Genomic DNA, 72,089 nt, shown 5'->3' on the forward strand with positions numbered 1-72,089 from the left:
TAACCGTGGGTGTTAGAAAGGTTTCAATGGTGGGCGTTTTTAGCCCTACTGTTTCTCGTGGTGTGGTCCACTTGAGCTTCCGATCAGCCTTATGGTTTAAATAATTTCTAAAGTGAGCTACGGAAACGGATGGACGGAGTGGATATAGCACAGATATCACGGTCGGCCCTACGGAGCTTAGGGCTGCAGACTCGCCTGCAACTCCACCCAAAGGTGGAAGGGTCACAGCCATGTTTTAAATATGGCTCTGGAAAGAGATCATTCATAAGCCCTAGTGCTATAGTTGAACGGCGCCCCAACCGCCCGCTAAAAACTTGAGCCGCTCTATTCTCTCAACCTAACGAAACCATGCCGGACAAAAGCTAAGAAAGAGGTATGTTCTTAGCCCTAATCGTCTTCCTTACCCCTTTGTTTGTCCTTGGATGAAGTTTTTTAGGGTTTTTCGAGAAGCTTCCTCTGCAGTGTTGTTGGATAAGCTTATCCTACAACGCTTATTCATGTTGGGCCCACTGTGGTGTGTGTATAGCATCCGATCTGCCCAGCAGGGTCAGGGTCGATCCAATCATCATGCAGGCCACCACGTAAGGTTTTTCGGAGGCTGTCCATTGCTTTTTGAAGGTGTGGTCCACCTGATGATTGTATGAGACTGATTTTTGGGGCATCCCATTATCATGGTGGGGCTCACTTGATATGTTGTTTGGATGGCATGCGCACAACACTGTGGCCTCCATGCAGGCCTCTGGGTGTTTGATGCTTTTTGTGTTGTGTGTGTGTGTGTGATATTAAGGCAGTTATCTTAAAAACTTTTTTTTTTTTGGGGGGGGCTGAATGTAAGTGGTTTGGCTTTTGATACCTTGTTCTGAACGTGATCTTGCTTGAAAAATCAAGCATATATTTTATTGAGAGTTTTCTTTATATATATGTTTATTTTTTATTTTTTATTTTTTGAGAATTTATCAATTAGTGGTTTTATCATAAGGGTTTGTTTGGATGCCTTACATGTGGTAAATGAATTGTAGGTAATTGAATTAGAGGCGCAAATTGTTTATAGCTTGTCCTGTTTTGCTTTAAGCTATAATTTGTTTATAAGGTAAATAGTTGTCTGTGTGAATAACCTGTAAATTGTTTAAAGCTTGTAATTGGCTATTCATGCCCGACAAAGCTTGGTGAGGTAAATCCTTGTAAATTTTCAAATGACACATAAAGGCTTCATTTAAGATGGATAATTGGATTGAGCCCATCTCAGTAAAACTTGGGGCTTATCCTTACGTTAAACCAAGCATTAGGTGAGCCATAGAAGTGGGCCCGCTAATTCAAATTCCCTTTATGAGAGAGAGAGAGAGAGAGAGAGAGAGAGAGAGAGAGAGAGAGAGAGAGAGAGAGAGAGAGAGAGAGATGCGACCAAATGGCCACACATGGTGATTGATCAAGATTTGAAGAAAAGGCCCGCATCTCACGCGAGCATGCTCCGCACATGTGCACAAGAAGATGCTCACTTCCCTTTTTTAGCTCATCTCTACTTTCATTGTCTTTCAAATCTCTAGATTAGGAAATTCCTTCTTTCATTTATATTTTTATATTAGGCAGGGAAATAATTTTAGATTTTTCTTATTTAAGTATCTTCTTATTTAGGCACTTTCTTAATTATAATGCTTTATTTTTTTAGGTGCTTTCTTATTTTTTTTAGATTTTTAGATTCCATGGCTTTTATTATATATTGTAAGGTTTGATTATAAATAAGGCCTATGGCCTGTGGAATAAAACAAGTTGAATGAAATCTCTCTCATGAAATTTTCTTATTCTCAATGGTAGCTGTTGAAGGGGGAAAAGTGATCTCTAGCTCACGACTAGAGGATTGTTGAGCTTGTTCATAGTCTTGCATTCGCGATCTCTAGCATTTGGCTAGAGGATTGTGTTAGTGCACTGATTTTTGCACTCTATTTGTCAATCACATGAGTCGTTGTGTCAAGTAGTCGGTTGAGCCTTTGGAAATTGAAGTCCGAAGACATAAGTGAAGACGAAGCGTCAAGGAGTAAAGAACAGGTAAAACAGGTGCATTGGTGACCCTAACCCTTGACCCAAAACAATCCATATATCTCTAGATGATCTTGACCTAATAGGAATACCTAATTGTTCATTCCTTAGCCTTAGGAGACCAAGAAAAACATGATAAATAAGGCTAGAAGAGGTGCGAAGCTGCTGTGTAAAAGATAGCCCAAAACAATAGTTTTCGATTGATGTTCGATGACATCGAGCTGTCATTGAACAACCTTCGATGACATCGAAGGCCTGGTTGATGACATCGAACAAGAGTCAGAAAGGTCCAGCAACCAACTGGATTTCCTCTGATTTTTTCGATGGCATCAAGGTACCTTCGACGATATCGAAATTTAAGTTTCGATGACATCGGTAATGGTCCATAACAGTCTAGCAAGAAAACTCATATTTTGTCTGGAAATGTTTGATGGCATTGAGGAATCTTCGATGACATCTACAGGGTCATTTTCTGCCCGTTTTTTGATCGTTGGACCTCAAACTTTTTATAAAGGGCATTTGGTTCTTGGACATTTCGATGGGTTTTTGGTGCAATAAAAGCTTAGGATATTCCATGTTCATATCCTCCATCCCAAGCCTCTATGCCATCGCGTTCTAAGCAATCTTTCTTGAGATTACAACTCTAATGAGGATTCCAATATCACCATTGGAGATGTGCTTGAACTCTTCTATTTCTTAGAGATTAGACTTAAGCGATCTTGGCAGACCATTGTCCAAATCATCTAGGAGACCCATCTAGTTGAATCCTTAGGAAAAACAACTTCCCACTAGTTGTAGGAGATTCAACCAACCTCCCATCACCTTGGTCACCTCGGAGGAGCATCATATGCAAGATGATTAATCTTGGAGTTGAAGCCTTGGCAAAGCAGCGACATTATGATCGAGGGAGCATCGGGGAGCTAATTGAAGCATGGGAGAGCGGAGATCCAACAACCCAAGAAGACGCTATAAAAGGGGCTCAATTCGATAAGTTGTCAAGTGTAGGAGTTCAGTTTAGTCTCTTTCCTTGTGTAGGATTGAGGCTAAGAGTATCCAAACTCAAACTCAAACTAGGTTCTTTCGTAGGACCTTGGCCTTTGTGTAGGGCCTAAATTTCATGGTTAATTTCATGTTCTTGTGTAGGACCAAGGTTGTTGGTTAGCCTAACGAGAAACCATCTAAAGTCTCTTGCGAGAGCCTCCGGTGGGAGAATACATGTTGGGTTCTTGTGTAGGGGCATAAAACCTTAGGTTCTAGTGTAGGACCTTGGCTCTTGTGTAGGGGCCTAAAACCTCTAGGTTCTTGTGTAAGAACTTAGCCTTTATGTAGGGCCTAAAATTCCGGGTTCTTGTGTAGAGCCTAAATTTAGAGTCCTTGTGTAGGGCTGTAAAGGTTTGAGGTGAACGTGATTTAAAACCTCTGATAGTGAAATCTGGTACACTCATGGGTTGAGCGTGTCCGCCGGTACTGGAGTAGGCAAGTAGCCGAACCACTATATATGATTATGTTTGGGATTGTCATTTACGCAATTTATTTAATTAAGCTTGTGAGTTTGAATGTTTACATTATACATGCATGATTAGATGAATTATTAGTGATTGATATGTAGCACATCTCACGCACACATATATACTATCTTGATATAGACTAGTTGCTTATTTGCATATCTATTGTAGTCTATGTGATTGGACACTTTATTGGCTTGGAAGCCTTAGAGTTATATTGCTTTGCTTAGTTTAATTGTTAATTAGTTTAGTTAGGCAATTACTGTTTTAAATAGGTATAATTTTAAATTGGTCATAATCACTCTCCCTCTAGGACATAGCTTTCATTCCTTAGCTCTGCCAAACTTCCGCAAAGCGCAGCCCTGATAATCCCATTACGCCATAGGCTCACATTTTCAGATTGTTGGGTCTTTTCCCGCAATCTCTTTCTTTTCTTATTAATCCATTTGCTTCCCCATTCAGGTTTGCATTAAATTTGTATCAGAGCAAGTTATGCTCTTCGGAAACTGAAAGAAGAAGAAGAAGATGTCATGGATAGGAAGATCTTCTCATGTGTCATGCAATTATCCCTATTCGGACTCCCATGCCTTTCAATATCCATCGCGCTATTCTTATCTGTGTTACTTCGATCAAGATCGCCATTCATATCACCTTGAGTCATAAGCATTTTCATATCTGCCTTATGGTGATTCCTTTCAACACCCCTCCCCATATGTCGGTTATATAAAAGCATCCTATCGCACGGAAATGTCAGTGACGCCTAAGAATATTCAAAAGATGCGGAAGGAGAACTTGCAGGAGGTCAAGAAGGAGCTTAAAGCATGCAATGAAGATATTGCAAATAAATTCGAGGAACTCAAGGAATTTGTGAGAGTTTGCTTTGAGCCCTTAATTGAACAGGAAAAGCTCTATAGGCTTTAATCTGTTTTATCTAGCATTCCAAGGAATGACGTGGTTATAGATAGTGTGGCAACCCAAAAGGAATCCCACTTTGGATTGATTGATGGATCAATGGTCATGTCAGAGGAAATTCAAGTGAAACCTAAAGATCAGCTGATGGATGATCCAATTGAGGAGACCAGAGGTTTAACATATATGGATGATCCGATGGTCAAAGAGATGGATAGTGCTACAACCATAGTGGCAAACTCTATAGAGGTCAACACAATAGTACCATCTCAATAGGTCTTCCTGCGACGCGACCCCTTTTGTTTGGAAATATCATGCTCCTCCTAAATTCAGATGTTTCGGATGGTTAGCGGCTCAGAACAAAATCCTAACTATTGATAACTTGGCCAAGAGAGGCATGCAGATCGTCAACATTTGCCTCTGTTGCATGTGTAAGGTGGAATCAGTGGACCACTTGCTGGTCCACTGCTCCTTTACTTCCTCGATTCTCTCTCATTTTTGTGGGCTCTTTTCCCTTTCCTGGTGTGTTCCGGAGTTCGCCGCTATGATGTTGATGGCGTGGAACGAGGTCAATCTTGGAAAAAACAAATTGCAGATCTGGTGTATGACCATCCTGGCGATTTGGTGGGCGGTTTGGAAAGAAAGAAACGAAAGATGCTTCAATAACAGATCGTCTACTGCTGTAGCGGTGGGGGCTAGGGCTAAAAGGATGGTTTTAGAATGGGCTGTAAATGTCAAGGATTTGAATAGTGTTGATTTTACTTTTTTAGGTAGTTAGGGGCTTTCTGCTACCTCAACAATTCTGCTCCTTTGCTTTTTTGCTTTTCTTTTGCTTTCTTGTTGCTTGTTCCCCCTTTTTATGGTTTTTCAGTTCGTTGCTTCTAAAAAATAAAAATAAAAATAAAATAGTACCATCTCAACATCAATCAAGGTATGCAAATTAGAAGTGGATTATTATGGAGGGGCCACAATTAATGTTTAGAACGTGGAAGACCAACATGAAACAGAAGAAAAGATGGTCCATGTTTCAACACCATATTAAGCACCAGCTACCCGTTAGGCATGTAGGTCTCCACCATCAACTACCAACGAAGCCGAAGAAGACAGTGGACAATCTGAGTAAGAAGGGGATGCGTTTGGTTAACATTTGCCTCTGCTGTATGAAGATGGAAGAATCGATAGACCACCTGCTAGTGCATTGTCCCTTCATCTCCTCCATTTGGGCTGATTTTTGCGACTGTTTCAAAATCTGCTGGTGTTCTCCAGGTTCAGTGGTCTCCCTCCTCAAGGCTTGGCACGGGGTCAGTTTAGGCAAGCATTGATCCCGTCTTTGGAGAATGGCCATCCTTGTTGTATGGTGGTCAGTTTGGGAAGAACGAAACGGTAGATGCTTCAGGGATACTTCTAATCCGGCCTACGTTGTCTCCTCCAAAGCCAAGCGGCTAATTTTAGAATGGGCTGTTCATGTAGATTCCTTGAAGGATTATAACCTTCTTTTTCTTGGAGCTTAGCTTTGTTTGCCCTCTCAGCAGGCCTGCTAAGCTCCCCCCATGTGTTTTTGCCTCTTTTTTAATATAATCTTGCGTGATCTTTCAAAAAAAAAAAAAACGAAGCCAAAGAAGACGCGCTACTAATGAGGATCTTTGTAGGAGATTACGACTACCAATTTAAACTCAAGGACGAGTTGTTTTCGAAGCCGGGTGGAATTGATGCAACCAAATGGCCACACATGCTGATTGATCAAGATTCGAAGAAAAGGCCCGCATATCACGCGAGCATGCTCCGCTCATTTGCACAAGAAAATGCTCACTTCCCCTTTTAGCTCATCTCTACTTTCATTTTCTTTCAAATCTCTAGATTAAGAAATTCCCTCCTTTCATATCTTTATAATAGGCAGGGGAATAATTTTAGATTTTTCTTAAGTATCTTCTTATTTAGGCACTTTCTTAGTTACAATGCTTTGTTATTTAGGTACTTTCTTATTTTTTCAGATTTTTAGATTGCATGGCTTTTATTATAGATTGTAAGGTTTGATTATAAATAAGGCCTATGACTTGTGGAATAAAACAAGTTGAATGAATTTTTTTTCTTATGAAATTTTCTTATTCTCTACGGTAGTTTTTGAAGGGGGAAAGTGATCTCTAGTTTATGACTAGAGGACTGTTGAGCTTACTCACAGTCTTGCATTCGTGATCTCTAGCATTTGGCTAGAGGTTTGTTGGGTCTTTTCCCGCAATCTCTTTCTTTTCTTATTAATCCATTTGCTTTCCCATTCGGGTTTGCATTAGAGAGAGAGAGAGAGAGAGAGAGAGAGAGAGAGAGTTACTGCCTGCTAGAGAGAGTATACTAGTGGAGTGAGAGATCTCGGAAGCTTAGAGATCGCTTAGAGTTAGTTGGGAAGTGACAAATGTTGTTAGAAAGGGGGCTATGAGTGAGAGAGTTTGTGGAGCTCGTAGGCAGGGGCCTTGCCACAACAATGATCACCAAATGTTGCTGAGTGTGAGAGCCATTGGGGGAGGGTGATGTTGGAGAAGCGAGCTGCAATGCTCCCTTTATAGCCAACTTAAAAAAATCTAGCTATTAGGCTAAATTTCATTTATAGGTAAATGAAATCACTCTTTTTTAGTAGGTTTTCATCTGCAAAGCTATAAATGCTTTACAGCCTATAAGCCATTTTCAGGCATTGTTTAGCATCCAAACACTCTTTGCAATCCATTTACCTATATTTATTTCCCACTAGTCCAATTTACAGGCATCCAAATGATTTGTAAGTCATGATACAACGGTTATTTTCCCACCAATATGTTACCTATGTAGAATATTCTATTGGGGCAAAAAGTTAGCGGAGGGGTATTAATGGGTTGGGTTTAGGCCAGGTATAGGGGTACCCATAGCCATACCTATGCCCACCAATGGGCATTGCACCTGTACCCATACCCACATCCTTATCCATGTTGAGCCTGAAATTGCACCCATATCATACCTTTGTAAGGCGTTTGTGTACTTATTAGGGTATCAGGTACCTATTTATGATTTGAGATGTAACCTTTCCTCCCCTTCTCTCCCCTCCAAATTAACTCGAAAGATTAAATTTTATAGAAAAATAAAAAAATTATGGGTTTTTTTTTTTTTTTTTTCCAGAAAACATAGAATATAGCATGATAGCATTCTATTTTAGGTTTAAAACACTAGAAAACAACTTCTTCATGTTGAATTTAATCCATCATATGATTGAAACCAAAGTGCTATCATAGTGAAATTGCATACTTAAAGTGCAAGTAATGAAAATATAAACCGTCCAAATCGTGGGCCTTAGATTAGATGTAGAATGAAACAAAAATAAGCTTTTATTATTATCTATTTGTCGGATTGGTGAATGGGTTTTGGAGTTTTAAAAGTGAAAAATATTCAATGGTCCTATTTCAACAAACATGTGTTTAGGAATTGGGGGTTAAGATTGTTCAACCAATTTTATTTTAGGTCTATTACTTACAAACAATAAATTTGACAATTTACGTTTAATTTGAGATATTGTTTGCCACATTTACAATTTCTAAGTGCCGTGCATCAAGTTTCATGCACAATTTGAGCATCAATAACTCCCTATTTTATTGCAATCTTGATTTGGTATATAAATTCTACACGAAAACTTTTGGTTTGGTACATAAATTGTACATGATCCTACATGCTAGCACTTGCATCATAAGCCGTTTTTACACCTCAGGTAGGCCACATGGCTATATCAAAATGATGGTAGGTTTGATTTAGATGTTCCAATATTTTTTGAAACATTTAGATGGTCAAATATTTTAATACATGGAATATATATTTATATTATTTATTTTTTATTTATCTATACATAATTGGGTTCGGGTATGGGTTGGGGTATACCCACACTTGCTCATTTATTAATTTGGCTAAAGAAAAGAAAAACCCAAACCCACATCGACACCCATACCCGGCCCAATGGGTACCCATTGATTGCATTGGCCCATTGATACTCCTAAGTGGGTGGGGCACTCCATGATTATCACCTCGAATTGAGTTAGGTCTGATTCATACGTTGGGTGGGCCACACTTGTACACTGAGTCATACCAGGGTTTTGCATTGATTTTGATGTTGTGTCCCAATCAAGGTTACTTGGATCGTAGGCCATTTTGGCATGGTATTGGAATAGGTACTTGGTGTGCTACTTACTTTGGCATGTCGTATGTTGGGCGTAAGGATAATGCCCATTGATTCAATACATACACCAAGTTTATGCACTATAATGTTTAGAAAAAGTTCATGCAATATAGTTTTATATATAGACTCATTCGTGATCTAGGTAACATTGGTGAATTGGTCCAAACTGATGAATTTATTGACTTGGTTTTAATTTTTGATGATTATCGTGGTGTTCCACCTTTTTGATGGAATGCATATCCTACACGGGAATGTTTGGAGGGAAAACAATGGTTGTATCATGTATCATAATTTATGATACAACTGCTGTACCTGGTCATCTCTCTTTGTTACTGTTTTTATCTTTATTTTTGCTATTTGGCCTATTTTCCTATTATTTTATTACATATTTAGTAGTAATCAATATCTTATGCTACATGTTATGTAGCTCATGCACTATTAAAGTATTCCATAAGGGCCTGTTTGGATTCAAGAAAAGCATGAGAAAGGAAATAATGTTTCTTGGGAAACCTTATTTCCAAGAAATTGTGGAAAAGAAAATATTATTTTCTTTGTTTTTTTTTTTTTCAACAAGTTTTTCTTAAAAATTTAGGATTTATTTTCAAGTTTGTTGTTTGGCAAAAAATAAATAAATTCTTAGAAAATTTTTTAGGCAACCACTAGCATGTGCTAGATTAGCACATGTGATATGTGGTATGCTTAGAGATGAATAGTGACACATGTGGCATATACGGCTTATGTGAGCACTTGAAGTTGAATTATGGTACAAGTGGTATATGTGAGGTGCCTGAAGTTGTATGATGGCCAAGGTGTACTGTTGCGGTAACGGTGGGCATAATAGACTAACGGTCCCCACCATTACCGATACGGTTACGACCCATATCGGCCGATGCGGGTCTGTAATGGTTGATGTGGGTCAGTAACGGCCAATACGACCCTTGTAACGGTCAATTTTTTTTGTCAAAAAGAAGAAAAGAAAAAATATCCATTAAATCCGGAAAAGTCTAAATATTCCAAATATGTATTCATTTATAATTTTGAACATGTTTATGGTGGTGTAACGGTCCACTCTTTGGTGAGAAAGTTGTATTGGGCTGATGAATTTATGAACCTGATAACCTGAAATTGATTGCAAACTCATAGATTTAATTTTCTAACTATCTAATATCAATGATAGATATATTAGAATGAATGTAATATCAAAATGTCTCACATGTAGGTGTTTTCTATTATTTTTCATAATTTATTCTATATTATATACTTGAGGACTTGCATAAATTACAATGTTCATTCTATTTAAAGTCTTTAATATCTCGGTGACTTCTCCTATCCTGTGATTCCTGTCCTGTCATCCTCAGGTCAAGATATAAAAAAAAATAGTAGTGTCTGATATACTCCCCCGCAACTTTGATATGTTGTTGATGGGAATTGATAGCTTTGTTGTGTCCTCCAAGTGGAAGTAGCTCCACCCGGATGTTCCACCCGGATGTTCTCAAAGAGGACTAGCTAGGCCCACTTTAGATCATGGCCCCGTTTTGCTCGTTTCGTGAACGAAATCATGGGATCTAGCTCCGTTTTGGTTCGAGTTGGTGTGGGTTGAAGAACAAGAGTTTGCGTGGAAAGTGAAGGAGAGTAGATAAAAGATTGATGACTAAACTCAGATTGCTTAAAGGCTGCATTAAGCAATGGTGCGAAGGTCATTTTGGGGAAATTGAAAGGGCAAAAGCTTCCATTCTCAACGAGATTCAGGGTTTGGACAGAAAGTAGGGGACAACTGTACACTTAGATGAAGAGGGAAATCATCAAATCAGGATCAAGCTAGACTTTGACTAAAAGGTGAGAAAAGAAGAACAAATGGTGTCAATGCTGGAGATGGATGGTGGGTGATAAGAATATGAAATTTTTTTTTTTTTTTTCATGCCATAGCTAACACCCTTAGAAGATGCAACAGGTTCCAAAGTCTTGTGGTCAATGGACAAAGAATTTAAAAATGTGAACCTTTTTGTAAATCTATTGTTGATTTTTACTCCTAAGCTCCTTTTTGGAGAAACTTGGAGCTGACCGCAGCTTAATAGCCTAGCTTTTGACAGGCGGCCTGTGAGGATGCAGAGTGGTTACAAAGGCCTTATGAGGAGGAAGGGGTGTTTGCAGCTATCAAATAGCTAGGCAGTGCCAAAGCTCCTAATCTTGAGGCATATTGTATAGCTTTCTTTCTATATTTTTGCGATGTAATCAAATTGGATGTGCTGAACTTTGCATTTGAATTTCATTCCATCATCAATATTCTAAAGGAGATGGGTTCATCTTTTATTATGTTTATCCCTGAGGGGGCTGAGGGGTTTAAAGATTTTAGGCTGATCATCTTACTCATGTGTCCTTATATGATCCTCGCAGAGCGGATGACTACAAGATTCATATCAGTGTATGGTAAGGTGATCTTAGAGCTCAAAGGGCATTTATCTACTGGAGGCAGATCCTTAAAGGTGCCTTGGTGGCTCATGAGTGTCTTGACTTCAGATATAGAGTCTGCAAATAAGTGATTTCTTCAGATATAGAGTGTGCAAATAAGTGATTTCTTCAGATATAGAGTGTGCAAATAAGTGATTTTCTGCAAATTGGACATGGAAAAAGCCAATGATCATGTGGATTGGAAGTTCCTGGATTACATGTTAAGGTGGATGGGGTTTGGTCACAGAAGGAGGTTATGAATGATGGAATGCAAGGAGTCAGTTCATTACTCGGTGATTATAAATGGGTCTCCCAAGTGATTTTTTAGAGGCATTAGGGTGCTTCGGCAAGAGGACCCTCTTTCCCCTTTTCTTTGTGGTGATTGTTGAAGCATTTAAGCATGATGATGAATACGGCTAGAGCTAGAGCAACAAACCTTATTGAGGGGGCTTTAAAGTTGAAAATGCAAAATTTCAGATTTTGCACCTACAATTTGCTGATGACATGATTATCTTCTATGATGCAAATGAAACGCAAGTCAGGAATTCGAGACTAGTAGTGCTTATATGTTTTGAAGCGGTGTTAGGAAAATCTGAGACTATTGCAAGACAGGAATCAGGCCAAAAACTCAATCTCCAAAAGAGTGAGATTATAGGTATCCTCTGGAGAAGGAAGAGGTTGATACCTATGCTCTATCTTTTTGATGTAGAGCTAGAATGATGCTTGGAACATACCTCGGCCTTCTGCTTTGTAACAGCAAGCCATCTAAAGATGTAAAATCTTCGGTGTGGAAAGGTGATGTCTACCTTTGGGGGGAAGTATCACCCTAATCAAATTGGCTCTCTCCAATATGCCCTTGTATTTTGTCACTTTTCCTATGCTCTATCCTTTTGATGTAGAGCTAGAATGATGCTTGGAACATACCTCGGCCTTCTGCTTTGTAACAGCAAGCCATCTAAAGATGTAAAATCTTCGGTGTGGAAAGGTGATGTCTACCTTTGGGGGGAAGTATCACCCTAATCAAATTGGCTCTCTCCAATATGCCCTTGTATTTTGTCACTTTTCCATGCCCGGTGTCAATTTTGGGGAAGACAGACTTTTTTGGAGAGGGATGAAGAATCTTCATAAATTTCATCTTGTTGAATGGAAGGAAACTCGTTTGAAGGTGGTGGAGTAGGTATCAAGTCGCTAAAGGTTATGAATATGGCACTCTTGGGCAAGTGGCTATGGAGATTGGGTGTGGAACTGGATCATTTTTGCTCTCGCATTATTTCATGCAAATATGGTGCTTGGAATGGGGGCTGGTTTACTAAGGCCTCTTCATATCGGGCACATGGTGCCTGATAGGTTATATTCAGAATTGAGGAAGCAATTCCACAAAACGTTGATTATCTCTTAGGAGATGGTTTGAGAATTAGATTTTGGAAGGATTATTGGTATGGAGATTGGGCCCTTAAACTAGCCATTTCACTGTTATTCTGGGTGGTGAAAGATGATAGTTAATGAATGATCAAGTCTCCTGCAATAGCATCTCAGTGGTATGGAATATACAGCTGAGTAGAGATTTGCTTGATGGTGAATTGGAGAAAATAAGTTTACTTAAGCTTCTTCACGAACAACATCCGGAGTTCCACAAATTTACATTAAAAAAATCAAGAAAGATGCTAGGAAAGCTTTGTGACGAGTATGTTTGGACACCTCACTCAAAATGTGTTTGACAGGCAGCACTTTTCAATGACATCACAAAGACACTTCATCTGTACAGCTCTGAAAGTGCCATGTCATGTCCAGGACTCCCCGAGTGTCCCCCAATGTTGGCATGGCAAAACCCAGAAAGTGGCAGTGTCCAGGAAACACTGGATAGGATTTGTTTGGTCTGTTGTGTTTAAGCATATTGTACTCTTTGAGTATGAGTTTATTAAATACTGGCTCTGTTCCTTACGAGATGTTTTTTTTGTCATGTATTTGTTTGAGTGGTCTACATATTCCACATTCATGTGTGTGCCTGCCATGTGGCACGTGTGGGATTTCCAAGCCATTCAACGGGTGGTGCTGACTGTATGATAGATGGCCTGACCCAAAGATCAGGCCTCTCCACTGAGCCATCAGACAGCTACAATGCGAAAGAACTGGATAGATAAGAAGATGGGCCAACTGTCTGCAGTCGATTTACCTGCATGTCGCACCTGATGAGTGGAGTAACCTGATTTTTGGGCCAAGCCATCAACATGGTGGGCCCCTTTGTTGCAAAGTTTGGATAAATCCTCACGCATGCTAGGCGGATTTGTCCATTGGTGCGTCTATGCATGCAAGAATGGGACTAACCTCTCTGATAATAATCATAAGATTCAGGAATGAACACATTAGATACAGAGAACACAAAAATCTGAAGAAACTTTCCATTTCTAAATCTTACTTGGAATGATTATTTGAAATTGGTAACTATTGCAGGCAGCATCTTTGAGGAAAAATTACTTTTTTTTTAAAAAACCGAAGATTTGGGTTTTAGTTTTGAAAAAGCTAGTAGTCAGTGAGATTTTGCAGGCGTTTATTCTGGCAAAAACAGAGATGCTACTGCTCCTGCCCATGGTTCTGAATATCGGTATCGGAGGCACGTATTTGCCTGGTTGGGAAAAAGATAACGATACAGCTGTTGCGCATTAGTATCTACCCTGTACCAATCGAAAATTTTTAAGCCAAAGAATTAAGGAAAATATCAGATGAAAGGGAAAAATTAGATATGCAAGATTCTTCTTCTTCTTCTTCTTCTTCTTCTTCTCTCTCTCTCTCTCTCTCTCTCTCTCTCTCTGTTTTTTTCCTTTTTTTTTTCCTTTTTTTTTTTGGCATTTGACATGTGTATAATAATATATCCCATTCTTTGATAAGAATTCTGTTGGTTGGCTTGACCTGTTGAAAGTCAACCAAAAGAGCCCTAGTTGAACCCAAATCAAGCATGATTTGGGGAACAAGGGCCCAGTGCATTTAAATACAACAATAGAAGATGAAAACATAAAAAAGAAAACATGATGGTTTACCATTTTTTTTCCCTGCTAATTTTCGTATAATGGTCCATTCTGCTTCAATTCCTTGAATCCCACTCAAATCTTTTGTTTTGATTCCCAAAATAGGCTTAGATCTTGTCTAAAATGACTATCTAAGCTTCCTCCATGGTTGAAAAAAAAAATAGATGAGGAAAAATGAGAGAAATATAGAAAATTCAAATATTGGGCCTTTATGGTTGTACTAGGTCCATGCTGGTGCCGATATGCAGTTTTTTTTTTTTGGATTGGGCTGGTTCGGCCTCATATTGTGTGTTCTATCAAGACAATACCAATTTTCAAAACCATATTCATCCCTCGTAGAAAATAGAAATTTACAGTTTCTACTCCGCAGATTGAGTTTAATGGGGGCTTATGTTTGTTGATCCCGATTGGTCTGCTTGGGCCTGCCGTGGATGGGGGCCCCTATAAATTTCCATGACAAGATGATTCTAACCACTCTGGTGTAATTTTCATTGAATGTGGACCATTACTTTGTTGTATTCTCCACTATCTATTTGTATGTCTAGTATATTCTGACGGGAGATTTTTGGGTCACCCCCCATATTCAATAGTAATCATTAGATGAACTCTCAGGCCCATTGAAAATGGGCTCCAAATTACATGTAAGAAGCCCTTGGAAGCAGCAAACTTTACACACCTGTAATTCCCATTTTTCTAGTTCTTTTGCAATTAATGCTTTTACCTTGTTGACTTGCAATTATCATATCATTAAAAAAAGAAAAAAAAATGGAAAAATTACAATGATCAAAGCTTGTTTTGCAGACGCACGAGGTTTGCTATTGTGCCTGCTTTCTTTTTAGCAGGCAAGAAGCTGATTTGTAATGATGGCAACTTTTGCGAAGCCAGAGAATGCTCTGAAGCGTGCTGAAGGTTAGTGACTTCCTATTATTTTCTTGTTCCGTTCATGCAAAATTAAAAATGCTTGGTTAGCTGATAGTTCTTGAAATTCCAGTTTTGTTCGTGTGGGTTAGCTACATGGACTTTTTTGTGGACTGTATTTTTCATTCCTTCTAGTTTCTCAAATTTGTAGGTGCTGCTTCAGATTGCTTGTTGTTGTGTTGGTACTTTTGGGTTCTCTTGGTTTAGTGGAAAACTTTAACCCACTTGTTGTCTTCTCTATGCTTTCTGGCCTGTTTGTTTTCACAATATCTGATCATTCCTGATGGACCATGTGAGTTGGGCATGTATTGCTGACCCCGTCTAGGTTGTGGGTATTTTGTTGAAGTGGCAGTATCTATGGTTACAATTTCATTCGAGTGTTCTTGAATGTTCTTAGTGACTGTACGACTGTGGCTATCTGAAACTGACAACAGATTTCTACTAGATGTAGATTATCTTATTTCTGTTTCATTTGCATTGGCAGACTTTTGGTGGATAGAGGTGGCCTAAGCCTTGTCCTTGTCCAGCCTTCTTATGGCCTGGTTTGGGGTGGTTGTTTGGGCCCATGGATAAGGCTAGGGCCTGGAGTTCTGAGCAGATTGCTAATGATGGATTCTGGTCTAGCATGCTTAGCCTCATGCCTGGCTGGTCTGGGAAGTTATATCTATTGCCATTAGTAGTATATGATTATAAAGTTCTCACCCATCATATGAAGTACTTGGGCTATGTGGATTGGAGATGGATTTGGGCTGCACACAAGCATGGATTCATGCTGGATTGGAGCTTGGTTTGGGCTCAGGTCCGGCTTGATTTCCATGGACTGTCTTGGGCGGGTCTTGGGTGTCCTTTCCCTACGACAGGATGGAATGGTCCCTGTTTTCTAGTTCTTGGCAGGCTTGGGCTAGATTCAGGCCTGGATCCTGATCCCTTGTGCTGGACATGGACAATCCCTGCCTGGCTCAGCCATACGATTTGCAACCCATGGTGATATTTTGCACTTGATCTGTTGTGCCTATGAAGGAAAGTATCTATTTTGTTTCTCTGTGCTGTTTTTCCTTTTTAATGTTTCAGTCCTTTCCAATTTCAAATGTTGAAAGGAACCAACCTCAAATACTTGGGATAAGGCTTAGATGAGGACGAGGATGATGATGATGATGAAATGTTGAAAGTAAAAAATCTCAATTTCGTGGTCGTTGGATCTTGATCTCCTTCTTTGTTGTGGGGATGCAATTGAAATAGATGAATGCGTTTTTGTTGACATCTTAATGACTTTAGTTCATCTAATGGGTTTTTACTGCTATATTATACGACATAATTGCTTCACATGGAATGTGGTAGCCTGTTTTGCTGTTATTTTGGACCCATTTCTAATTTTACTTTGCATGATTGCAGAACTGATCAATGTTGGTCAAAAGCAAGCTGCATTGCAAGCACTTCATGACCTGATTACTTCAAAGAGGTACAGGGCATGGCAGAAGACCCTGGAAAGGATCATGTTCAAGTATGTAGAACTGTGTGTGGACATGCGAAGGGGCAGGTTTGCCAAGGATGGCCTGATTCAATATCGCATTGTATGCCAACAAGTAAATGTGAACTCTTTGGAGGAAGTCATAAAGCATTTTATGCAGCTGTCGACTGAGAGAGCAGAGCAGGCTCGAAGCCAGGCACAGGCCTTGGAAGATGCTTTAGATGTCGATGATTTGGAAGCAGACAAAAGACCAGAAGACTTGATGCTAAGTTATGTAAGTGGTGAGAAAGGTCGAGATAGATCTGACCGAGAGCTTGTAACTCCATGGTTCAAATTTTTATGGGAGACGTATCGAACTGTTCTTGAAATTTTACGTAACAACTCAAAATTAGAAGCTTTATATGCGGTAAACGATTTTGTCCTTTCATGTTTAGACATAAGAGTAGGGGCTTGCATTTAATACAACTTTTTAGAGCCTGTATCGATTGGTTGCAAACTGGGGAAAATATTTAGTTTGCATAAATAAGATGTTTGTTGTTGCTTGGAAAGTGGAGGATGCCATAGCCAAGTGTTTTCCTTTCCTTTCCCATTTCAACAAGGGAGTAAAACCTTTTCTTCAAAATGTTAAATGGAGGAAAGAGAATTTTTCTCTAATGTAATGTTTTAAATGACAAGTTTGGAGGGAAAAGAGATTTCCCTTTGTAATATTGCAATCCAAACACTTTCAAATGCAAGGTCAAAGCAGTTTGGAGGACTTAGCAAAACAAACAAGTGCAAAGGGTTTGTTTCTGCTAGTGCTGATGTCCGTTTGCATTTCGCTTTTGTCATGGCCTTGCATTCCCTTAGTTTGCACCCAATCCAGACAGGCCCTTACAGTTGAATCTCTTGATTTTGTTCCTCAAGCTTTTTGAATTTTGCATCAACTTACAATCGATGTGATTACTTTGGTCATGTTTGGAAGATGCCAGAAATGAGTTCGTCTCATCTTACTTAACAATTACTTGTATTAGAGTTCCTGATCCCTAATACATTATGAGTTCTCTAATACATAATTACTCTTAACTAAAATAAGATCAACTCATTCTTAGGTGTCTACCAAACAGGGCCTTAGGTTGAGGTTGGCAGCCTATAGTCCATAATGTTTTACTTGTGTTTGCATGGCTCATTTTGCCCCTTAAATAAGCTGTCTTTCTTTATCAAGCCTTGATTTCTTGTTTAGGGAGCTTTTTTATATGAAACTGTTGTTGCATGTGTAAGCCACATTTAAATGTCAGTTGGTAAAGAGCAGAGTTCTTGAAGACATCTAAATGACTGTATCACTGTCACTGACTTATTGTCAGTGTTGCATTGAAACTTTTTCAGGCATTTTATCGAAATTGAAAACAGGTTGTGGTAAAGAGCCTACCCAAAACCCAATAAAGAGGCCTCGTATCTGATAACAAAAAAAGAAAAGAAAAGAAAAGAAAAAAGATCCTCATATCTGATTGGGTTTAAGTTGAGTCTCACATCTGAAATTTCTACCTGGCTCTTGCTATTCAATCTCATTCCAATTTGATCAAGAAAAAGATTCTGTTAATTTTTTAACTTGCTTGTTCCAACCTTCTTACCTATTCCATTGAATTTTCCCTCTGGAACATGTTAAGAGGCTTAGCCGAACACAACACTTACTCCTTGGAATCGGAATTCTTGGCTTTGAATGTTAATGTGACCTGGTCGAGTCTTCTCATTCAGGAGGAATTATGATTTAGTTCTCTCGACAACTATGATGTGCCTAATGAGAAAAAAGAAAAAGAAAAGAAAAGAAAAGAAGAAGCCACCACTACCACCATAGCATTGTCTCAGCTACTTGGGTTTGGCGTTGAATCCTGTTTTGCCAATTATCCTAAGGCCCATCCTTGCTAATTGACGACCTTCATATAACCTCACCTCACATCGATTCAAGTCCATTTTAAGTCTCTCTCATCCTCTTTTAAGGCCTTTCAACCCTAATCAGTGTTATCTCTCTAAAGGAGCCATCTTTGGTCATTCCACAAAATTGTGGCACGTTACTTCTAGGGAACATCTTATCTTGATCAAGATTTGAAACAGTACTCTTGTGAAAAATCAGCTACAATCCATATACATATTTTTTTGGCAGTAGAAGCTTTTTAGTCACTCTTGCAGGTTATGAAACTTGCATTAAATCAAACTTCTTGTTTATTCTGTTATAACTTCTGAATTTGATAAATTTTAATTCATCAAGAAGAAAAGGATGTTAGGCTGGCTCCTCAGATAGCGGATTTGTTTTCACATGCTATAATCTTAAAATTAACTGCTATTCTATGGGTAAAATTATGAACAACTTATCATTCTAAGTATGCTTTCATGTGTTAGATGACGGCACACCGGGCCTTCCAGTTCTGCAAGCAATACAAACGGACGACGGAATTTCGTAGGCTCTGTGAAATTATCCGAAACCACTTGGCTAATCTTAACAAATACAGAGACCAAAGGGATAGACCTGACTTGTCATTGCCAGAAAGTTTGCAGCTGTACTTAGATACCAGATTTGAGCAGCTTAAGATTGCAACAGAGCTTGAACTCTGGCAGGTTTGCAAAGTTCTAAGATTCACATGTATATGCTTGTCATTGTGCAAGCTACTGTTTCTTATTACATTTCCTTCTGGTGTTGTGTAGGAGGCTTTTCGTTCTGTTGAAGATGTTCATGGGTTGATGTGCATGGTTAAGAAAACCCCCAAACCCTCCTTGATGGTTATTTATTATGCTAAGTTAACAGAGATATTCTGGGTTTCTGATAGTCACTTATATCATGCCTATGCCTGGTTCAAGCTTTTTACCCTTCAAAAAAGCTACAATAAGAATTTAAGCCAGAAGGATTTGCAATTGATAGCATCATCTGTTTTATTGGCTGCCCTTTCTGTGACACCATACGATCACAAGCATGGTGCATCCCATTTGGAGCTTGAAAATGAGAAAGAGCGGAATTTAAGGATGGCTAGTCTTATAGGATTTAGTCTTGACCCCAAACGAGACAGTAGAGAAGTGGTAATGTGATTTTATTTGCTTTACACACACACACACACACACACACACACACACAGGTGGTCTGCTACTCGTCCATTCAGTTCACACCATCTGACGTTGGGGTTCTCTTTTTTCAGCTTTCACGACCATCACTCCTCTCAGAATTGGTAAGATTTCAAATTGTTTTAATATCATTTTTAGTTCTTCTTCTCAGCTCCTGCATTGCTTTGTTTGATAACAGCCTGTGTGTGAGTGTCTGAAATATACAAATCTTTAGATGTGGTTGATGCAAATTTTTTGGCTAAAATTATGCTTAATAGATCGTATAGTTGGTTCACTACATATGTCATCTTCCCCCCATCCCCACTTAGCCTGATGTGATTGATCCGTTGTGTGGGGAAGATTTGTTTGATGTATCTGAGCCATGGGATTTGTCCCCTTAGAAATCTGAAAGGAGAGGCTTGATGTTTTGCAAGTATAATCCTACTGTTAATTGTTATTAGGGGCTGGTTTGACCAGATCTGAATTTGGATCTTCTCTGATTGCATCTTTGTTGTCTGCAAAGGAATTCCTCAAAATATTATATTTGGAGATATTTGAAGGCCTTCAATCTTTATACAGATTTCACTAAAAAATAAAATAAAATAAAATAAAAAAAATACAGATTTTGCTATCCGGTGTTTATTCCGCAATACCCCTAAAGTTTTTTTAGCAAGTGATAAATTACGATGGTGATTATTTAACCATGAATAAGATATATTCTCGTTGTCAGCAATCTCTACTGAGAAGTGTCTGTTTCTTGCAGGCCTCCAAAGGTGTATTGACATGTGTCTCGCAAGAAGTAAAAGACCTATTCCATCTTTTAGAACACGAATTCCTCCCATTAGATCTTGCATCGAAAGTTCAGCCATTGTTGGCCAAGATCTCTAAGCTTGGTGGCAAGCTTTCTTCTATTTCTGTTCCTGAAGTGCAACTATCACAGTATGTTCCTGCTCTGGAGAAGCTTGCTACCTTGAGAGTGCTACAGCAGGTTCGTGGAACTATGTCTCAGTTCAAGCCTTTTTGCTGTTATTACATGCTTGCTGAGAAGTTATTTTGTACTTATCCAGGTTTCACAGGTTTATCAAACCATGAAAATCAAGGTGATATCAAGGATGATTCCCTTTTTTGATTTCTCAGTTGTGGAGAAAATTTCAGTGGATGCGGTTAAATATAATTTTGTTTCTATGAAAGTTGACCACTTGAAGGGCGCTGTTCTCTTTGGTAGTATGGTAAGTTCACCTGCAAACAAACGTGCATCAATGATTATGTGACTGACTGGTTGAACATGAATGTAAGAACACCTAAGATGAATTGTATGTTGCCTTTCCCATAAAATCTGCTGTTTCTAGCCGACTGATGTTGTCTCTATTTTCAGGATCTAGAATCCGACAGGCTCAGGGATCATCTGACCATTTTTGCAGAATCTTTGAATAAAGCCAGAAACATGATTTATCCTCCAGTGCAAGCTCGGCTTGGAACCGATACCTTGGCTGTCTTAGCAGACACTGTTGATAGGGAACACAAGAGACTTCTTGCCCGGAAGTCAATCATTGAGAGACGCAAGGAAGAACAAGAACGACAGATGCTGGAAATGGTAATCATCTGACAGTTGCTGCTCTGTCTGAACAGATGGACTTTGATGAATCAATTATTTTGGTTCCCAACTTGGTCAGCTCTGGGTGACACCGTAGATACTGACAGAATTTGGACTAATTGCGCTTAGTTGGTCTGAAAATCCAATATACATGATACTTGGTTGATACAGATTTAGTCTTACTGCATGTATCACCTATCTGGACAAGTCCTATGGGACTTTCCCAGTCAAAAAGAACCTGTCTGAATTTGGCCGAGTCTCTGCCTGTTCTTTTGAGTTGGGCCCTAGGATCATCTTGTTGGTGGTCGATACAAACAGTTGATGGTACCAAATGGTTTTTAAACCATGCTTGAATGTCTATTTTCCTCTTATAAAGTACACATCAACAATATGTTCTCTTTTTCCTAAAGGAACGCGAAGAAGAGACAAAGAGATTAAAACTACAAAAAATTACTGAGGAGGCAGAACGAAAGAGACTGGCTTCTGAGTATACCAGAAGGGAAGAGCAGAGGATACGCAGAGAGATAGAGGAGAGGGAACTTGAAGAGGCCCAAGCTCTACTTCAGGAAGCCGAGAAGGGTCGTAAGAAGAAGGGAAAGAAGCCAGTCATTGAGGGGGTAAGTTCTATATATTTGCTTCATTTTCAGGCTTACTCAGTATATTCCCATATAATAGATTAAGTTGAACTGGTTGAATGAACTAGGGGTCCATGCTTGTTATTTGCTTATATTTAAGTTATATCTAACTTATCTTTCTTTTTTTCTTTTTATTTTTTTAAAGACAGAGAGGAAAATTTCCATCTGAGTATATTACTAGTTGTGATTTGTTGTTGGCGGTAAAGTAGAAATTGGTATTTTCTTGAGTGCATCATATGAATAGATGGAACCAGTGGACATGTTTTGCCATGTTTTTGTTGCAACTCTGTGTCTAATTAATGCAAGTTTGTAAAATTTTTGGATTTTTTGTTTTGCAGGAAAAAGTGACGAAGCAGACCTTGATTGAGTTGGCATTGAGTGAACAACTCAGAGAGCGCCAGGAAATGGAAAAGAAATTGCAAAAACTAGCCAAAACAATGGATTATATGGAAAGAGCCAAAAGAGAAGAGGAGGCATCTTTGATTGCAGCCGCATTTCAACAACGTCTGGTGGAAGAAAAGATACTCCATGAACGTGAACAGCTGGTTTGCTTCAAATCTTTCCTGGTTGAATTCAGTTCTTTAGGGTGCCTTTTGAAGCTGGTGCTTTAGCAGGGGTTTGGCTGTGCTCTTCTCAAATTGCTAAATGGGAACCCACTTGCAGTTTTGGGCGGAAAAATGTGGCAAATGGAATCATCTTAACATGGTGTCTGATCCCCAAAGTGCCCCAAACACATGAAAGATTGTCGCTGAATCCATCCCGATGTGCAAGTGATCCCAAATGGCACCTTTACTCGTAATCAATTTTCAGGCTATGTCAAATCTAATCCAGCCTTTTCTTTGATAATTTTTGCAGCAAGAAATTGAGCTCAGCAGGCAACATCATGCAGGCGACCTTCAAGAGAAAAATAGGCTGGCCCGGATGTTGGACAACAAGGTCTGTTCATTCTGCTTGTCAGAACCTCCGTGCCAAATCGATTTCTTTCCTTTTAAATTTTTTTAGTGTCTCAGATGATAGATTAATCATCTTTAATAGATGGTCCTTGTAATTTTTCACCTATAATTCATTTAATTGTTGTTTTTCTCTGGCCAATCTTTCTTTTTATTGCAGTATATATTGCAGAATAGAATCACCAGCCGACGAGAAGCAGAATATAACAGACTGAAGAAAGAGGGGGAGGACAGGATCAGGCAGCTTACAGTTATGCGGAGGCAGGAAAGGGAGAAGAAAAGGAAGCTGCTTCTCTTCATAAAATCAGAGGAGGAGCGGCTGACCAAGCTGCGTGAAGAGGAGGAAACCCAAAAGCGTGAAGGTATGTTCTTCTTTGATTTCAAAACCACTGCATGTTCCTGTTTTATCTTTTTTCTTCCATGGCAGATTGGGCAGCTCTGTTTTCTTTTTTATTTTTTATTTTTTATTTTCCAATTGGGTGAATTACCATTGTTCAAATACTCTTACTTGGAATCCTAGTAAATGTAAAGTGTTTTTAGACAATCAGTGAGCTTTTGAAAGCTAATTATACACTTGAGCTCCCCTGTGGGCTACAATGGAACTCCTGGAACACGTCAAGTAAGAGATCTGGAAGCTCATCCAGTGGGTGATGGGGAGATCAGAGGACGCACTCAAGTGTATCAGAGACGGATACGACCACCCACATCAGCGCAGCTTTTTTTGTGGATGAGAGACGAGTTCCAAATGGGGCCCGTCAGGCCATTTTGAAGACCCCACATGCATCAGGAAGACCCCACTTTGGGATGATGCACGTGGGCTGCTTAGGAGACTATATTAGTCATAGGATTTCAATTTCGTGTCGATCTTACCGTTGAATCTTGTTAATCAAGCCATCGGGCCACCATATCTTTTATATCTGGGCCCCTTGGACTTTGATCTTGCTTTCTTTATGGTTTTTGGTATTTTTAGGAGTTATTTGATGGTTGAGATTGATAATATATGTTTTAGTTTTCTTATTTTGGACGATGGACCACTTTACTTAAGTGGGTGGCATAGTTGTAATTATGCTGGATTTTAATTCCGAAGTTTTAATTATAAAAGCACGGAGAGGGTGGTTCCAACCCTAGAGGAGATTTGAGAAGAAAAAAGAAGAGAAACTCTCTTGTGTGAAGGAATTTTCCTGTTTTTTTTTTTTTTTAAATTTTCTAGGGTTTTTTTTTTTAAAATTTTCTAGGGTTTTTTTTTTTTTTGAAAAAACCCTCCATTCCAATTAAATTGTGGAAGGGTAGAAGCTTGTTTGGTGGTGGATTCCAAGGTACATCCTTCATCTTCTTCTTCTTCGTCGAAAGGTATTCTTCGTTTTACATCATTCCTCTCTCTTCTTTGAAAGGTATTCTTCTTCTCTTGTCCTCATTTCCCTTTCATTACGACCTTTTAAACCCTAGATCTTCATTTTTCTATTTTTTTCAATTTCTAAAAACCCTAATTCCAAAATCCCCAATTCCCATGAATCGTAATTCTACATATTTTAGATTTTCTCCTTCCTAACTCTAATCATAAGACCTACAAATCTGTCAATTGAGTGTGGATCGTGCCTATGCAAAATTAGAAGTTCTATCCTTCCATCGGTCGTAGTTTTAATTGATGTATGTGATTTCTTAGCATGCAGGCATGTGATTTAAGTTAAATGAGATTTATTTCCTATTGTTTACTCTTAATCAATTGGTAGGTCAGCATCTTTTGTTAATTGAATTAATTTATGGACTCATCTCCACGTTACATGCTAGCATTAAATCATGTATCCTGCATCAAATTTGGTATCAGAACCCATAGGTTTAGCATAGGATTTTTGTGTTGCACCTAGGTTAAGACTCACATCTAGGGTTAGTAGAGTATGCATTGCATATAGGATCATATTGCTGAATTTTTGTTGGAGTATCTTGTTGCTGAGTTTTCAGTACGCAGCCCCACTTATACCATTGCTGAAATTTCAACATAGTAATTTCAGGTTGTTACATTGCTGAGTTTTCAGTTTGTAATTTTCGAATTACACCCGTGCTGAATTTTCAGTTTGTACCCTTGGGTTACCGTCTTACTGAATTGTCAACATAAGATTTGAGGATAGTGACTTGCTGAATTTTGTAGTTAGTGTGTCTAGTGTGATCTCTAAGCTAGTACTATCATTGTCATCACATTGTCCTAGGACCTAGTGTTTTCTTTAGAGTGTCCTTGTGTATGCCCACTCATTCAGGACGTGGCTTTGGTCTACATCCCACTATGAATCTAGAGCAGATTGACGAGGCCCTTAACACTATCAACAACCGTCTGACGGCTATTGAAGCGTACAATAGGACCACCGCAACTTAATTGACCGTGATCAATGCACGTGTCAATCGGCTTGAAGCCTCCCTTCAGGCAAACCCCAACACTCGGGAAGATGTCCAATCACAAGTCAGGGATCAAGTTGAGATTGTGCCACTTGCAATTATTAGCCGCACCTTAAGCCAAATTGTAGAAAGTGGTGATTGACACAGGGATTCAATTTTCCACACTTATGCCAAGTGTGGTGGCAAAAACTGCAAGATGATCATTGATAGTGGCGGTTGCATCAATGCGGTATCTGCTCGCACCGTGGACCGCTTAGGTATGCTAGTCGTTCCTCACCCTCAGCCCTATCGAGTCTCATGGGTTGATGCATCTTTAATTCTGGTTTCTCAGCGTTGTCCTATTCCTATCCAGTTTTGTTTCTATACGGACACGTTGTGCCGTGTGATGTTTTGCCTATGGATATAGGCCACATCATTTTGGGCAGGCCTTGGTTGTATGACATGGACGCAACACTATTGTCTAATACGTGTTCGTTTCTGTACGGGGGCAAAAGGATTGTCTTGAAGTCTCTCCCACCCAAAAGCATTCCTAAAAAGGAAGACGTCAAGACATGTGGTCTTGAAGATGTGACGAAACTTCAGCTTGAGTCTCTTCCCATAGTTAATGCCAAAGAGTCTGAAAAAGAGACTAAAACTAATTTGACATTGTATGCCCACATGGCAAGTGAGGTCACACCTAAGGTTATTATGGAGATACCACTTGAGGTTACATCTGAGGTTAGTATAGAGTTACCATCTGAGGTGAGTCCGGTATTGGAGGAGTCCAGTGTTGTTATTCCAGGGGACATACCAGATAAGCTTATACCCGTGTGAGACATTCACCCATTGACTCTACCAAATATTCATCATGATCAAATGAGTCCTGGGGAGGACGTGGATTTGGAAAGACAAGTAGATGAGCCTAAGACCTCTATAGATTGCATACTCATGTCTGTGTTCCATAGGCCTTTAGAGTTTGCACATGCATCTACACAACATATACATGCCTTGCATGTGGAGATTAGAAAAAGAATCAATACAAGTAATGAAACATACAAAATGATTGCTGACTCACACCATAGGTTTAAAGAGTTTGTTATGGGTGATGAAGTCATGATTAAAATACGTCCAAAAAGGTTTCCACAGAGAACCATAAAAAAATTACAAGCCCGTAACGCTGGACCATATAAAATCTTGAAAAGACTGGGTTCGAATGCTTACTTGATAGATCTTCCATCTAACATGGGTATCAGTTTCACATTTAATGTGGAAGATCTTGTATCGTTTCATGGACATTCCCTTAACCCTCACATGAATTTTGATGATGATACCACTGATCTGTCCCAAAGCCCATGACCATTACCTGACCCCTCTTCCCAACCTTTACCATCCGCACCATCCATACCTATGAGAAGAGATGAGATGAAGGATATCTTAGATGAAGAAGCGGTTTCCACACGACATGGCGGTTACCAGGAGTACCTTGTCAAATGGAAGGGCAGACCAAAATCAGACAGTACGTGGATCACAGAGGCAACGCTTCAGCGACGAGACCTGGATCTCCTCGAGCATCACTGCAGCTTTATTTCGCTAGAGGCGAAATCTCCTCAGTTGAGGGGAATTGATGGGGACATCAGAGGACGCACTCGGGTGTAACAGAGATAGAGACGACCACTCATATTAGCGCAGCTTTCTTTGTGGATGATAGATGAGTTTCAGATGGGGGCCTGTTGGGCATTTTGAAGACCCCACATGTATTGGGCATGCATTAGGAAGACCCCACTTTGGGATGATGCATGTGGGCTGCTTAGGAGACTATTTTAATCATAGGATTTCTATTTCGTGTCGATCCGACCGTTGGATCTTGTCGATCAGGCTATCGGGCCATCAGATCTTTTAGATATGGGCCCCTTGGACTCTGATTTTGCTTTCTTTATGGTTTTTGGTATTTTTAAGAGTTATTTGATGGTTGAAATTGATAATATATATTTTAGTTTTCTTATTTTGGATGATGGGCCGCTTTACTTAAGTGAGTGGCATAGTTGTAATTATGCTGGATTTTAATTCTGAATTTTTAATTATAAATAGTGTTTTCAGTAGCGTGCGTAGCGTAGCGGTAGCGTACGCTACGTAGCGTAGTGTAGCAAAATCGCTACGTAGCATAGCAGGTAGCGTATATCCCCTGTAGCGTGCGTACGCTATGGCTTCGTAGCGTGTAGCGCAGGTAGCGTGCTCTACCTGTAATTTTGGGGAGAGCATCGTAAATGCCAAAAAATAAAATATAAAATATAAAAAAATTGTAAGAAGGTGATTTTGGTACCTATAGAAGAGGTATGCCTGATCGGAAGAAGAATTCGGTGGGCCTTGATCGACAACAGTTGAGTTTCGGTCTTCCGCAGGTACGAAAAAACCTCCCCTTTTTCTTTTTTTCTTCGAATGGATGAAAATTTTCAAAATCAACGAGAATTCCGGCGAATAATCTGCGATCTCTCGGGAATTTTGGTTCGATTCGGAGATTTGGGTTCGAAATGGAAACCCTCAGATTGGGATTTGGGTTCCAGATAGAAAAGGGAAACCCTATTCCCCTTTCGAAAATGGCATCGGACCATTTTTTTCAGGCGCGGATTAGCTACTGACAGGTTTAGTAGCTAGACTCGCTACTGAAGTGACGTCACCACGTTCCGTGGGCCCCACCATGATGTATGTTTTGTATCCACACCTTCCATCCATTTGTAGATATCATTTTAGGACAATATCCAAAGAATGAGTTAAATCCAAAGTTTCAGTGGACCCCAGCATAGAAAACAGTGGGGACGGTGACGCCCACCATTAAAAACTTCTGAAGGACACAAAAGTTTTAGATCAACTGATATTTGTATTTTCCCTTATTTCGTGTTTTTTGGAACATTTGAACTGGTTGGATTTCAAGTAAACATTATGGTGGGCCTTAGGATAGTTTCAACGGTGGGAATCACTTTCCCTACTGTTTTCAGTGGTGGGGTCCACTACAATTTTTTATTTGCCTCGTTCTTTGGTTCATGCCCTAAAATGATATCTCAAAATGGATGGACGGTGTGGATACAACACATACATCATAATGGGGCCCACGGAACTTGGTGACGTCACTTCAGTAGCCCACTCGCTACTCAACCTCTCAGTATCTAATCCGCGTCCTTTATTTTGGGGACGCTGCACATGTTATAGTCGTGAGTCGCAGCGCCATGGGCCCCATTATGATGTAACGTATTTTATCTGCTCCGTCCATCTATTTTGGACACTCATTTTATGGAATGAGCTAAAAAAATGAGTTAGATCCACATTTCAGGTGGACCGCACCATGGGAAACAATGTGATTGAACGTTTGCCATTAATTATTTTTTTTTTAAGGCCCATTGTTCCTTTTTTCTGAATTTTTTTTCGATGTGGAGACAAAAATAACTTGGTATTTTCATTTTTTCCTGATTTTTTCCCTTTTAAAATGCCGGTTACTGTCGGTTTTATGTTCTTTATACTTGTATTGTACTTAATGCTCTTAACTTTGGGATTTTTATTTTGAAGAATGTGATATTTATATATTTTGCTTTTTCTTACTATATAATATTTATCATATATATATATATATATAAAATTAAAAAAATAGAAGTATTGTGTAGCTTACGCTACACGCTACGCTATTTCGCTATACGCTACGGAGGGTTGAACGCTACGCAACATGCTACCGCTATTTAAAACACTGATTATAAAAGCATAGGGAGAGTGGAGTTCCAACCCTAGTGGAGATTTGAGAAGAAAAAAAGAAGAGAGAAGCTCTATTGTGTGAAGGAATTTTCTTATTTGTTTTCTAGTTTTTTTTTTTTTTTGAAAAAACCCTCCCTTCTAATTAAATTGTGGAAGGGTAGAAGTTTGTTTGGTGGTGGATTTCAAGGTACATCCTTCCTCTTCTTTTTCTTCGAAAGGTATTCTTCTTCTTACTTCTTTCCTTTCGAAGCCTCTCTCTTCTTCGAAAGGTATTCTTTTTATTCTCTTGTCTTCCTCTTTTCCCTTTCATTACAACCTTCTAAACCCTAAATCTTTAATTTCCTATTTTTTCCAATTTCTAAAAATCATAATTCTAAAATTCCCAATTCCCATGAAACCAAATTATCCATATTTCAGATTTTCCCCCTCCCAACTCTAATCATATGACCTACAAATCTATCCATTGAGCATGGAACGTGCCTATGCTAAATTAGAAGTTTTATCTTTCCATCGGTTCTAGTTTTAATTGATTTATGTGATTTCTTAACATGCGGGTATATGATTTAGGTTAAATTAGATTTTATTTCCCATTGTTTACTCTAGTCAATTGGTTAGTAATCATCTTTTGTTAATTGAATTACTTTATGGACTTTTTCATAATCTTCACATTGCATGCTAGCATTAAATCACGTGTCCTGCATAAGTGGGTCACACAATTTGTGGGCAATGGCCATGGAATGATTCATACCACTAGAGTGGAAGGGGTTCTAAAAATGGGTTTTAGTTGTTCATTGTCCATTTTTTAACCACTGAGCTTGTATAGCAGTGCTTGCCAGACAAGCTGGATCTTATATGCACGTGCCACACATCCATGAGAGCTAGTGCACAGTGAGTATCATGTTCTGTGGGACAAACCATGCCGTTGCCGCAAATATTAAAGAATTGACGTCTAATTAAACCGCACGATCATGAGTGATTTATATAAACAGGCCGTTGAAAGCTTGCTTGCAACCTTTCAAAAAAAAAAAAAACAAGGAAAAAGAAAGCATTCTTGCATATCTTTTCTTTTCGTCTTTATGTTTTGATTTCATCTTGGTGGGCGTTTGTTTATTTTTGGACTGCAGAGGCTGAAAGGCGCAAGAAAGAAGATGCCGAGCGGAAAGCGAAGCTGGATGAAATTGCTGAGAGGCAGAGGCAGAGGGAGAAGGAATTGGAAGAGAAGGAGAGATTGAGGAGAGAAGCTCTATTAGGAAGGCCCTCGGAACTGCTCATGCGGCCGACCGAGCAGGCCAATGGACCCCATCCATCAGAGCCTGTCGCTGCTAAAGCATCAGCAGCAACGCCCTCAACTGGAAAATATGTGCCCAGGTTCCGGCGGGAAAAGACTGAAAGCTCTGGTGCAGCCCCACCTTCAGAACCCGACCGTTGGAGTAGGCATGATGACCGCTCGGCTCAATCTGGTGACAGGTGGCGTGGTGATGAACACAGGACGGCGTTTTCTGGTGGCAGTGGTCCGAGATCCTCATCGTCCACATGGGGTTCATCTAGGAATCCTCCACGTGGATCTGAACGCTGAGGTCAGTCTGTTGAATCCGATATTTACATCCAGAGTGTTAAAAGAGAGGCAAGCGTTATGGGGAAGTAAAAAATTTTTGAAGAATTTTGTGGTCTTTTTGTGCGCATGTGTGCGTGTTGAACTGCAGGCATCCTTTTCTATTTATTTGAACATGAGATGTAGTCTACAGCTTGGAGGTATTTCAGTTGCAGAAGTACTCTATTTCTGAGCTTCTAAACGGAAGGTGTTTTGGTTGCAGCACGTAGAGATATTTGAGGGGCAATAACCACAAACATGGTAGCATTTGTATAGGTGGGGCGTATCCTTCGTTTAGCTGCTGATAGCTATCTGTCAAGTCCTTCCCATTCATAGAGAGAACATGGAATGATGGGTCACACTTGTGTAATGATGCTGACTTGAGGGGCCTTCCCTATTATTTTATGGATGCTGGGGCTTACTAGATGGATGGGTTGAAACTCACTGAATGATGAGTCACACTTCTCTAATGATGCTGACTGTGGGGAGCGTGACACAAGGCAAACTTCTGATCCAACTCCAGGTTCCTACTCGGCTCAGCAAGGTATAATAGCATTTATTCGTTTTGCTCACTATGACTACTTGCTGGGTCATATATAGAGAGTTCCACACCATTGATCAAGCCTTCCCAGCCGTTGGTGGGCTGTGATTGTGATGCACATTGGACAATGCCAAAAGCGGTGGTGTTGTGAATATTGCGAGGACTCTAGGCCCTTGAGAGAGTTTATTTTATTTTTTATTTTATTTTTTGTGTGTTCGAGCCCGGGTCTCTCTCCCTAGAAAGGCCATATGGGTTGGAGGAATGCTTGTACATATGATGGCAAATATAACTGCATGGACAGGGAAATTGGGAAGGATCAAACAGTGGGCGATCGATATTTGTGGTTTTATATTGTCGTTCAACGTGGAATGCTCGGACCTTGAAAACGTCTGCTAATAAAGCATCAGGCGTGTCAGGACGCTCGGACCTTGAAAATGTGTGCTAATGTAGCATGAGGTGTAACAGAATGGGGATTTTTTTTTTATTTTTTATTTTAATAGATTTTGCCAACGAAAGCCTTTTTTTACGAAGGAACCGCGCAAGCACTACTGTGGCTAAGATTTGAATAGGTACGCCTGCTTGATTAACTAGCTTTTCAGTTGAGTCAACCTCTTGAGTTCGGTTCGTGTGCAATTAAAGGCTAAAGGGAATGTGAACATTTACAAGGCTTACATTTTCATTCAAGGGCTTGTTTGGATTCCTAGAAAGGAACGGAAATGAAACATTGTTTTAGATGAAACTGACTTTTTCTTCCTCGAATTTGTGGGTGGACATCTTTTCCCCACTTTCTTTGTTGAAATATAAACAAATTTTTTTTTATTTTTTCACTTTCACCTCCAAGAAATACATTTTCCCATGATAGAATGAAAAAATATTTTCAACAGTAAAACCTAAATATGTCATTACCTATGCCATATGAGTCATTGTCCATCTTTGGTTATCCCCTCACATTGTGCCACTATGCCATGTGTGCCAATGTGCCACCATCCATCTTCTCTTGCACCCCACATGTGCAAAGAATCCATATGTCCCACCATCCATCATCTTCTCTTGCACCCCACACGTGCAAAGAGTCCATATGTCCTACCATCAATTTTCTCTTGCACCCCACGGGTAAAGAGTCTACATGTGCTTTTGTGCCACATGACATTACTCATGTTCTGTTGTACCCCATGTGCTATTGTGCCATATGTACCACCCATTCATCTTCTCTAGGGCCACATGTGTGCAATGTACCTCACATGTGCCAATGTGCCTTATGTGCCATTGTCCTTCAATTATTTATGCCACGTGCCAATGACGCCAATGTACACAAGTTCTGCCATCTAGTTTCTTGTGTCCACATGCATGAAATGTGTCAATGCACGTTTTTTCTCACTATGTGTTTAACTTCAAGTACCTGACATGTGCCATAATTCAGCTTCCAGTGCTCACGTATGCATGTCACATGTGGATTGCCCATTTTCAAGCATCTCACGTGTGACACATGTATCAATTTGGTCAATGGCTAATAAATTTTTTACAAGAATTTTTATTGGCCAAACAACAAATTTAAAAATAGAACCTAAAATTTAAAAAATATATTGTTGAAAAACAAAAAGAACACATGTTTCCTTTCACAATTTCTAATAAATAAAGTTTCCTAATAAACATTATTTACTTTTTATTTAAATTAATACAAACACATATGGGGTGTTTTTATGCATAGTTGGAACATATTATATGTTAGTATCGTGAATATATATATATATAAAAGGAGAGAAGGGAGTGCGCCCGCACGAATCGTAGTGGAGAGGAGATATGTGATAACTGAAATGCCCACTGCTCAACATCCTACGAGCTCTTTACATGTGTTCGACATTTTCCGGCCACTGGTACTTCCCTAGGCGGACTCCCTTACTCCCCCGGTTTCCTCTCTTTCAAATAAGGATCGACCTTCCCACGTTTCCTTTCGCACACCCGAATAGTCTACAACACCACCCAACGGAATGTATACGTGAAATCCATTCTGGCCATCAGGTTAAGACTTATGCTCGACATACATTCAAAAGAACAGTTTAATGAAAAAACTTAGGTGGGCCACACCAATAGGAACCATGTAAAATTGTACTTGAAACCTTTCACTTAAAGTGATGTGGTCTGCGTTAGTTTACTGTCAGGATCTTTTTTGTATATTCACTTCATCCTGTTGAGTCACTCCTAATTGACAGATTTGATTAAAAATACACACCATGTTGGTCCTACATACAAACCTATGATTTGCATCCTATCTCCATTTCCCATTGGTGTGGCCCACCTGTGACGTGGTTGACACACACATCTATATCTACATATATGGAAAGGGTTTTATAGGTTGACCTGACGTTCAATTAATGCATGTCACTCAAGAATATAATGTGGGTTACTACAAAATGGCACAGTTAGCGACGGGTCTAGAAGTTTGGAAAGGGCCGACCAGTCGATCGATTACAGTTCAGAGAAGGTCATTACCTTCTGTTTTCCAAAGAGAGAACATAGTGCAAATTAACCAAATAGAGGTGGAAGGGGATGATTGGAGAGCTCCTCTCATGGGTTATTTGTAAGTCCTTGGACCAAGATTGATCGGAATGTACGAAGATCAGCCGTCAACTATGTTGTGGTCTAGAAATATTATTAAAATTCTAATTGGAATGCGAATTCCTGTCGATACCCATTTGGAGCGATAAGGACTATTTCAGCCTCAGACATTTCGTGCGTCCTTGATCCATCAAAAATTAATTTCCATGGCATGATTTGCATGTAATACAACTCCATAATGTCCAGAAGGATTTGCCTTTCTAATTCCGAAGGGTGATCAGTCAGAAAGTCTGCTATTGCCCTACCTTTTACTAGCTTTTGTGGTAAATAATGTAGGTCAAATTCTGATAATGCTAATACCCATTCGCTAATACAACCGCTTAAAATTGGCTGATTCAACATGTATTTAATCAAATCAGTTAAGGCTATTACATTTACCCTTTCAACCACCAAGTAATGCCTGAGCTTGGTGGCTGCGGAATACAAGGATAAACACAATTTTTCCATAGCTGAATAGAGCTTCTCTACATCAAGTAACACTCGCCTCAGGTAATAAATCGGTCTTTCTTTACGCAAATCATCGTCTTGTGCTAGGAGGGCTACAACCGATTCTCCGGAAGCTGCGATGCATAACTTGATTGGCCGATTCTTAATAGGAGGCATTAATACAGGCGACTTCATCAAATATTCCTTATTTCGATCGAAAGCCAGCTGGTGCTCTATTTTCCACACAAACTCGGCCCCCTATTTTAATTTCAATAACAAAGAGAAAACATAGTGTTGCCTACATAGTTAGATATGAAGTGTCGTAAGAAATTGAGGTGGCCTAGGAACTTTTGTAACTCAGCTTTATTTCCTGGTGGTTGTGCATCGATCATAGCCTGAGCCTTGTTCTGATCGATTTTGATCCCTCTCAGTGTACGAGGAATCCCAGGAAATTACCAGCCGATACCCTGCATGTGCATTTCAAAAGGTTCATCTTTAATTCATGGAGTCTCATTCATTCGAACGATTTGCACAAGTGGGCTAGATGCTCATTCGCATCGGTCGACTTGACCACTATATCGTCTACATAGACTTCCATAAAATGGTCAATCATATTGTGAAAAATGGAATTCATTGCTCTTTGGTATGTAGCACCTACATTCTTCAAAGCAAAAGGCATTACTACCCAAAAATAAGTCCCCAGAGGTCCCAGACATTTGGACATAATCTTTGATACATCATCCAAAGCTATATAGATCTGATTATACCCAGAATGCCCATCCAAGAAGGATACAATCCCATGCCCAGTGGCCCGATCGATAAGCTGATTGGCCAAAGGCATGGGATATTCATCTTTAGGTGTGGCTAAGTTCAGGTTTCTGAAATCAATGCACACTCTCAACTTACCATTCTTCTTCATCACTGGGACTATGTTCGACATCCATTCAACATACTTGATTGGTAGGATTAACAAGGACTTCAAGAGTCTTTTGATTTCCTCTTTGATCTTGAGAGTGACCTTGGTTGTCATCCGTTTTGGAGATTACTTGTATGGAAGATGCCCATCCTTGGTATGCAGTCTATGCTCAACCAAAGTTTTATCAAGTCCTGGCATGTCATGATAGTCCTATGCAAAACAATCCGTGAATTCTTGTTGTAGACTTATTACTTTATCTCGCTCAAGTGACCATAACAGCTTGCTTATAAACTTGGGCCTCGAATCCTAATCAGATCCCAGATTTATTTCGTTTAGCGGGTCTTGAACCTGTGGTCAATGCTTCTCTGTTTCTCCTGGTAAATCTTCTAATTTCAAACTATCTTCCTCGACCGATCTGTCCAACTCAGCCAAATTTATAAAGACTCCTTCGTCAATTTCTTCTAGGCTTACTTCAAGCCTCTTTATTCCGGCCACAAAGTCAACCTCGCACACACGCCTTCGACTGTCACAATCATCATATTTCTTCAATAAAACAGCAGGTAGCCGGCCGATAAAGGACGATGTCCTTCAGCTGAGCCTTGTTTGCCCAGGTCACGTCCAACATTGTTTGCACAATACTGCCTAGATTTTTCTTCACTGTAATCCCAGTTGGACGACTGTGCTTATTCCTCCATGTGAACATAATGGGCCTTATTTCTTCATCATAATAATAGGCCTCATTAGCATTCGATGTAGCCAAAAAGGGTTTATTGTCAACCAAGATAACTTGACCTTATTTTGATTCCAAAAAATCATAAATTAGTGGAGAGAGGATTAGATGCATACGAAAGAATGGATCCAATCCCTTCCTAACAAAGCATTGCAGCTTGGCGATGTGTTAACTACAAAAAATGGTGCCAGGATAGATTTTGTGCCTACGGTGAAGTCCATTGGTAAGACATCATGCATGTTAGTAACATGGTCGACGAAATTGCTAACAGTCACCTAGATAGAATCAAATCGGCCACAAATTTCCCTAATTTAGCTATCATTCTTTTTGACAATAAATTTACCATAGTCCCATTGTCTACAAGGATTCTAGTGATGAGACATCCATCCAAATGAGCTGATATGTATAACAGCTTGAGATGCCGCGTTTGTCTCTGGTGGGCTTATCTATAATTACTCTGTTAGTGATACCATCGGTCACTACAGTGATAATGTTAACATGCGCTACCCTATCTTGTTCACCTTCCTCATAAGGAAAAGAAGCATGTTGTAAAATTAATAGGGGAGCGTGCTCTTCTACATCCCCAGGCATTGTGTTTCGCTGAGTTGTCCTGGTTCAAAAACTAGATGGTAATGTAAACACCATATTACAGTGGAACATCATCAACGACAATGAGCCAAACACAATTTCACCACCCGAACCTTGCCCCCCCAATGTATCATACTCGACTTTCTCGATCTGACTAGGGTGCTTGTCGGTCGCAGCATCGAATGAGACATTGACCATTGCATTCTTAGTGTACTTGCAGTCAATGTGAGTTCGTTAGCTAACCATTCCTCTGTCGGGAAGCAATCCTCACTAAAATAATTTGACAAGTTGCCAGCACTGTCTTCTTCCTTAAGGCCTTCTGAGTGTTCCATGTCCCTAAGGGGGTTCTTATTTTCTTGACTAGTAGGTGGCATCATAGCTTCGACCATATTCACAACCACCTGCTCAACGAGTGAAGGAACTTTCCAAAATGAATGAGGCAACTTGGGTTCCGGTTGAGGAGGTACCTCATCCCCTTTTCTCTCCCTTATTGCCAGGACTTTTTGTCTCTACCATCGGCATTCCTGGGTCTTGGTGAAAACCTTTGGTAAGGTCGGAAACTTCGGATGGGTAAGTCGCCTCCATACTCCTCATGTGGCAAGGAGTTTGACCATCTTGGTTAATGGTGGCCCCCATCACGATCGATGGCCGGGCACTAACTGCCTTAGCCGGTAATGGTATTGACTAGGGTTGAAGTCGTCTCGTTTCACTCGAGAAGAATCTCTTAAGTGTGAAGGGATTTCTCGAGCACAATGATCGTAGAATTGAGATGTATGGTGATCCATTTGGTCATTTGATGAACGCATGCCTTGATGATGGGAGATCCATCGTCGTTTTGACGGGGGTCGGCTAGACAATCTCAGTGAGCTTCCTAAGCCGAGATCCATCCTTAGCCTCAGTCGGTCCCTCAAATCACATTGACTATGTTCACTTCCGTGTCGACCGGTAATGGGTCGGTATCAATCAACATTGCGTCCTTGTCCTTGTCAGGGAACTTGAGCAGACCATGTTCGATGTGATCTTGGATGAGGTTCCTAAAAATAACACATTTGTTGGTGGAGTGAGACCGAGACCCATGCCATTTACAATATTCAACCGTTTTCAAGTAGTCTGCTAAAGGTATCGTGTAATTAATAGGCACTTTGATGAATTTTTCTTCTAACATAAAATCAAATATTTCTTTAGCTCGAGTGATGTCAAGAGTATAAAATTTATGCGCCTTTTGTGTGATCGGGGTGGTCGATTTTGCTTTAACCAATGCCAAACAAACCAATGGTTTTTTAGCCACTACTTTAGCAATCGCAATTTCATAGTTGTGATTTGTATTATAGTATGTTCCTACTGATGAATTAGCTCACCTGGCTCCTTCCCGGAGCAATTCCTTACAATGGTAATGGGAAACCTTCTTAGTAACGTCATACAAGTTGGCAAACTCTGTGCTAACAAATTTCTTGCACAGCTTGTATTTTAGACCGTCTTGCGCGAACTGTACGAACTCGGCCTCGGTCATGGCTACTTTACAATGGGTTTTCACTTGCTTGAATCACATGATATGACTCTTTTTCAGAAACAATCTTTTGTGCAATCAAGTATGAATGAGTAGAGATAAGATACAAAAGTGAGATTTGAAAATCCTAGAGCCAAATCACATAGGTAACCAATCAAGTAAGTTCTTTGTCAAACAAATCAGAGTATAAGTCTATATACCATACTTTTCAATGTGCTCAGTAAAAATCAACTTACTTTCCGTACGAATACTATCGTTTCATAATGTTAGTCATGCTCATCACTTCAAGATTGGTTTGAACTCAAGTACTGATTCTGAACTCATCCCCTTCTTCTTTTTTCAGTTTTTGATTTTATATCAACGATCAATTTTTATCCATTCTTTATTTTTGCATTCTTTTCCAAATTTTTTGTCTTTTTATTCTTTTTCATGACCTCTTTGTCGATCTCCTGTTTTTTAACTGGTTCTTTTCTTCTTTTAAGGTGGATAAAATTTTCCAAACTTGATTCTTATCATCTATCAATGATTAACATACTAACAATCAGAAATTCTAATACATCTTAAAGAAGGCAATTTGAGTGTGTCTTGTGATTTAGAATCATGGGATTCAAACTACCTCTAAGATAATTACGCACAAGAACTTAGGTGGTAAGTTACTTAAATGATTAGACTCCAGCAATTCAAGATTCAATCTCTATCTTATCATACTCAAAGCATTCTTAAATATACAATTCATCGCTTCCCAAATAGATTTCAACTTGAAACATTGACAAATTTTAAATTTTTTGGTCAAAACTGAGAAAACACTGATTAGGTTACCTAATCCCCCACACCTCCCATAAAAATTCTACATTGTCCTCAATGTACAAGAAATAAACATGTAATGCAGAAGAGGTAACGAAAATAAAGGAGATAGTGTTGGAAAGATAGTGCCTGGAAGAAGGAATTTTGAAGCTTTACTACAGATCTCAGCATAAAATGGGTTAACACAAAATGAAACTCAATAGAGTATAAGCAAACTATCCTAAACAGCAAAAAGCAAACTATCCTAAACATAAAATGAAAGCAATAGACCTAACTATACCCCCGTCAGACTAGGAAATCAATCCTGGTACACAAGATTAATCAGAGGTATGGACATGTCCTCTGAATCAAATTTCTCCACAAATAGCTTTAACCGATGTTCATTCACTTTAAACCTATTGCCGTTGTCGGACTCTCTATCTCAACAGCCCCCATGAGGATAGACAGTTGTAACAGTGAAAGGGCTGACCAATGAGATCAGAGCTTTTCCAGAAAAAGATATAACCAAGAATTATACAAAATGACTTTTTGGCTAGTCAAGAATGATTTTTGAAGGATGTTCTTATCATGAAACACCTTCATCCTATCCTTATAAATTCTCAAGTTCTTATATGCATCATTCCGGATCTCCTCAAGTTCGTTCAATTGCAGCTTGCGCAGCGAGCCAACATTGTCCAAATCAAAATTTAGATTCTTAATTGCCCAGTAAGCCTTATGTTCCAACTCCACAGGTAAGTGACAAGCTTTGCCATAGATAAGTCTAAAGGAAGACATCCCAATAGGGGTTTTAAATGTGGTACGACAAGCCCATAAAGCATCAGTGAATCGGATTGACCAATCCTTATAGCTAGGGTTAACTATCTTTTTCAAGATGTGTTTAATTTTCCTATTGAAAATCTCGGCTTCCCCACTTGTTTGTGAGTGGTATGGAGTGCTCACCTTATGAGAGATGTCATATTTCTTCATTAAATTTGTAAATGGCCTATTATAAAAATGTGAACCTCCTTCACTAATGATAGCTTGAGGTATTCCAAACTAGGAAAAAATGTTCTCTTTTAAAAACTTAATGACTGTTTGATGGTCATTGTTCCGGCACAGAATCGCTTCGACCCAATTAATGACATAGTCTACGGCTAATAGAATGTATAAACTTCCATGAGATTGGGGGAATGGTCCTATAAAATTGATGCACCAATAATCAAATGCTTCGATTATGAGAATGGGGTTCAAAGGCATCATATTTTGACGGGATAATGCTCCCAACTTTTGGCAACGCTCATAAGCTTTGCAAAACTCGTGAGTGTCATTAAATATAGTGGGCCAATAAAAGCTGCACTGCAGCATTTTGGTCATGGTCTTTTTGGCAGAAAAGTGACTACCACATGCCTAAGTGTGACAGAAGGAGATGACACTTTAGTGTTCATTGTCTGACACACATCTCCTCAAAATCTGATCTGGGTAATATTTGAATAAATACGGATCATCCCAAAAGAATTTGCATACCTCGGTGAAAGATTTCTTCTTATCTTGCACGGTCCAATGTGTCAGCGTGAAACTTATGGCAATATAATTGGTAATATCAGCGAATCAAGGTGAATGGGAGACTTTAAACAATTGTTTGTCAGGAACATGTCGTTTATGGGTTTGGTCTCAAGAGAATCAGGGAGGTCAAGCCTCGAAAGGTGGTCAGCCACTACATTTTCTATTCTTTTTTTATCCTTTATTTTCAAATAAAATTCCTAGAGTAGGAGAATCCATCTTATCAAGCGGGGCTTAACATCATTCTTTGAAATAAGATACTTGAGCGCCACATGATCGGTGTAGATATTGATCTTGGATCCGATCAAGGAAGATCTAAATTTGTCCAATGTGAATACCACGGCCAAGAGTTCCTTTTCCATAGTAGAGTAATTTACTTAGGCAGAATTTAAAGTCTTACTTGCATAATGAATAACATAGGGCTTCTTTTCTTTTCTCTGGCCTAACACTGCCCTAATAGCATAGTCAGATGCATCACACATAAGTTCAAAAGGGATACTCCAATCGAGTGGCTATATGATAGGTGCAGTAGTCAACATGCCCTTGAAATTAGAAAAAGCTTCTTAGCATTTCTCAGTCCACTCATATGTAGTATCCTTTTGAAGTAGATTGCATAAAGGACGAGAGATGTGACTAAAGTCTTTTATGAATCTTCTGTAAAACCCATCGTGTCTTAAGAAGGATCGGACGTCTCATATGCTTCTGGGTGGGGGTAGGGTAGAGATAAGATCAATTTTAGCTTTCTCTACCTCAATTTCTTTAAACAAAATGATATGTTCAAGGACTATTCCCTTACGAATCATGAAATGACATTTCTTCTAATTGAGTACCAAATTCTTTTCTTCACATCTTTTCAGCACACATTTAAGATTTTCCAAACAATCACTGAAAGATGGACCAAAGATATAAAAAAGTCATCCATGAATACCTCTAGATATTGCCCCACTATGTCAAAAAAAATACTTAACATGCATCGCTGAAAAGTGGCGGGAGCATTACACAGTCCAAATGACATCCTTTGGTAAGAAAAGGTGCCAAAGGGACATGTGAATATGGTCTTTTCCAAATATTCAAGGGCTATCTCTATCTGGTTGTAGCCCGAATACGAAGCAATAGTATGAGTGACTAGCTAGTCATTCTAAGATTTAATCAATGAAGGGCAAAGGAAAGTGGTCCTTCTAAGTGGCGGTATTCAATTTTCGGTAGTCAATGCACATTTTCCAACCGGTAGTCACCCTAGTTGGCATGAGTTCGTTGTTAGCATTGACTATTATGGTGATTCCAGACCTTTTCGGAACCACCTGAGTTGGACTTACCCATTGGTTATCTGATATAGGGTATATGATATCCACATCTAATATCTGAAGAACCTCAGCCTTAACCACTTCCTTCATGTTTGGATTTAGTCTACGTTGTGGTTGCCAAGAGGTCTTTGCATTATCTTCTAGATAAATGTGGTGAGTACAAATTAAAGGGTCAATTCCCTTGAGGTCCGCAATCGACCATCCAAGGGCTCCCTTATGCTCAATAAGAGTAGAGATGAGCATACTCTCTTGTTCTTGCTCAAGATGGGAAGAAATTACCACCGGGTATGTCTTACTTTGACCTAAATAGACATATTTCAAATCAAATGGCAAAGGTTTTAGGTTAAGCTTCGGTGCCTTGAGGTTAGACAGTAGAGGCACTACATCATTTTGGGGCAATTCTTCAAATTGTAGCCTCTACCGGTTAACTTCAAATACCGGTATAGTATCCAGCATGGTTCCCACCTCCCTAATCATATCATTATTAAAATCATAGGAGTGGACCAAGCACGTCTCGAGAGGGTCAGAGGATAAGGTTAAAAGTGTTTTATCTTTCACGAAAGAATCAATCATGTTGATGTCTTGGGAATTGTCATCATCCTCTAACTGTTTGCCCTTATTGAAAAAGATACTCAACTCCTGCAATTAATGATTGCGTTTTAAGTGGCAAAGAATGGACGACCAAGAATGAAGGGAATTTGAGTGCTCATGTCCACGATGGCTTCAGTATCCAAGACAATAAAACTACCGGATAGTAGAATTTATCGACCTGGACTAACAAATCCTCGATTATCCCTCTCGATACACGGACTGAGCAGCAATCGATAAGTTGTAACGTGGTTTCGGTCGGTTTTAATTCACCTAGACCCAGTTGCTCATAGACTGAGTATGGGATCAGATTCACGCTCGCTCCTAAGTCAAGAAGTGCGTGCTCAATCCGGTAGTTCCCAATTACGCAAGTGATAGTTGGGCTACCAGGATCTATGTACTTTTGTGGCACATCTTGCTTTAGGATGGCACTCAATTTTTCAATTTAAAAGATTTTCTTTTGGATACTTTGCCATCTTTTGGTCGTACACAAGTCATTCAAAAATTTAGCATATGAAGGTATTTGCGTAATGGCATCTAGTAGAGGAATATTGACCTTCACTTGTTTCAACACCTCTAGAATATCCTAAGAGCTAGAGAGAGATTTTGGTGCAATCAACCATTGGGGAAATGGGGAAATCGACTTGGCTTGAAGTTCTGGTTCTAATTCTTGTGGAGCAATGATAGATCTATTATTGTTGTCCTCTTCTAGGTCCTCAGGCATTTCAGCCCTAAATGGAATGGTTTTGTCAATGGTCTTCTCACTTCTAAGAGTGATGATAGATTTATCTTTCTCTACCTAATTTGAAGAGCTCGAGTCGCTAACTTCATATTGTGGTTTTGGATTAGGAAGAGGTTGAGCTGGAAGGCTCCCCTTATTCCCATTCGTATTCCTTATGTCAAGCCCTTGTATGGCCTTTGTAAGGTCTTGGAAGGCTTGTAGCATCCTCTGATTGAAAAGCTCTTGATTTTGAAGATGTTTTAGAACTGGATCCTCTTGAAGTTTTCCTTGATTTGGATTTTTATTAAAGAATCCTTGAGGGATAGTAGTTTGTCCATTCCTCCAACTGAAGTTTGGATGATTTCTCCAACTAGGATTGTATGAATTGGAGGTGGGTCCCTTAAAAGGTCTTTAGTAACCATTCACGACATTAGATTGCTCATCCAGTGTCTCTTAAAAAGCAGATATTGTTAGACAATTTTCAGTTGTGTAACAGTTTCCTTAGCCTTATCCTTCTTTAGTTCAATGGCCTTAAATTTCCTTATGAGATTAGCCACTTTAGTATTGACATCATCATCCTCTTTCAAAAGGTATACTCCGCTCCTCTCCTTTGATTAAATAGGCTTAGATGTGGTGCTATGTTTTGGGGAGGTGTCCCATGATTGTGTGGTTTCAACGAGTTTCTCAAAGTAATCGCACACTTCATCGACATTTTTATTCATGAATTCCCTATTGCACATCGTATCAGCAAATTGTGCATGGAAGATGTCAGTCCATCATGAAAGAAACTTATTATGTGCCACGTTTCAAAACCGTGTTGTGGGCATAAACTAACGAGATCCTTAAACTACTCCTTACATTGGAAGAATGTTTCGTCTTCCTTTTGGGCGAAGTTCATGATCGACTTCCTGATAGTATTTGTCTTATGATATGGAAAGAATTTTTTTATGAACTACATCATGTCATTCCATGTGCTAATAGATCGCGGACGTAATGAGTGCAACCACATCTTACCTTTCTCTTTTAAGGAGAAAGGAAAGAGTTTCAGCCTGACCGTGTCCTCAGACACGTTAGAAAAATATGAAGTGGCTATAATCTCATCAAACTCTTTTAAGTGTAGATATGGACTTTCATATTCAAGTCCAAAGAACTTTGAAAGGAGTTGAATCACTCCTGACTTGATATCCATATTTCATGTATTTTCTGAAAAAACCATATAGAAAGGTGTGCTCACCCCCAGCGGTTGTAAATAATCTCGTAAAGTATGAGGCAGGGTGTATGATGCACCTCATTCTCATCCTAGACTTTCGCAACTCGAGGTTGTGGCTGATTCACCGGTTGATTTGCAGCCATAACCTCAATTAACTCTGAGGATCTCGAGTTGTGTCCAATCCTGTGATGGATAGATAACCCCTCAACTAATTTTCCTTCACTCAAAAGACGTCAAGTGTTGTCACAGACCCACTTGGGCATGGAACACTCTCAGCCCTCAATTTCATATTCTAACCTAAACCTAAAAAGGAAAGAGGGAATAAGAATTCTGGAAAAAGAAAGGAAGAGAATTAGAAAGAAGTTACTAAATTGGAAGTTCCTAATTTAAGATCCTACAAAACAAAACAAAAGAAATTAGTTTCTAAAAACAAAAATTCTAAAATTAGAAAGTTTCTAAAAACAGAAAACAAACCCTAATTTAAAAATAGAAAGAATAAAAAATTAAAAAGAGATTACCAATTTAGAAGTTTCTATATTAGGTCCCTACAAAACAGGAAAGTTAAGTTAGTTTCTAAAAGAAAAATTAAAAAAGTTTCTATTATAGAATTAGAAAGCTAAGTTAGTTTCTAAAAGAATTTCAGAAAAACCCTGATCCTAAAAAATAGAAAAACCCTAATCTTAACATAATTCCAAAACTAATCAATCTCAGAAAAATGCAACCGTTAATCCCAGTCAACAACGCCAAAAACTTATTCATAACCCCAAGTATAGGGTCGCAATGTAGTAATAATCTCAGTAAGACCGTGGTCGAATCCATAGGGACTAATCTTATAATGCCCCGTGTTTTTAGGACCCGAGTATATAACTCGTTTCCCAAAAACCCGAGCGTTAGCTTATAAAATTCAGTGAAAATTTAAACCGTTTATCATTAATCAGAGTTAACAGCAATGAAGCTAGAGTAAACCATACATTGAATTAAAACATTACAACCATAATTAAACTTTAAATGTAGCGCCCATATAAGACTTATACAATCCTAAATAGCAAAGTTCATATAAGCAGAAACAAAAACTATCAGCTAGTGGTGGGGCTCGATATGGGCCATAAGGACCCCGCTTAGCTCCCTAGCTACTCGATCTGTTCCATCAACCTAGTGAACAGCATTGGCTCGCCCTATACCTGCAACAACTGTTATAGTTTGATAGCGTTAATGGCCATCATAGTGAGGAGCACCTTTTAAGATTACGCACTCATAATTCATAATCTAGAATAGATCGCAAGTCATAAGAATGAATATATTAAACAACACAATGTATAATCATGATCACATACTCAAAATTAAGCCAATCGACATAATTTCATCATTAGCAAACCATAATAGCAATCACAATATAAGTGACCGTATCCAAGTAGTCGAATAATAAATCTTACAAACTCCATAAAATGGTTAGAAAATCAATCTTTAAACCTCTACTTCACCCGGAAATCAAATCGTACGTGAACACCACAAGATGGCTAGGAAATCGCTAAGCAAACACCTACTCCACACGAAAATCATCGTACGACTAAACACCGCAAGGTGAAGAGAGAACAACATACCAACGTCTACTTCACCTGGAAATCATATCGTATGTGAACACCACAAGATGGCTAGGAAATCGCTAAGCGAACACCTGCTCCACCCGGAAATCATGGTACGACTGAACACCGCAAGATGAAGAGTCAAATAACTCTAGACCACCAGGAAATCATATCGTACGTGAACACCGCAAGATGGCTAGAAAATCGTTAAGCAAACACCCGCTCCATCCGGAAAGCATGGTACGACTGAACACCGCAAGATGGCTAGACAACCAACATAGAAAACTCTACTCCACCCGGAAATGTTATCGTACGTGAACACTTAAGATAATTAGGAAATCGCTAAGCGAACACCTGCTCCACCCGAAAATCACATACGATTAGACACTGCAAGATGAAGAGAGAAACAACTAGCCATAAGAGGACACCAATATTCCATCAAGGGCAAATAAACGATCCAAGTCACAGATGGCAGTCATGCAGCCAAAGCCAGGTAAGGCAAATTGTGACCCAACTATGTAAGACAGATGTATGATCAAGCCCGTATAAGTTAATTAGGGGTCGTAAGATGGTAATCCTTAACATGTTATATTCAAACCATAAGATAATCGCAAACGATAGCATCTAATTAATTAGTAAACTCTACAAGTCAAGATAACATGTGGCAACTAGTTCATTCATGTTTGATAACATTAAAGGGGCATAACAGTTGTTCATTTCATAGTTCAGTCATATAACATGTTGGCAAAATTATATAATAAGACAAGTAACTATGAGAGAATTTATAGCTACTAATTTCATGAAATTAGAGTATCATTTAAGCCTAGATTGGTGAATTAAAGTGAGAAGCTCAAAAGGTGAGTCCTCACCTGAAGTGTTGCGGTCCTATTCTTGATTCAAGTTCCTGATAATATCATGTGGCCCAACTTAGTGCAAGTAGTCAAGTATTCCTAAGGTATTTGTTTGCCAGCATATTGGGGATTTCGTGGGGTTTGAAAAGGGCCCATAATTAAGGTTATTTGGGCCTGTACCTGGGTGACTAAGCCCATCATCCGTGGCCCAACAATACAACTTGGACCGGGCCTAGAATCCTCCCATACCAAGGCCCGAACTGGGCCTTTGTTTTGGCCCAGCTGTAGGGTCCAATACAAGCCCAAAATGGGGCTGTTTTCAAAGGAGTGTGGCCCGCCTGCACATAAGCAGCGTGCGGCCCGCTGGATTTTATTTTTAATTTTTTAATAAATTTTTTTGGTCTGGGCCTAATCTTAGGCCTGGACTGGAGCTACTTTCAGCCCATATCCAGGGCTGATTTCGGCCCAGCTCTGGGCCGGATTTCAACCCAGATAACGGCCCTGTTTGTGGGATGCCTTTCAGCCCCATCCATGGCCTGGTGAAGGCCCATTTTCGGGCCCACTTGCAGTCCGGCCAGATCTGAGTTCCAATCTAAGCCAACTGCAACTCCAACGATTCCTTGGGAGAAGGAAGATGAAGGGAGACCGTTACCTGGCCGATCTGCAAGGCGGCCCCCGAATCTTCCCTCTTTTCTTCTTCTTCTTCTTCTATTTATTATTATTATTATTTTATTTTGCATCGTCCAGCAGCCCCTGCGATGGACCAGCGCTTGGGTCGCTGGACTCAGTGAGTCGGGTGGTGCGACAGCCGACTGCACCTTCTCCTCACCCACGTTCTTCTTTCTCTCTTCTTCTTTCCTTTCTTTTCTTCGTCTTCCCCTGCTTTCTACTCTTCTTTCTTTCTCAAGGTTGCTCAGCAAGAAAACCGAGTGTGAGTAGATCCCGAGCTTGAGCGAACTCAGCCCGACCCAACAGATGCAGTGGTGCTCTCGGGGAAGCAGCTCGAGCTTCAATGGTAGATTGCCATTTGACGGAGTTTTCTTCAACCTAACGGATGTGGATCGATCAGAGGGACCCTAGGAAGCTTTGAGGATGGAAGGAGAGATGTTTGGAGTCGGTTTTGGTGGTGGGTTTGGAGCTCGTAGGTGACGGCCAAGACCTCTCGAGCAGTTGCAGGGAGTGGAGATGTGGCCCTGTTGTCTAGGTATTCTTTTCCTTATAGAAGGCCCTTGATCTCTCGGAGCTGTTGAATGAAAAACGGATGGCTTGGATTGCGCTGGCTCGAAACAGCCTTCAAATACGGCTGGAAAACCAACACCGCCCGCGATTTTCGGTTGCTAAAGGAGCCCTAAACCGGGGAGAAATGGACGGTTGGGATTGATTATATCGGACGGTTGGGGTTGGAGGAGAAAACCTCACACGGATTGCCAGCGTGGAAACGGCGACTTTTCATTTTCGGGAAGTGGTTGTACGCAGTCCTCTCGCGCCCACGTTTGTGCAGCACCACGCGTGATCAATCGGGTGGAACTTTGAGGGTACGGACGGCTTCAAAACCCCAACCAGATGGACAGTTTGGATCGGGCGTTGGTGGCCCATGATCATCGAAATCGATGGGATTTTTCAAACGCTGCTGTTGGCGGGACAAAAATGAGAGAGACTCTCTGGCACTTTGTCAGTTTCGATTTGACTTGGTCCCCTAGACCAGTGCACAACGAGTGCATGCGCCTCATGTGCACGCGGACTCCGAGCTGGGGCCCACTGAGGTGTTTCTGACAGATCTGGCCCATCCACCAAGTTATGTGGGTCTAGTTAGGACGTCTGATCAAAGGTAGGGTAAATCCAAGGCTCAGGTGGGCCATATCATCTGAATTATGGCCATTAAGTGATAGTTATTATTGATTTGGGGTAGAATATGGTCCACACCCGCGATCAGGACTATTCACCTAACTAGTGGGCCAATCAGGTCCACAACCCATATATATATATAAGTGTCATCTTACATATTCATATGTATATGTACGTATATATTACATTATTTTATATTTGAATATAATTACTAACATATTATATTTTATATTAATAATCATTTATTAATTAATAAAGTTCAATTGGTAATATTATACATACATATATATATATATATATATATATATATATATATATATATATATATATATATATATAATTATCATTAAGAATATTCCAAGTGTATTATAGTTGATTTATGTGATATTTTTATACATTCATTATGATAATATTAATAATTAATGTCTTAGATTATATAAAAACAATATATTTTTATATTTGTTTAGTATCATACATTAATGGTCATAAATAAGTATTTATTTACAACCATTAATATTTATAATGCACTTTTGTGATTATTTATGCTTATATTAGTTTAGCAAAATTTATATTAAGAGATATATATTTTATATATAGTATAATACATTAGTATATATTTAGAGTTATAAAATGTAAATGTTAATTAATACACATCGATTATATAATAATGTGTTGGTCTACAATTTGTTCCATATATAGTTTAAATGATATACATAATTTAAATAATTTAAGTAACATACGTATTTTTACAAATACTTATAAAATTATATATATATACCCCATTTAGAATGAATTATTTGGTCTTCCTAGTAACATCCGAGTACTGAAAAGTACGCGGTGTTACAATTTACTCCCCTTAAAGAGAATTTCATCCCCGAAATTCAATACTTCTACCTTAAACGGAATAAAGACAATTTATTTTCCTATGTCTCTAAGCGTTCACTATTTTCCCCATGAAGTGCGTTTAATTAAGGAACTGGGGTCGTTACAATCTACCCCCCTTAAAGAAGAATCTCACCCACGAGATTTAATCATGCTCATCCCAATTTTCCTTCAGTATAAATTAAGATCAAGGGTTTGCTCACATGTCGTAAAGAGGAGTTTCATCATGACTATCCTATTTATATATATAAGTTTAAAATTCACGATGAGATTCTATATCATCTTATAAGAAGAGTAGTCTACGTTTATTAGTATTCGGGTAATTACGAACGGACAACTATAGTTGGTCTGGGCCTGATACACTGAACTTCTGCTGTAATGACCCGGAAAATTTTGTGCCAAGACCCGAGTACTACCTCTATTTTTCTTTAGTAGTTAATTGGGGTAATTAGTGCTAAACTTGATTGCTTGTGAAATTTGCATCAATCACTTTAAATTTGATCTGCATGACTTAAAATCTGTAAAATAGTTAGCGCTAGGTTACTCTGAAATTTGAGATTCATTGCTAAATCTAGTTGCTCTTGGGAATTTTTGAAAGTTTTGGATCGAACCTGGACCGCGCGTCGAAAGTCCGATAGCGATGATCTTAGGCAATTGTGGTCACCATGTTGGACTTAGCCATCACCTCAAAAATCAAGTCTAGATGATGTTCTGGGTCGATTTGATTGAGTCCGGAGTGAAGAGTGTGAGAACGGTCAGAAATTAAATCTGATTTTATGAAATCTGAGTCATGTCGCTTGCGCGACGATTTTAAGCAATCTGACCGTTGGATTCTGACCCAATTTCACCCTCTGATTAGGGAAGGTGGCCCGGGTATGTCATTGTGCTTGTAGACCCGATCGAGTTTTGGTGACCGTTGAATTGAGTGTGATCCGTCACGGCTGATTTGTACATCTGATCGGTACGAAAACTCAGCTTGACCTAGATCCATGGTCAGGGAGCTTAAGTTTGACCTCTCGCGGAAAAAAGCCCACCGGAAGTGCTCCGTTGGATCGAGAGAAACCTGTTTTGGTTATAACCTAAGTATACCTTGGCCCTGGGGTTATTTTCATCAATGTTAGGCCTATATATAGACCTTAAAACCCTAACTCTCTTTTCTATACGAATTTCCTAACCCTAGCTAAGAAAGAGAGAGGAAAAAAGAGAAAAAGTGAGAGAGAAAGTTGGTGAATCATCTTAGATTCGTTCCTGTTCTTCTTTATCCTCAAACCTTCACTTTTGAATCGTTATTCCGGCGATTCTGAGTTCATCCTTGGGTAAGTTAACCTAACCCTAATCTGTGTTAGAGCTTAGAATAGTCTTTGTGTTGTTGTAGCTCATTTCTATTCTTGCTTTAGGTTATCTTGTCGCCGTTGACGAAGACATATCGTCTGAATCAGTTCGGTGTTCTATTTCTGGTTAAAGGTGCGGACTTTAATTATATAGGTTATGGTTTTCAAGGCTTTCAATGTTAGCTAATGGTTTATTCTTGTTATGGATGAGTTTTCACATGTCAAATGTTATGTTTATGTTGCGTTCCTGATATGCATGTGATATATTGAGATTTGTGTATTCTATGTATATGTAGGAAGTACCGTATACGTATAAAATATGCACATGTGTTTGCCATGATTATTTGTTGTGTATTTATGCTAGATGTATGTATGACAACTCCTTGGCAGAAGGAATTGTCCAAATGCGTGTATTTCAACATACATCATGTATGTTGTATTATGTATTCTAAGTATTTGTAGAAATGTCTGAATGATCTAAAGTGTAATATATCAACTTAGTATGGGCGTTGAGAAGCGATTCTCAACTCTCCTATTAGTGTGTATGATTTCCTTCATGCAAGTTACATTCCTTGTTGTTTAAACTTTCAGTATTACTTGTGTGGAAATCCATGTTAAGTTGATATTCTTCAAATACTCATATGCTACATGGTTGAAACTGTTGTTTCATTACTGTTCTAAATTCATTATGAATATCTGTTGTAGTGGAATGTGTTTGGGACTATGAATAGTCCAGGAAATCGATAATCGACCTTGAGTTCATGACTGAGGTTGCTTTCGCCACGTAGGACGTGATTAGACGAACCCGAGTCGTATTAGAGTTGTCGGCAGTGGTTTGGCCATGCGGAGTGTTTGCGCACTCTATGTCTTTCAACCCAACGTGCGCTCGTGCTAGTTGAGCTCGTCAAGTAACCCGATTGTCCGATGTATGTTCACCATGTATGGACGCTATTGCTTGAATCTAGGGTACCAAACTTACCGATGACATCCTATTAACCGTTGTACCTTGATCCGCTAAGACTCATGAGCCGGACATGGTGGTATGGGACACTGTGGTGGAGCTGTCGGCCTACGCTGGGGTGATAAGCCTCCCCGTAGTGACCAGTGAACAACCGAACTCGTGAGCCGATTATGATGGTATGGGACACTATATTCATGCTGTCGGCCTACATTGATTGGTGACGAGCCCTTTGTAGTGACCTCGAGCATGCCTGGATACCGCATTGAGATAATGAGGCTTAGTGTAGTAACGAAGGTATGATAGGCGTGCATTGATTGGTGATGAGCCCTTTGCAACGACCTAAAACCATATGATCGTATGAGATGATCTAGGACTGACGACCCTAGAATGGATCACTGTTTGGATGGTAATATGAGGAAGGTACCTTAGCTTCCCAATCCTGCTGTATGAAAAGGACTAATAACAACTTGGTAATCATGTTCATGCACCGCATTTGCATGTGCTTTGAAGACGTGGCGCACTTTGAGGCGATGTCATGCGTAACGTAAGATGAAGACGCTGAGGGTGTACGCGCGAGGGTACGCATCATTCTACATGCATCCTTGCATTAACAAGAGTACCTAGGACATGTTTGATTGTTCTACTTTATCATTACTGCTTGATTGAATTGATAAAATGTTAACCTTTGCTTTATTGTTCCACTGAGTTAGTCACTCACTCTCACGTTCTGGGGCGGTGTTTAAACACCCACCAGACTGTCTTAGCTGCAGATGTTGATGAGACCTCTGAGGCAGAGCAAGAGATTGAGGATGATGAGGCTGCATTTTCTTTCATGCAGTTTTCAGGCGGGTTCTAGTGAGCCTTGTTCTGATGCGTGGGATTCTGGGATTTCTTTTGGGATTAAATGATGTAATTTGATACTTGTATTTTTGATAGTAACACTTGCAACACGACCTGGTATGTATATGTATTTCAGGGATTTGCACATGTACACATATATTTCTTTAAGTCTTCCGTTTGCTTTCTTTACTTATCCCTGAATTATATTTGCAGTTTGGCTTAATCTATTCCATGTTTTATGTACTCATACAGACAACATACATTCATCATCAAATATGTTGCATAAGTGATGTTTTGGGACTCAAAAGATGAGTTATACTCGACCCTCGAATTTCAGGGCGTTACATCTGTCTGGCCGAGCAGTGAGTTTACTAGTATCTTTCTTAATCCTAGTGAGTATCGATCTTCTTCTTGATCAGGGCATTGAGATCTTTGTAACCATCAGGATTTAGAATTCGAGTCAGACTGCATGAACTTTACTTAACATGGTTCCGTCGATTCGCGTTCCCGATTTTTTTAGTTATTTGAGATAAGTTATTTAATTTCATACTTCTTAAAAAGTACGCCTAAATGATACATTATGCTTTGACATTACAATTTTGTTATCTGAGGTGCTATCCTAAAATCTTTAATTTAATCATTTTTAATAGTTTTAGTCACATTACTACGCATTCTTAACAATTTATAATCATTACGAACTACCTTTTAACTACTAAGGAAGGTTTATAAAGATTGTACCTTGGCCTACTCGCTTAGGGTTGGGTATACCTCAGGCGTACATGCAATGAGCTCCCCGTTCTCATGCTTGAGATTGCGAGGCTTGAGCAGGATTCGAAGAAGTCCTCTCATCTCGCTGTTTCTTGAAACACTGCTTTAAGATATGGCCCGGTTTGCCACAATAGCTACAGAGCCTACCCTGACTCGAAGAAAGAATTGGGTGAGATGTGAATTTCACCCTTTTCTTAAGCATATGAGATACAAATGGCGCCGTCTTGGCTTTGCTTGCTGATCCTTGAATAAGAGTACATGTTTTGGCCTTACGCTCGAAGTCCTTGTCTATTCGCATGGCTTTGTCCACGAGATCAGCAAAGTCAGTAAAGTCGAAGGTGCACAATCTCGACTAGATTTCGGATCGGAGACCTTCCTTAAACTTTTCCAATTTATATTCTTCGCCCTCAACAGCCTTTGGTACATATTGTGACAATTCGTCGAAGCGCGCTTCATATTGTGGCACTGTCGTATTCCTCTGTTCCAGCTTGAGAAACTCAGATATTTTCTCGTGACGATAGCATGGAGGAAAGTATTTTTCATTGAACATTTTCTTAAACTCATTCCAGGTCCACTCATAGTCAGATGAGACTCTTCATAGCACGCCTTCCCACCATATATCGGCCTCGCCTTCCAAGGCATAAATGGCAAGGATAGCCTTTTGGGCGTCCGAACAACCCAACGATCTCATCATCTTGGCCATTTTATTCAGCTAATGTTCCGCTAGAACTGGATCTGGTGCTCCTGAGAAAGACGGTGGCCTCAGCCTCTGAAACCTTTCAAACATATCTGTCCCACTCACTTCTTCAGTCTTCGAGGCCTATGCATTCATATTACGTTGGAGAGCTTATAACAATGAAGCGATCAAAGCCTGTTGCTGTTGTACAATGGTAGTCAATTGACTAATAATATCACCAGGTGGGGTTTCAGGTTGCGTGTTTAGTGGAGGTCTGCCCACATAACTCACAGGCGACTGAGACGAGATAGTTCCAGACGTAGGCTCTCTTTTGGGGCCACTTGGCCTGACTGAAGGCGCAGGAGAGCGCACGGGACTCCCTTCCCTAACAACCTCGTTTGTTGGCGAAGTCAACAAATGAACAGGCTGCGGTCTCACGCGACGGGACGGGGCCATAAACCTGTTAAAAGAAAAGATTTATGATGGTCATATCGTCCTAAGTTTAACAAGTCTTAAACTGAGATCGTAAGACAACTCATATGAATCATACAACTGGAGTATTGTTCAAGTCAATGGGTGCCCATCAACTACCTATCTTTTGCGACTAGTTGTCACCAAACTCCAAGGGTCCTACGAAGGCCCTTCTAACTATTACACAAACCATAACCCATGTCTTCTAGTTCTCGACTTGTAGTTAAGGTTCTACGAACATCTTCGGTTAGATTAGTGTTCCAAGGTAGATTATAGGGGGTCTAACTTATGAGGTCTTGAGTTTAACCCAACTTTTCACAGCACCTAAAATTTTATTTCTAAGTTCAATATTTATCCTAGAAATCCTCATTGGAGTCTAAAATTTAAATTTTTATGTTCATAAATTACCCTAACACTAAGGGAATGAACCTAGTTTCAAGTCTCTAATTTCTTCAATGCAACTATAGAGTATTTGAGGTGATATAAGTCCCGTTTTACCCAAGGCTTGGTTTATCTAGACTCGCTCTGATACCAATTGTAATGCTCCGTGTTTTTAGGACTCGAATATATAACCCATTTTCCAAAAACCCTAGTGTTAGCTTATAAAATCCAGTGAAAATTTAAACCGTTTATCATTAATCAGAGTTAACAACAACGAAGCTAGAGTAAACCATACATTGAATTAAAACATTACAACCATAATGAAACTTTAAATGTAGTGCCCATACAGGACTTATACAATCCCAAATAACAAAGTTCATATAAGCAGAAACAAAAACTATCAGCTAGTGGTGGGGCTCGATATGGGCCGCAAGGACCCTGCTTCGCTCCTTAGCTACTCGATCTACTCTAACAACTTAGTGAATAGCATCCACTCGCCCTATACCTGCAGCAACTGTTATGGTTTGATAACGTCAATGGCTATCGTAGTGAGGAACACCCTCTAAGATTACCCACTCATAATTCATAATCTAGAATAGATTGCAAGTCATAAGAATGAATATATTAAACAACACAATGCATAATCATGATCACATACTCAAAATTAAGCCAATCGATACAATTTCATCATTAGCAAACCATAATAGCAATCACAATACAAGTGATCGTATCTAAGTAGTCGAATAATAAATCTTACAAACTCCATAAAATGGTTAGAAAATCAAGCTTTTAACTTCTACTTCACCCGGAAATCAAATCGTACGTGAACACCACAAGATGGCTAAAAAATCACTAAGCAAACACCCGCTCCACTTGGAAATCATGGTACGACTGAACACTACAAGGTGAAGAGAGAACAACATACCGACGTCTACTTCATCCAGAAATCATATCATACGTGAACACCATAAGATGGCTAGAAAATCGCTAAGTGAACACCTGCTCCACCCTGAAATCATGGTACAACTGAACACCGTAAGATGAAGAGACAAATACATACAAACTCTAGACCACCCGAAAATCATATCATACATGAACACCGCAAGATGGCAAGAAAATTGCTAAGCGAACACCCGCTCCACCCGAAAATCATGGTACGACTGAACACTACAAGATGGTTAGACAACTAACATACAAAACTCTACTCCACCTGGAAATCATATCATACGTGAACACCACAAGATGGCTAGGAAATCGCTAAGCGAACACCCGCTCCACCCGGAAATCACATACGATTGGACACCGCATGATGAAGAGAGAAACAACTAGCCATAGGAGAGCACCAATATTCCATCAAGGCCACCAAGGGCAAATAAATGGTCCAAGTCACAGAGGGCAGTCATGCAGTCCAAGCCAGGCAAGGCAAATTGTGACCCAACTATGTAAGACAGATGTATGATCAAGCCTGTATAAGTTAATTAGGGGTCGTAAGATGGTAAGTCCTTAACATGTTATATTCAAACCATAAGATAATCGCAAATGATAACATCTAATTAATTAGTAAACTCTACAAGTCAAGATAGCATGTGGCAACTAGTTCATTCATGTTTGCTAACATTAAAGGGGCATAGCAGTTGTTCATTTCATAGTTCAGTCATAGAACATGTTGGCAAAATTATATGATAAATCAGCAACTATGAGAGAATTTATAGCTACTAATTTCATGAAATTAGAGTATCGTTTAAGCCTAGATTGGTGAATTAAAGTGGGAAGCTCAAAGGGTGAGTCCTCACCTGAAGTGTTGCGGTCCTGTTCTTGATTCAAGTTCTCAATAATATCATGTGGCCCAACTTAGTGCAAGTAACTCCCTAGAGGACCGTTTGCATTAGTCAAGTATTCTTAAAATATTTGTTTACCAGCATATTGGGGATTTGATGGGGTTTGAAAAGGGCCCATAATTAAGGTTATTTGGGCCCGTACCTAGGTGATTAAGCCCATCAGCCATGGCCCAGCAATACAACTTAGACCGGGCCTAGAATCCTCCCATACCAAGGCCCGAACTGGGCCTTTGTTTTGGCCCAGCTGTAGGGTCCAATACAAGCCCAAAATGGGGCTGTTTTCAAAGGAGTGTGGCCCGCCTGCACATAAGCAGCGTGCGGCCCGCTAGATTTTATTTTTTATTTTTTAATATTTTTTTTTGGACTGGGCCTTATCTTAGTCCTAGACTGGAGCTACTTTCAGCCCATATCCCGGGCTGATTTCGGCCCAGCTCTGGGCCGGCTTTCAACCCAGATAACGGCCCTGTTTGTGGGATGCCTTTCAGCCCCATCCATGGCCTAGTGAGGGCCCATTTCCAGACCCAGTTACAGTCCGGCCGGATCTGAGTTCCAATCCAAGCCAACTGTAACTCCAACGAGTCCTTAGGAGAAGGAAGATGAAGGGAGACCATTACCTGGCTGATCTGCAAGGCAGCACCCGGCTCTTCTCTCTCTTTTCTTCTTCTTCTTCTATTTATTATTATTTTTTTTGTTTTGCATCATCCAGCAGCCCCTGCGGCGGACCAGCGCTTGGGTCGCTGGACTCAATGAGTCGATGGTGCGACAGCCGACTGCACCTTCTCCTCTCCCACGTTCTTCTTTATCTCTTCTTCTTTCCTTTCTTTTCTTCATCTTCCCCTGCTTTCTACTCTTCTTTCTTTCTCAGGGTTGCTCAGCAAGAAAACCGAGTGTAAGTAGATCCCGAGCTTGAGTGAACTCAGCCCGACCCAACAGATGTAGTGGTGCTCTCGGGGAAGAAGCTCGAGCTTCAATGGCAGATTGCCATCTGACGGAGTTTTCTTCAACCTAACGGATGTAGATCGATCAGAGGGACCCTAGGAAGCTTTGAGGATGGAAGGAGAGAAGTTTGGAGTCAGTTTTGGTGGTGGGGTTCGGAGCTTGTAGGTGACGGCCGAGACTTCTCGAGCAGTTGCAGGGAGTGGAGATGCGGCCCTGTTGTCTAGGTATTCTTTTCCTTATAGAAGGCCCTTGATCTCTCGGAGCTGTTGGATGAAAAACGGATGGCTTGGATTGCGCTGGCTCGAAACAGCCTTCAAATACGGCTAGAAAACCAACACCGCCCGCGATTTTCGGTTACTTAAGGAGCCCTAAACCAGGGAGAAATGGATGGTTGGGATTGCTTGTATCGGACGGTTGGGGTTGGAGGAGAAAACCTCACACGGATTGCCAGCGTGGAAAGGGGGACTTTTCATTTTTGAAAAGTGGTTGTACGCAGTCCTCTCGCGCCCACGTTTGTGCAGCAGCACGCGCGAACGATCGGGTGGAACTTTTAGGGCATAGACGACTTTAAAACCCCAACCAGATGGGCGGTTTGGATAGGGCGTTGGTGGCCCATGATCATCGAAATCGATGGCATTTTTCTAACGCTGCTGTTGGCGGGAGAAAAATGAGAGAAAAACTCTCTGGCGCTCGGGTCAGTTTTGATTTGATTTGGTCCCCTGGACCAGTGCACAATGAGTGCATGCGTCCCATGTGCACACGCACTCCGAGGTGGGGCCCACTGAGGTGTTTCTGACGGATCTGGCTCGTCCACCAAGTTATGTGGGTCCAGTTAGGACGTCTGATCGAAGGTAGGGTAAATCCAAGGCTCAGGTAGGCCATATCATCTTAATTATGGCCCTTAAGCGCTAGTTATTATTGATTTGGTGTAGAATATGGTCCACACCCGCGATCAGGACCATTCACCATACTAGTGGGCCAATCAGATCCACAACCCATATATATAAGTGTCATCTTACATATGAATATGTATATGTACATATATATATTACATTATTTTAGATTTGAATATAATTACTAACATATTATATTTTATATTAATAATCATTTATTAATTAATAAAGTTCAATTGGTAATATTATACATATATATATATTGATAATTATTATTAAGAATATTCCAAGTGTATTATAGTTAATTTATGTGATATTTTTATACATTCATTATGATAATATTAGTAATTAATGTCTTAGATTATATAATAAAAGTATATTTTTATATTTGTTTAGTATAATAAATTAATGGTCATAGATAAGTATTTATTTACAACCATTAATATTTATAATGCACTTTTGTGATTATTTATGCTTATATTAGTATAGCAAAATTTATATTAAGAGATATATATTTTATATATAGTATAATACATTAGTATATAGTTAAAGTTATAAAATGTAAATGTTAATTAATATACATCAATTACATAATAATGTGTTGGTCTACAATTTGTTCCATATATAGTTTAAATAATATACATAGTTTAAATAATTTAAGTAATGCATGTATTTTTACAAATACTTATATATATATATATATATATATATATATATATATATATATATATATATATATATATATATATATATATATATATATATATATATATACATATATATATATATATACAATTATATCCCATTTAGAATGAATTATTTGGTCTTCCTATTAACATCCGAGTACTGAAAAGTCCGGGGTATTACAAATCTTGTGTGTTTATTTTGAGAGTAATTAGAATCAAAACTAAGAGAAGATCTAACCTAAATCTGGAAGTGTAGAGAGTAATTGTGATGTTGAATTTAAAAACTTAAGAAATTAAAGGTGGGAATTAAGGTTTCTAAAGATCTACTTGTAGGTTTTCAAGATGCTACCTTCCTTGATTCAAGGAAACAACTAGAGTCAAAGTCCTATCTTATCTAATTGGTAAGAAGAGATTTGTCAGATCTCTGAACTTGTCATGGATCTAATCATCAATGGATGAGAGTTGTGAGGGTTTGGAAGTGATTTCATCACCTAACCATGCACAGGAGACAAGGCAAACAACAGGATTTACCAATCTCACAACCAATTATAAGAGAATTGTAAAGGTTAGGAAGGATTCTGTCATCCTAGCATGCCCGAGGGACGATGGTGAACAACGAGACTTGCTAATTTCACAAACTCAATTCAGAAAAAGAAAATATTCAAAGCAATTGCAGATCTATTATAATTTGTTACAACAAACCATTAACAACTAAAAATATTCCTTATAATCAAACTAGAATCCAAGATAGTTCAACAAAACATGAATCAAAATAAAGCTAACATCTCAATCATGTTACAAGCTTCGCCTCTTAGCCCTAGCTAAGAGGTTTAGCCAACCATAGACATAATTTGATTAAAAACCCTTTTGTTCCACTTTTTCAAAACTTAGATATTTTAGAAAGACTTAGGAAACCCCTATTTATAAGCCAAGTTCCACAAAATCATAAAATCGGATAAAATTTACACGATCTACGTAAACTTTTCGTAACGCCTTAGATGTCATTAAACACCCTTCGATGTCATCGAAGGGGTTTGAATCCGGAAGTCACGCCTTTTCTTCTTTTGCATTGCGTAAGTCTACGTGTCATCGAACCGTCCTTCGATGTCATTGAGCAAATCTTCGATCTATCGAACAAGTCTTTGAGTCATCGAGAATGTATTTAAAATAGTCCAGCGAGTTGCTTCAATTTCTTCAATAAATTCAATGTCATCGAGCAGTCTTCGATGTTATCGAGCTCCTTTCTTCAAGTAATCGAACATGTCTTCGATTGATCAAGAAAAGCACCCAATATGTCTAGCAACCAACTCAATTTTTCCTCAAAAATTTGATGCAATCAACTAGTGTACGATGTCATCGAACGGTAGCTTCGATGTCATTGAATGGTTCTCGATAATATAGTCTTTGTGATTTTTGTGCTTGTTCTTTCGACTTTCTTCCTTCTCCACTTGGTTTTCTTAGATCTTGGAGTCTTAAAATCTTCAATCTTGATCTTCAAAGATCTCTTCTTTGCTTTAGCAATTCTTGAGTACTAAATCCATGCTTTTAACATTCTTTTCAATCTAAGCTCTAAAATATACCTTACAACACAAACACATGTAAGATATACTATTAAGCCATATTATGTTTGCAAAACTAAGAAATAAATGAGGAATAATATGTAATATTTGACCCTCAACAGTCACAAGGAAAGACAACTTCCATTTGCCCTTTGTTGATCAAATTTTAAAAAGGTTAGCCGATCATTCCTATTACTGTTTTCTAGATGGGTACTCGGGATATAATCACATAGAGATAGCCCTTGAAGATCAACAAAAGACAACATTTACATGTCCCTTTGGCACTTTCTCTGACCGAAGGATGCCATTCAGATTATGTAACGCCCTCGCCACATTTCAATGATTTATGTTGAGTATTTTTTATAACATGGTGAGACAATTTCTAGAGGTCTTCATGGATGATTTTTTTATCTTCGGTTCTTCGTTTAGCGAGTGCCTTTAACATCTTAAATTAGTTCTGAAGAGATGCGAACAAAAGAACCTTCTGCTAAATTAGGAGAAGTGTCATTTTATGGTTCACAAGGGAATAGTCCTTTGGACAAATCATATTGTCCAATAAAGTTAAGATAGACAATGTAAAAATTGATTTGATCTCTAACCTACCTCTGCCCAAAAGCATAAGTGATGCACGATCCTTTTAGGACACGCCAATTTTTATATAAGATTCATTAAGGAATTTAGTCACTTCTCTCATCCTTTATGTAATCTTCTTCAAAAGGACACTACATTCGAGTGGAATGAAGAATGATAAAAAGCTTTCACCAAGCTTAAAGGCATGTTGACTAGCGCTCATATCATGCAACTATCCAATTGGAGCATTCTTTTTGAAATTATGTGTGACACGAGTGATTATACTACTAGGGCGGTATTGGGCTAGAGAAAGTAGAAGAAGCTCTATGTCATTTACTATGCACGTAGAACTCTAAATTATGTCCAAGTAAAGTACTCTATTATGGAGAAGGAACTCTTAGTTGTAGTATTTGCTTTGAACAATTTTAGGTCCTACTTGATAGGATCCAAGATATCATTTATACCAACCATGTGGTGTTGAAGTACCTTCTTTCTAAGAAGGATACTAAGCCTCACTTATTAAGATGGATCCTTCTACTCCGGGAATTTGACATTGATATACGAGATAAGAAAAGAGTAAAGAACGTAATGACTAACCATCTCTTTAGGCTTGTCTTATCAAATTCTATTGTGTAACGCCCTGAAATTCGGGGGTCGAGCATAACTCAGCTCCCGAGTTTCAAAACATCACTTATGCAACATATTTAATGATGGATGTATGTTGTCTGAATGAGTACATAAAACATGGAATAGATTAAGCCAAGCTGCAAATATAATTCAGGGATGAGTGAGAAACGCAAGCGGAAGACTTAAAGAAATATATGTGTACATATGCAAATTCCTGAAATACATATACATATCAGGTCATACTTACAAATGTTACTATTAAAATATTACAAGTATCAAATGACATTATCTATTTCCAGAAAAAAAATCAGAATCCCCGCACATCAGGACATGGCTCACTAGAACCCGCCTGAAAACTGCATGAAAGAAAATGCAGCCTCATCATCCTCGAACTCCTGCTCTGCCTCAGGGGTCGCATCAACATCTGCAACTAAGACAGAGTCTGGTGGGTGTTTAAGCACCGCCCCAGAACGTGAGAGTGAGTGATCAACTCAGTGGAACAATAAAGCAAAGGTTAACATGCTATTAATTCAATCAAGCAGTAATGATAAAGCAGAACAATCAAACATGTCCTAAGTACTCTTGTTAATGCAAGGATGTATGTGGAATGATGCGTGCCCTCGCGCGTACACCCTCAGCATCTTCATCTTACGTTACGCATGACATCACCTCAAAGTGCTCCACCTCTTCCAGGGACATGCAATGCGGTGCATGAACATGATTACCAAGTTGTTATTAGTCCTTTTCATACAGCAGGATTGGGAAGCTAAGGTACCTTCCTCATATCACCATCCAAACAGTGATCCATTCTAGGGTCGTCAGTCCTAGACAATCTCATACGATCATATGGTTTTAGGTCACTGCAAAGGGCTTGTCACCAATCAATGCACGCCTATCATACCTTCGTTACTACAATAAGGCTCATCACCTCAACGCGGTATCCAGGTATGCTCGAGGTCACTACAAAGGGCTCGTCACCAATCAATGTAGGCCGACAGCACAAATATAGTGTCCCATACCACCATAATCGACTCACGAGTTTGGTTGCTTACTGGTCACTACGGGGAGGCTCGTCACCCCAGCGAAGGCCGATAACTTGACCACGGTGTCCCGTACCACCATGTCCGGCTCATGAGTCTTAGCGGATCAAGGTATCATGGTTAACAGGATTTCATCGGTAAGTTTGGTACCCTAGATTCAAGCAATAGCGTCCATACATGGTGAACATACATCGGACAATCGGGTTACTTGACGAACTCGACTAGTACGAGCGCACGTTGGGTTGAACGATATAGAGTGCGCAAACACTCCGTGTGGCCAAACCACTGCCGACAACTCTAATACGACTCGGGTTTGTCAAATCACATCCTATGTGGTGAAAGCAACCTCAGCCACGAACTCAAGGCCGATTACCGATTTCCTGGACTATTTCATAGTCCCAAACACATTTCACTACAACAGATATTCATATCAACAATTTAGAATAGTAATGGAACAACAACTCAAATCATATGGTATGTTAGCATTTGAAGAATATCAACTCAACATGGATTTTCACATAAGTAATACTTGAAATTAAACAACAAGGAATATGACTTGCATGTGGTAAATCATACACATCAATAGGAGTGTTGAGAATCGCTTCTCAACGCCCGCAATTAGGTTAATATATTACACTTTAGATCATTCAGACATTTCTACAAACACTTAGAATACATAGTTCAACATGCATGACGCATGTTGAAATACACGCATTTGGACAATTCCTTTTGCCAAGGAGTTGTCACACATACAATTAGCACAAGTACATGACAAATAATCATGGCAAGTACATGTTCATATTTTATACGTATACGGTACTTTCTACATATACATAAAATACACAAATCTCAATATAACACATGCATATCAGGAACGCAAAATAAACATAGTATTTGGCATGTGAAATCTCATCCATAACAAGAATAAACCATTAGCTGGCATTGAAAGCCTTGAAAACCATACCCTATACGATTAAAGTCCGCACCTTAAACCAGAAATAGAGCACTGAACTGATTCAGACGATATGTCTTCATCAACGGCGACTAGATAATCTAAGGCAAGAATAGAAATGAGATACAACACACATAAACCATTCTAAGCTCTAAAATAGATTAGGGTTAGGTTAACTTACCCAAGGATGAACTTAGAATCGCCGGAATAACGATTCAAAAGTGGAGGTTTAAGGATGTAGAGTAACAGGAAAGAATCCAAGGATGATTCACCAACTTCTCTCTCACTTTCTCTCTCTTTTCCTCTCTCTTTCTTAGCTAGGGTTAGGAAATTCGTATGGAAAAGAGAGTTAGGGTTTTAAGGTCTATATATAGGCTTAACATTGATGAAAATAACCCTAGGGCCAAGGTATACTTAGGTTATAACCAAAACAGGCCTCTCTCGATCCAACGGAGCACTTCTGGTGGGCCTTTTTCCACGTGCGGTCGGACTTAAGCTCACTGACCATGGATCTAGGTCAGGCTGAGTTTTCGTACCGATTGGATCTACAGATCAGCCGTGGCGGACCACACTCAATTCAACGGTTACCGAAACTCGATCAGGTCCACAAGCATCATGACCTACCTGGGCCATCTTCCCTGATTCGAGGGTGAAATTGGGTCAGAATCCAATGGTCAGATTGCTTAAAATCGTCGCGCAAGGGACATGACTCAGATTTCATAAAAGCATATTTAATTTCTCACCGTTCTCACACTCTTCACTCCGGACTCAATCAAATCGACTCAGAACATCATCTGGACTTGATTTTTGAGGTGATGGCAAAGTCCAACATGGTGACCAATACTGCCTAAGATCATCGCTATCGGACTTTCGACGCGCGGTCCAGGTCCGATCCAAAGCTTCCAAAAATTTCCAAGAGCAACTGGATTTAGCGTTGAATCCCAAATTTCAGAGTAACCTAGCGCTAATGATTCTACAAGTTTTGAGTCATGCAGATCAAATTTAAAGTGATTTATGCAAATTTCACAAGCAATTGAGTTTAGCGCTAATTACCCCACAAACAGCTTCTAAGGAAAATAGAGGTAGTACTCGGGTCTTGGCACAAAATTTTTTGGGTCATTACACATTGAGACGACACCGATAAATGACATGTTCCCTGATGAACAACACTTTAAAGTCGCCCAATCATCTTGTTCTACTAGCATTGTGAATTATCTTGCTACAGGTATCATGTTGATTCACTGGATTGCGTAAAATAAAAAAGAAACTCTACACTGAGATTCGCAAGTTTATCTAGGATGATCTGTATTTATTCAAATATTACCCAGATCAAATCATTAGTAGATGTGTCACTGAAAATGAATAACATAGTGTCATCTCCTTTTGTCATTCTCAAGCTGTGGTGGCCACTTCTCTACTAAGAAGTCCACAGCTAAAAATTTGTAGTGTGATTTTTACTAGCCCACCATGTTCAAAGATTCACATGAATTTTGCAAGGCATGTGAGCGTTGTAAAAAATAGGGAGGATTGTCATATAGAAACATGATGCCATCGAACCCAATTCTCATTATCAAAGCATTTAATTGATGGGGCATCAATTTTATGGGACCATTCCCCCAATCTTTCGAAAACATCTATATTTTGCTTGTGGTAGACTATGTTACCAAATGGGTTGAGGATATTTTGTGCCAGAATAATGACCATCGCATGGTCATTAAGTTCTTAAAAGAAAACATCTTATCTTGATTTAAAACTCCTCGAGCCATCATAAGAAAACATCTGATCGTAATGATTAGTCAATTCGATTGACTGATGCTTTATGGGCTTACCGTATGGCCTATAAAATTCCCATTGGAATGTTGCCCTTTAGACTTGTCTATGGAAAGGCTTGTCATTTTCTGGTGGAATTGGATCATAAGGCATACTAGACAATAAAGAATTTCAATTTTAATCTTGACAATGCTGGCTCACTATGCAAATTATAATTGATTGAACTTAAAGAAATCCGAAATAATGCATATGGGAATTCTAGTATTTACAAGGACATGATGAAGGTGTTTTATGACTGGAACATTCTTCAGAAATCATTCATACCAAATCAAAAAGTCCTTTTGTACAATTCTAAACTTCACCTTTTTTCAGTAAGTTAATATCTCGTTAAACTGACCCCTTCAAAGAAAAAATGGTCTATCATCATGGGGCGGTCGAGATTGAGAACATAATGAATGGTAACATTTTCAAAGTGAACGGTCATCATCTCAAACCATTCATTGAGAATTTTGATTCAGAGGTTATGTCCATTCCTTCGATTGATCCTGTGTATCAGGATTGACCTTCTAGTCTGATGGAGGTCCATGTAGATTTATTGCTTTCTTAGGATTAGAATTGCTTTAGTTTAGTTTAGTTTTTATTTAGTACTAATCCCTTTAGACATTAAAGACTTCATATGTTCAATCTCCCTCAGGTACTAATCTTCCTATTCACTCTTTTATTTTCGTTGCCTCATATTGATTTTATTGCATTTTCTTACATCGAGGACAATGTAGATTTTAGGTTGGGGAGTAAGATTAAATTAATCTAATTAGTCATTTTCTTAGTGTTGAGTAAAAAAATTCAAATGTCTTATGCAGCTATTCCACATGATCCTCTATATCGGTCGATCTGACCCCTACGTCATCCACGTAAACTTCCATGAATCGGTTGATCATATCATGGAAGATGGCATTTGTTGCCCTTTGATATGTAGTTCTCATGTTTTTTAGTCCAAAAGTGTACCCAATAGTAGGTTTCTAGTGGACCAGGATATCTAAATGTCATTTTTGGCACATCGTCCATTGCAATGTAAATCCGATTGTATCTAAAATGCCCATCCATGAAAGACACAATTCCATGGCCAGCAGCTCAATCAATCAATTAATCAGCCACTGGCATAGGGTATTAATCCTTCGGTGTATCTAAATTTAAATTTCTAAAATCAATACAAATTCTCAACTTACCATTCCTTTTATTATCGGGACAACATTTGACATCCATTTGTCATATTTGATAAGTTGAATAAATCTATCATTTAAAAGCCGTTCAATTTCCTCTTTAATCTTGTGGGTAACCTCGCCTATCATCCGCATGGCAACTGCTTATGCGGCCAATATCCTTCTTTTATCAGTAACTTGTGCTCGACTAAACACCGATCGAGCCCTGACTAACATTTTGGGATAATCCCATACAAAATAGTCAGCAAACTCGTGGTGTAAATTCGTTAATTGTTCCTTTTCATGAGGCTTCAACAAGTCATTGATGAATATAGGCTTTGGATCCTGCTCGATCCCTAAATTGACATCGACCAACAAATCTTGAACTTGGAGTTGAGAATCCTCCATCTCATCAAGACCCTCCTCAAGCTTGATGCGGTCTTCTTCGGCCAAATTCTCCATATCGGCCAAATTTACAAGGCATCCATCTCTTTCAAGCTCTCTTCAAGCCTTCTTATTCGGGCCGTAAAATTAGCCTAATGGATCTCTTTTCTTAGCATTTTGATCATGGAATTTCTTCGATAGTATAACACAGAACCGGCTGATAAGGAACAATGTCGCTCAGCAGGGTGTTACTCAATCGTGTTACTTCTGTGATGGCTTGCACAATACTCTCTGGATTCTTCTTTACTAATATTCCAATTGGGTGACCGAACTTATTCCTTCCAGTGAAGCTAATCGGTGCCACTTCTTCCCCATAATAATAAGCTTCATTGGCATTCAAAGTGGCCAGGAAAGGTTTATTATCGTCCAGGACTAACTCGACCTTACCTTGATTCCAGAAAATCATGAATTGGTGTAAGGAGGACGAGATGCATGCAAATGAATAAATCCAGTCCCTCCTTAACAAAGCATTAACTCGATGAGATATCGACCACAAAAAATGATGTTAATACTGTCTTGGTTCCAATAGTCAGATTGACTAGTAAGAAACTATGAATATTCATGACATGACCAGCGAGATTACTGACAATCACCTCTGGTGGAATCAAATCAGCCGAGATTTTTCCCAATTTACTCATCATTCTTAATGGCAATAGGTTAACCGCGGCCCCATTGTCAACCAAGATTCTATGAATGGGGCACTATTAAGTGTCAAATATTGCATATTTTCCCCTGTTTATATCGTGGTTTTATGAACATGATAATGCTTAATGGGTATATTTTATGCATGTTTGTCTTATGAGATGAATCTGAGAGCTTGGAAGGAAAAGACTGTTAAAAGCATAGAATTGATGCTTGAAGATCACTGAGGCAAGGGACAGATCTTAAGATACCACATTAAAGATCTCAAGTCCCCAAGATTCAAGGAAACCAATGAAGAGGCAGAAAGTCGACAGATCAAAGTGTAGAAATCCAAAAATCTAAAGCTTCACTGTCGATAACATCGAACATCTTTCGGTGGCATCGAAGTAAGTGTTCGATGGCATCGAGACCTGATCAATTGCATCAAAATTTACATAAAAATCAAGTTTTGTTGTTGGACTAATTGGGTGCATTTCTCGATAGCATCAACTACATGTTCGATTCATCTAAACTTAATTTGATGACATCAAAGACTGTTCGATGGGATCAAGATTTTTGAAGAATATTGGAGCAACTCACTGGAACATTCTGGACACTTTTTTGATGGCTCGAAGACATGTTCGAGGGCATCGAAGATCTGTTCGATAACATTAGCATCAAAGGGATGCTCAATGACATTGACAACTTATGCAATGTAAAAGGGTGTGACTTTCAAATCTGATTCAAACTAGGATTCTTCCTTCGATGGCATCGAAGTCTGTTCGATGATATCGAAAGCGTTACGCAGAGTGCATAAATTTGAGGCAATTTCTAAAGTTGGCCAAACAAAGCCTATATATTTGGGTTATTCAAGGAGTTTTAAACATGAATTAGGGTTCATGGAGTAGAGGAAAGGGTGAAGCAAACTCCCTAGAGTTTTTCTTCTTCCTTAATTTATTTTTAATGTTTTGTTTAAGGGTTTTATTCTTAGTCATGTCTATCGTTAACTAAACCTCTTAGCTAGGGCTAAGTGGTGAAGCTTGTAGTTTGTTGGGATGTTTATCTTACTTTGATTCATGTTTATGTTGAACTTCATTGATTTCTAGTTTAATTAAGGAATATTTTCAGTATTCTATGATTTATTATGACTCAAATTACAATAGATACTATGATAGCTTTGAATATCTTCTTATTTGTTTTGATATTATTGAGATCGGTAAAATTTTTTATTCACCATCGTCTCTTAGGCATGGTGATGGTTGAATTCCCTTCCAATCATCACAATGGTTCTTCATGTGTGAACTATTTCAATGAGAAGTTCAGATTGTGCTTCAACTATTTTATCTTCCAACTGGATAGGATGGGACTCTGTTTCCAATTGTGTTTTGTTAAGTCAATTAAGATAACATTTTAATGGCTACAAGTGGATCCTTTGCACTCTAGTTCCCTCTTTAATTGATAATCCATTCACAATTATTCTCAGCTCTTCAAGATTTTAGTTTTAGTTCCAATCCTAGTTCTAGTTCTACTTACTTTCAGAATATGTACAAGTGTAGTCTCTGTGGATTCGACCTCGGTCTCACCAAGTTATTACTACATCGCGACCCTGTACTTTGGGTTGTGAACATGCACCCTTCGAGGTGAGCTAATATGTACAAGGGCTTGAGATGTTGCATCATGCCATGGGTAGGTTTTTTGATAATCACCCTTTCAAATGTAGTCTTTGCCTCTACTGCGATAATGTTATATGCAGGGCTTTGTCGACCTTAAATTCATTTCTAGCATCTTCTTTGAATGGGAAAGAAGCATCTTGTATTATTACTGGGAGGGGTTTACTCTTCCACATCGCCTGCCATCATGTTTGGCTAAGTGGGTCTAGCTTGGAAACCTAAAGGCAATGTAAAAACCATATTGCAATGAAATACAATCGGTGGCAATGTCCTAAACAAAATTCCATCATTTGGACATTGTCCCCTTAGTGTTTCTAGGTCTGCTTCCTTTATGACATCTTTTGTCTGACTTGTGCATTCATCGGCCGCAAGTTTGGCCAAAGCATCAACTAGTGAGATGATTTTTAACGCTTCAGCGATCGATGATAGCTCATTAGCCAACCATTCATCTGCCGGGAAAAACTCACTGTTAAGGTAGTCTGATAATTTACCACGATTGTCCTCCTCCTTATGACTCATCAACTGATTAGTCTGGTCGAGAACATTTGAGTCTTAGTTTTGTAACACGGGAGGAAGTATTGTTCCTACTGTGTTTACGACTACCTAGCCTTCGGGTACTCGAATTCTCCATAAAGGCCTAGGAAAAGCTATTTCGGGTCAAGGAGGTGTTGCATTCTCCTCTAACTTCCCTCTTATCACAGCCCGCTAGCTTTGCCATTGACATTTTTGGGTTCAAGTTAACGCTTCTGGCACCGATGGGAATTTCATATGTGTGACCCGCTTTCATATTCCTTCTCGTGTTGTGGGGGGTTTTGAAATTGCGGTTTATACCGCTGATACTGAAGAATGAATATGAGGCAATATCCTAGAGGGGGATGAATAGGAGTTTTTAATTATTTTGCCTATTTAAAAATCCTAATTTCCTAACTTAAACAATCATTCAGTTTTAAGCAAGTAAGACAATATAACTCTAAAGGCTTTCAAGCCAATAGAGGATCCAATCACAAGGGCTATTTAAGATATACAAATAAAACAACTAACCTAGTGTTGTGAGCTTGTGTGTGGAATGTGTTTCCTATCAATCTTAAGCATTCATCTAATCATGTACAAACAATCAAGCATTCAAACTTAAATAAACATGATTAAATAAATGTGCAAATGTCAATTCTAAACACAAGCATATATAGTGTTTCAGTTACTTGCCTACTACACTCCCGGCATCCACACTCAATCCCAAAGTGCACCGGATTTCACTATTTGGCTTCACGTGGGTTTTAAACAAGTTCACCAATAACCTTTACAGTCCTACACTAAAGACACCAATTTATGCTCTCTGCAAGAGCAAAGGTCTCACTAGCCAAGGTCTCACACTAGACACCTATGTTTAGGCCCACTGACTAAGGTCCCACACAAGGCACCTCCGTTTATGTCACGCCCCTAACTTGAAAAACGGGCTCACAAAATTTTAGATCGCTGAATCCGGCGCCGACAGCCTCTGTAGTACCCCATTCTCGGCTCCCGGCATTCATATGTCAAGTTCCGATCCTAGGATCCTACAAGGAGGATTTTCAGTATGATTTTTTTTAATGGAGCATAACCACAAGCATAACCAAGTCACAAAACAACATCACCACATACCCACTATATCAAAAACTTAAAGGACAATGCGGGAAGGGAAATACAAGGTGATCAAAAGGTTTCAAAATGATCTGATGCGCGCTCCTACCTCAACGCTGCTGCAATCCAATGACACCTGCACGCAACGGTCGTGCATAAGCTTACAAAAGCTTAGAGGGTGGTGTAAGTGCGTGCACAAGACAAGTGCCAAGTATGCGGTATAAAGCAATATCAGAGTATGCGAAAAAATGCTGGTAAGTCCATGAATACCATCAGCTGTACCAAGCTATATGATGCGGGGCATGAATGCTATCAGCCATACCAAGGCCATGCGATGCGAGGCCTACGTAGCCAAAAGTCATATATGAGATGTAAAGCAAGCATGCCAGTCCTCATCAAGTACACATATTAGTAAGTTTCTCTCTGGGATATCACCGGGGTCTAGTACACTCCACACTAACTGCCATCTCCCTAGCCACATAGCCCAACGAGCGGAATAGATCTCACTATCTACTTGACCAGTAGTCTGCCAATACCTACCCGACTCGTCGATAGCGGACTCATTTGCGAGCTGATCAAACTCAGCCTAGCTTATAGCCCCCTCACTCAGGCGGATAAGGCCACACCACCTTCCAACCGACCACGACACAGTGGGAGACGCGGCCTACAAGTATTCGGCACTCGGGCGCTCGTGTATCCACTCGGTTTAGATGTTGAAGCATCTCCTAGTATCAAAAAGGTTCTGGGACTTTCACCTAAGGACATCCTAAGTGTCCACAGTGCTAGAACCAAGTATTTTTGGTATCCAATACAGCCATCCACGATGTGCCTGTGGAGCCATGACCCTGATGTCGCTAGGGCGTACAATGATCATGTCACATATATGCGAGATGCATGAGTCATACCATCCAGTCATGCAGCAATCCTACGCGTACCATGCGCTCATGTGGGTAACTCCTATCAATGAGTCCCATAAATAACCTACTTAATGGCATATGCTATGACTAGTCACTCCTCATATCAAGCATACATATGATGCATATGACATGAGTCATGGAATTATACTAAGCATGTTATAAAGTAATGAACTATCCTTACAATGCAGATGGGCATAGACGGCCTACACACAACAAGTATGGGCCTATCAATGGGC

The 72,089-nt window shown here is 39.4% G+C and overlaps 1 protein-coding gene and 1 long non-coding RNA gene across 3 annotated transcripts; both read left to right on the plus strand.

The window, feature by feature from the left end:
* Nucleotides 1–215: 215 nt before the first annotated feature.
* On the plus strand, nucleotides 216–30,618 carry LOC131250815 (eukaryotic translation initiation factor 3 subunit A). 2 transcript variants are annotated; one of them, XM_058251157.1, is made up of 14 exons: nucleotides 216–373; nucleotides 14,907–15,014; nucleotides 16,416–16,897; nucleotides 18,865–19,080; nucleotides 19,168–19,536; nucleotides 19,653–19,682; nucleotides 20,321–20,545; nucleotides 20,625–20,786; nucleotides 20,933–21,151; nucleotides 21,562–21,768; nucleotides 22,125–22,331; nucleotides 22,642–22,722; nucleotides 22,897–23,098; nucleotides 29,966–30,618. In XM_058251157.1, the coding sequence occupies exons 2-14, from the start codon at nucleotides 14,966–14,968 to the stop codon at nucleotides 30,415–30,417; spliced, it is 2,901 nt and encodes a 966-aa protein (XP_058107140.1). In that variant the 5' UTR covers nucleotides 216–373; nucleotides 14,907–14,965; the 3' UTR covers nucleotides 30,418–30,618. The 2 variants fall into 2 exon arrangements, with proteins under 2 accessions (XP_058107140.1, XP_058107148.1); XM_058251165.1 differs by lacking the exons at nucleotides 216–373; nucleotides 14,907–15,014 and having other exon boundaries at nucleotides 16,635–16,772.
* LOC131250829 (uncharacterized) lies at nucleotides 24,511–28,924 on the plus strand. Its single transcript, XR_009173472.1, has 2 exons — nucleotides 24,511–27,190; nucleotides 28,850–28,924. It is a non-coding gene; the product is annotated as an uncharacterized LOC131250829 (long non-coding RNA).
* Nucleotides 30,619–72,089: the final 41,471 nt, after the last annotated feature.

The sequence above is a fragment of the Magnolia sinica genome, chromosome 1 (genome assembly GCF_029962835.1).
Source record: "Magnolia sinica isolate HGM2019 chromosome 1, MsV1, whole genome shotgun sequence".
NCBI lineage: Eukaryota > Viridiplantae > Streptophyta > Magnoliopsida > Magnoliales > Magnoliaceae > Magnolia > Magnolia sinica.

What these genes read in the sequence shown, in the direction of transcription:
- LOC131250815 (XM_058251157.1), top strand. Translation starts at nt 14,966, where the DNA reads ATGATGGCAACTTTTGCGAAGCCAGAGAATGCTCTGAAGCGTGCTGAA. An exon ending in CATCACTCCTCTCAGAATTG is followed by an intron (nt 19,683 to 20,320) that starts GTAAGATTTCAA and finishes TGTTTCTTGCAG; the next exon opens with GCCTCCAAAGGTGTATTGAC. An exon ending in GGAAACCCAAAAGCGTGAAG is followed by an intron (nt 23,099 to 29,965) that starts GTATGTTCTTCT and finishes TTTGGACTGCAG; the next exon opens with AGGCTGAAAGGCGCAAGAAA.